The sequence below is a fragment of the Chenopodium quinoa genome, unplaced genomic scaffold, assembly GCF_001683475.1.
Source record: "Chenopodium quinoa cultivar QQ74 unplaced genomic scaffold, ASM168347v1, whole genome shotgun sequence".
NCBI classification, from domain to species: domain Eukaryota; kingdom Viridiplantae; phylum Streptophyta; class Magnoliopsida; order Caryophyllales; family Amaranthaceae; genus Chenopodium; species Chenopodium quinoa.
The window spans coordinates 1,252,697-1,324,785 of record NW_018742963.1 but is presented as its reverse complement, the minus strand read 5'-3'; the positions used below and the strand labels follow the sequence as shown (position 1 = coordinate 1,324,785).

The 72,089-nt window shown below is 35.5% G+C and overlaps 1 protein-coding gene and 1 pseudogene across 1 annotated transcript; one reads left to right on the top strand and one right to left on the bottom strand.

Moving 5' to 3' along the window:
* Positions 1-29,781: 29,781 nt before the first annotated feature.
* Positions 29,782-40,020, top strand: LOC110728832 (subtilisin-like protease SBT5.6). The gene is made up of 9 exons (XM_021908501.1): positions 29,782-30,099; positions 30,276-30,468; positions 31,131-31,322; positions 33,848-33,959; positions 37,455-38,016; positions 38,239-38,336; positions 38,429-38,786; positions 38,881-39,094; positions 39,202-40,020. The coding sequence occupies exons 1-9, from the start codon at positions 30,025-30,027 to the stop codon at positions 39,735-39,737; spliced, it is 2,340 nt and encodes a 779-aa protein (XP_021764193.1). The 5' UTR covers positions 29,782-30,024; the 3' UTR covers positions 39,738-40,020.
* Positions 40,021-40,318: 298 nt separating this feature from the next.
* LOC110728833 lies at positions 40,319-51,862 on the bottom strand (annotated as a pseudogene).
* Between the last annotated feature and the right edge of the window lie 20,227 nt (positions 51,863-72,089).

Below are 72,089 nucleotides of genomic sequence, written 5' to 3'. Positions count from 1 at the left end.
TATACTCATCTGGCATACTCATGCGCCTAGCCTCGAACGCCCTCCCTAACCCGATGCCACTCATAGCAGCCCAAAATCATGTCGTGGCCCACCATCGTCGGCAGTTGTGCAGTACCACATAGCCACTAAAACCTTAGATTCTCCCTCCCGTTTCAATTAAAATTCACAATTCAACTTTTGTAATTATCGTAAATTCATCAATTATTTTTGCGAAGATTTATTGGGTGCAATTATAAGTGTAATATAGGTCTTTGATTCTTTTTTTTTTATGTGCTTGCTCTATTGGGCTTTAATGGAGGAAATGGTAGGAAGGTGGGGTGCGGTTTTTGGTGGATAGGGGAGAATTAACAAGGGTGGAATTTTAATAGGAGTGGATTTATTAGGCGAGATGGTGTTGGTGAAGGTGACAGTGAAGTGGTGGTGGCGATGACGTGGTGTTGCGCGGTGTGGCAGTGAGGTGGTATTGGTGAGGGAAAAGGAGAAAAAATAAAGGAGGGTGGTTTTATGAGATCACGTGACCCACACATGCAAATTCACCTCGGAAAAAAGGTCAATTTCCTAAAACCAGCCTAAGGTTGATCTCACAAAAAAAAAAATGGTTTAAGGTTGATCTATATATAACTACCTTGAATAATAAAAACTGCGAAGTAATCTTAGTCGTTTATAGCGTTAGATCTAACGGCTAAAGTTTCAACCGCCTCATTAATGGCATTTTTGTAATTTTGGGCGTTGAATGACCTTCGTTCTAACTCTCTCTTTCTCTTTCTTACTTTCTCTCTCTACGTTCTTACTTTCTCTCTCTACATCCGATCTCTCTGAAGGCACTAAAGGCGATTTTATTGTTCAACTTTGCTCTTCGATTTCACAACTTCTTCGTTGTTTTCTGCGTTTTCCCTTTTTTCGCTGTGATTTGATCATTCTGGAGAGGTAATGTTTAGATTGTTTTTGTTTTGTTTTATCTTCTTTATTGATTGATCATATAATTAGGGTTTTTGCTTTGTTTTTGTTCGATTTCGTTGTCGATTTCTATTATTATTGCTTTTGGTTTGATTCTATTATTTTTTTGTTCGATTTTACATATAATTACGGTTTTTGCATTTGTTTTTGGTTTGTTTTTGTTCTTCTTTACAGATTTTTGCTTTAGTTTTTGAGTAATTTTGATTATTCTTGATTTCGTTTTATTGTTCTTCTTTACTCATTTTTTAATTGTTTTGCTTTTACTTTTTGTGATGTTTTGTCTGCTTTTAATTTGAATTCATCTACTTTTCAGGAAGATGTCTGAAACAGTACAGTTAGGCTCTCTTCTCCTGATGTTCAAGATGGAGATGTTAATGTAAGCATTTTAAAAACTCCTCATGTTGTACTACCTAGGACAGTTTATAATTCTAAAGGTGGTAAAGAGTTTATTCCTGGTTGTTCTATGGAAAATAAGCCTATTTTTGGAATGAAATTTAATTGTCTTCAAGATGGAATTGATTTTTATTATAAGTATGCTAGTGAATGTGGATTCAAAATCTGTAGTAGTGCTAGCAAGGTAGAAAAGAAGTTGACTGGTTGTGTTGGTAAAAGGGTCTTGTACTTATTAAATATTTGGTTTGTAACAAAGAAGGTTTTGTCAATGATTATAAGAAAGATAAAAAAGATGTTAAAGGTGTTTTTAGGAAGAAGATAGTCAGGAGGATTGGGTGTCCTGCTATGATTAGATTAAAGTATTGTGATGGTGGAAAGTATATGGTTTATTTCTTTCATGAAAGTCATTGTCATCCCTTCTCAACTCATACTACTAGACAGGTCACTAAACCATATGATGATGGTTTAACTTGTGTTCATAGGAAGTTTATATTTGATAATTCAAAGTTGAACATTGGAGCTGTTATGTCCTATAGGATGATGAAAGAATATTGTGGAGGTTATAAACATGTGAGAGACACTAAAAATCAATTTAAAAACTTTTCTCGTAATTTAAAAGTTTATATTCTTGAAGCTAATGGGGCTATGTTTATAGAAAATCTTCAACAGAAAGTCAAAAACAGTAATGGTGGTTATTATTTGGACTATTGTGATGATGCAACTTGGCATCTAACAAGGGTTTTTTGGGCTGATCCCATAGAGAGAAAGGACTTTCACTTGTTTGGGGATTCCATTTCTTTTGATACCACATATGATGCAAATAAATACTCCTTAGTGTTCTGCCCTTTTACTGGAGTTGACCATCATAAACAGTGTGTCACATTTTGTGCAGCCTTGTTATCTAAAGAAGATGTGGAATCTTTTGTATGGCTTTTTCAGACTTTTCTAAGGTGTATGGGAAATGAGCCTTCTTGCCTTATTACTGACCAAGACCCTACAATGGGTATTGCAATACAGAAAGTTTTTACCGAAACAAAACATCAATTGTGCATGTGTCACATTATGAGGAAAGTGCCTGAGAAAGTGGGTACAACTTTCTGTAATGACACTGACTTTTAGAAAGAACTTTATGCTGTTGTTTGGGACATGGAAATTGAACCTAATGAATTTGTTGATGGTTGGAATATTGTGATGGAAAAATATGATTTGGTAGCTCATGAATGGTTTGTTTATAAGCATTTCTAGATCCAAGCCTATTTTAGGGATTTATTTATGGGTGGTTTGTTAAGATCTATCTCTAGATCTGATGATGAAAACAACTTTTTTTTGTAATTTCATAAATCCTCATGTGTCATGTGTTGAGTTTCTCCTTCATTATGAAACGTCCTTAGATGTACAAAGGCATGAGCAAGATGAACACAATAGACTAAACAAGCAAATGCCTAAACTGATTACTCCATTAAAGTTAGATAAGCATGGTTCTTTAGTTTACACTCGTTCTATTTTCTATGAATTTCAACAAGAATGCGAGGCTGCTTGTTTTTCTTGTGATGTTGAAAGCTGTAATTCTACTTATGGTGATGAAGTTGAGTTTTCTATTGTTGTAGATAATGAGCGTCAAAGGAATTTTGATGTTACATTTGATTTATCTACACTACAGTGTACTTGTATTTGCAAAATGTTTAAGAGTTAGGGTATTCTGTGCAGACATATATTATTCATTATGAAAGGCAAATCAGTATTTGAAATCCCTAAACATTATGTTTTGAATTGTTAGAGAAAAGATGTTAAGAAAAAATCTACATTAGTGGATGAGGCTTCTAGCTTTGACATAAAGAAGCAACTAATCTCTGATGTGTGGTAAAAAATATTCTCATGTGTTAGTCTAGCAAAGGGTTGTGAGGATGATATATCTGATTTTGTTAAGTACTTGTCTTCATTTGAGGAAGAGCTTATCAAAAAGAATAATGGTGAAGGTATATTACTTTTAACTTTGTTTTATCCGCTTTTATTAGATTTTATTTACTTTACTACAACTTATAAACTTTTTGAATGTCAGGTGTAAGTTTCAAATAAGGCAAAGAAGCTGATATTCAGCTCTTTGTTGGATCTATTGCTGTTGATGTAGATATCTTACCTCCGAATCAATGCCTCAACAAAGGGTCTGCTAGAAGTTCTAAACACTTGAAGAGTGCCAAAGAGGTATTTGTTGAAGAAAAAAGCAAAAAAAGGAAGAATTTGCAGAGCTTGTGGGCAATCAGGTATTTCTCATGACAGTAGAAACTATCCAAATAAGTAGTTTTTCAAGTATGTTACTTTTAACATTGTTTTATTTACTTTTATTTTATTTCGTTTACTTTATTACAACTTATGTACTTTTTGTTATTTTATTTCAGGTTCATATGGGATATGCAGGCTTCATTATTGGATTGTTACAGTTGATGTTAAATATGCCTTGAAGTTCAAAAAATATTTACTTTTTTGTAATACATTTTTTTTATTATTATAATATTGTTCACTACAATTACTTTAAGCAATTTCTTTTGAACTTTGTAATAAATTTCATTTACTTTAATACAGTTCTTTTAGTTTTTTATATTATTTTGTATATAATAGAATTAGATTATAGAATTTCTAATTTGTCCTTAGTTATATACATTCATCTTAAATTTATGTTACGATCACTTTATGTATAATTTATTTTAAATCTCAAAGTTAGCGCAAATAATTTTTGTTTACTTTTAACAATTTTTTCGAGAACCTATTGCTTGCGGACGAAACAAAAGGATTAGAGGTCATTTTGAAATAAGAAAGGTTGCTACAAGACATCCAAATAAATTTGGGACAAAAACTTCAAATCCACAACTTATTTAAAACTTATTTTGTAATAAAATTATAGAAATGTAATGTTTTATTAATTTTTGGTGAGAAAAATAATATACAATAAAGATAATTTTTTAGCTTATTCGTTTGTTGTTGATAGCTTATATAATCATATAGATGGCTGGTATAGAAACCAAATTATATGTTTATGTTGATAGCTTATATATTTTTTTTTTATCTGATAAGAAAGTTTGGTAAGCTTATATTAAATTTTTGTTGGCTGATATGTATTGTTTTATTTTCTAATTTAATAAATACTTTTAAAAGTAATAATAACCTTTGTTGATAATGACTGATGGAGGTTAAAAGGCCAATATAATATTCATCTACCCCTAAAAAATATTGGCGCCCTTTCATTTATTCTCTTCTAATATAGAACGAAACTCAACTATTTTTAGAACTCAAAAGAAGGCAATTACTCGTTTGTTGGTGCGATTTCAACCATTTTTAGAACTCAAAAGAAGGCAAATTCCAGAATTTGGTAAGGTACATTCGTTATTCTTTTATTGTATGTTTAAGAATCATATAAGCCAATAATAAAATTATTTAAGATAACGTAAAGGATGTTTGATGATTCTTAAATGGTTTTTTAAATGTTATATAAGCCACGAACAGAATTATATCAGTAAACATAGGGTTTATGGTTTTGTGATCAAATGAATTTTATTGTGAAATTGGTTGTTTGTTATATGTAAACAGGTTGTTGACAAACTTAATTTCGCTGATCTTGATGAACTTCACCCAGCCCTCTCCATGCCTGATATATTGCAATTTAACGTTTTTCCTCGACTTAGAGACCTAATGGACAGTGATTGTGTGACGAGTGTATGCAGGGGTTGGAGAAGGATAGCCCGATACGGTCTAGAACAAGCACATCCAGTTTTAGAAATGGATGACATTATGTGTAGGAATATATTTCCCCGACTTGAGTCATGGGATTCAAAATGAAGTGAAATTGGTGTGCAAGGAATGGAGAATGATGTGGAGGAAGAGAAGTTGGGTTCCTGAAACACAAGACCTTGACCATTCCAGCAAGAAGTTGGCTCTGAATTCTGTGTTTGTTAAAGAAAAGTTCATTGTTAAAAAAGTAGGATAAAAAGGTAGGGTATTTGTATTATTTTTGTCATAATTATAGGAAAAAACCTATGGATGAATTACGCTAGTTTTTGTGTTTGATTTTGTAACACAATGTCATATCAATGACAAAGCTTTTATAATGAATTATAATTATTATGTATATTAATTATTAGTATTTGAATGTTATTCTTTTTAGATAGGTTTAAGATGAATGTGATTTAAGACAACAATAGATTCATATAAACCAACACAGAAAAACAAAGTATACAAGACGAGATTCATATAAGCAATAACAAAGTAGACAACAACAGATTCATATAAGCCAATGAAAGAATGATATAGCCAATTTAAGTATCATGTGTACTTGTAGACTAGAGTGTACTTGTACTTGCAAGATGTTTGAGAGTCAGGGTGTTCTGTGCAGACATATATTATTCATTGTGAAAGGTAAATCAATATCTGAAATCCCTGAACATTATGTTTTGAATCGTTGGAGAAAAGATGTTAAGAAGAAATTTACATCAGTGGATTAGGCTTCTAACTTTATTTGACAAATAGAAGCAACTAATCTCTGATGTGTGGTAAAAAATGTTCTCCTGTGTTAGTCTAGCAGAGGCTTGTGAGGATGATCTATCTAATTTTGTTAAGTACTTGTCTTCATTATCAAAAAGAACAATGGTGAAGGTATGTTACTTTTAACTTTCTTTTATTTACTTTTATTTAGATTTTTTTTTACTTACTACAACTTATATAGTTTTTGAATGTCAGGTGTAAGTTTCAAAGATGGCAAAGAAGTTGATATTCAGGTCTTTGTTGGATCTAATGTTGTTGATGTAGATATCTTGCCTCTGAATCAATGCCCCAACAAAGGGTCTGCTAGAAGTTCTAAACACTTGAAGAATGCCAAAGAGGTAGCTGTTGAAGAAAAAAGCAAAAAAGGAAGAACTTGCAGAGCTTGTGGGCAATCAGGTGTTTCTCATGACAATAGAAACTGTCCAAATAAGTAGTTTCTCAGGTATGTTACTTTTAACATAGTTTTATTTACTTTTATTTGATCTTTGTTTACTTTATTACAAAAAGATATAGCCAATTTAAGTTTATTTGGCTTATATGAATCTATTAGTGGTTTATGTGAATAACAGATTCATATTTGCTAATAAAAGAATGATATAGCCAGTTTAAGTATCATGTAAGCCAATTTAACAGATTCATATAAGCCAATTAAAGAATCATAACAACCAACAATAGATTCATATAAGCCAAAGAAAGAATGATATTAGGATTTAAGTATCATATAAGTAAAAGGAATGATTTCAACAATTTATTTAAGTATTTAATAAAATATCTTAAATAAAATATTATTATTATTAAAAATATCTTAACCTAAACCAAACGACACATTGTTTGGAAAAAAAAAAAAAAAACCTAAACGACATATAACTTGACGCCCCCCTCTATAAAGGACACTTTTCTTTATCAAATTTCATTTCAAATATATCCTTTTGTACCCACATCAAAAACCCGAGACTTAATTTTTTTCTGCAAAAATGGAAGGCGGAAAATCATCACGAAATGAAAAAAAAGAATGATTCGGTTGATAAGCAAATGCAGGAAATAAAACAATTGGAGATCCAATTGAGCTATCTCAAAGGTCAATTACAGGGAGCCATTGATCGATGCAAAGCTGAGAATAAGCTTTGTATTGATCTAACAATGGAAGTGAACAAGATTGAAAACCTCGTGAAAGAGAAGAAGAAAAAGGTGTGGGAAGATGATATTGCCGCTGCTGTAGTGGAAAGTGAAAGAATTTGGGAGGAAATGGAGAAAAATAAGAGGGAGCCTTGACAATCTTCAAAGTAGTTATCCTTCATATGATTTAAAATTAATCTTTTTTTTAAATGTATTTTCATATCCTGAAAAATGTTAGATATATGTAATAAAATTTAATTCGTTATCTACTATGTATTAAAATCATTTTATCTCGTATTCAATTTTTAGAAGGCTTGATTCCTAATTAAAAATCATATAAGCAAACAATAAAATCATAATAGCTAACAAAAAAGAATCATATAAGCCAATGAAAGAATGATATTATCCAACATAATTATCATATAAGGTAAAATAATAATTTCAACAATTTATTAAATTTTTTTAAGGGAAAAAATTAATATATCAACCAATCTAAGTATTAACTATAATTCATATCATTTAAGCCAATATAAGAATAATATAATCCATAAAGAGTAAAATTTAAGCTAACATAGATAACATAAAATTCAAAACAGGTAACATATATATCAGCAAACAAAATAATAAAATTTGTCAACTCAAAAGAAATAAATTAGCTCATGAATGATATAAGCCAACAAGATAGATAGTTAATTAAACTACACAGATTAAATTATTTTTGTTTGATATTGGTGAAACAATGCTGTTGAAATTACTTTTGCACTATTGTATTTTTATTTAATGATAATAATATATGACATAAGTATTTTATTTAGATTTATATTGAATGTAATATAAGGCAATGATAGAATCATATTAGCCAAAAATAGAATTATATCAGCTATTAAAAGATTGATATTAGTATATTTTAGCCATAACATATAATAATATGAGCAAGCATATAAATCATATAAGCAAACAATAAAATATATTAAGCTAACATAGATAAAATATAGCGGGAAAAAAATTAACGAATCAGTAAAACTAAGTATATATAAACTATCATTTAAGCCAGCGTAAGAGTCATATAAGCTAACTATACAATCATTTAAGCTATTTTAAAAAAAAATTGTATTTAACAAGATAAAGATTTCATCAATTAGATAACAGTAATATGTCATCTAACATTCTAATAATACCAGCCAACATTAATAAATATATAAGCCAAAAAATATAAAATATCAGCCCACATTAATAATATTTAAGCCAACAAAGATAACACATTAGCCAATTAAAAAAGAATTTTATCCAACAAGATAAAGATTTCAGCCAACAAAAGTATATACTTTAACATTTTAAGTTTTTTCCCGTGTAATTTATTTATTGGGTGCAATTTCCCAGTGAGAGAAATTAAATGGGGGACAAAAACATAAGGTTAACCAATACGAAATTAAATTTTTTTTTCCTCTTTTTGCTATTTTCAAAAAACATTGGTTATTCATATTCATATGATACTTCTTATCCAAATGTATTGGAATAACCCTTTAATTCAAAATGCATTGAATTTGACAAAAAATACTCCCTCCTTCATATTCTTCTTTGGGTTAGAATAGCTCAACTTAAATAATGTACAAAGGATATTGAACTATTTATCTGTTTTTGAACTAAAGCCAGTTGTAGAAAGTTTTTTACAAACACATAAATACATTTGCTAAAGGTATAATTCTTACTTCTTTACACTATTTTTGTTTTCATAATTATCATTTAAAATCTTTGTTATCACCATTATTGTTGGATGTTTTGTTATATTAGATGGATCCAGGTAACGACCCACGCCACATAGAGGTTCTAAAGCATGCCCATCATGCTTTATCTGTAGAAGAAATTTTATGCATGCACATTTTTCCTAGGTGCCCTCATCGAGCGCAAGCCATGTGCATTTGTACTTATAAGCATTGGTTAATCTCTGATTTTATAAATGATGGATTCCTAATGTTGTAAGGAAAAACCAAGCTTCTAATAGATGGTGGGTGGCCTATGATATAATGAGGCACAATGGTTATGGCTTCCACAATGGAATGGTGGAAGATTGGGTAGAGTTTCTTGATTGACTGAAATGGTTGTTTGCATAGGAGGAGGCTATGTATGAGTAATCTAATTGAACATAGTAGGTTATTTACGTCGTAATTGACTCTTTGATTAAAAGCATGCACAGTGTTATTAGATTTTGTTGATGAAATGATATAAGATGTTAGTATTTTTTTTTTACAGTTTTTTATTGATTGTTATGAAAAACATAATAAAAAAAATCGTTTGAAATATAATGGGAACAAAAAGAACATGATTCCTTACTTTGATTGTTTTTGCTTGCAAATATTTAATAATAAACACGTTGGTAACCTCAAGGAAAAAAATAAAAAATAATGAAAATAAAATTAAATTAAAGTAAAGTTGATTTGGGGCTAAACCCTCAAACAGTTCTACCTTTAACACCTTGGTTTAAGTCTAGAACCTCGGGTAAAGTACGGACTGCGAAGAGTGCTTGCGGAATTTATTGTGAAAGAATAAGGAACGCTAGTGTTTCGGCCAAAGCATAAGAGAGGGAGAGAGTGATTTGAAGCCCCAAAACTGAGAAATCAGCCTCGTATTTATAGAGGAAATGCGAGGGGTGGGGTACGGAACCCTAGAAATGAGAGCGTCGCGAAGAATAAACCCTAGAAATTTCCGCATCATGGCAGAAATTGCGGTGACACGGTGCAATTTGCCGTGACACAATAAAGAATACCGTGGCGTGGCATTTCTACCGTGACACGGCAAATCTCGTTTCTGGAATTTCGTCTAAATTCATTCTTATCTTTTTGTTTCACATAAAGTACAGAATAATTTAGGCGTCGTTTCAGTGTGCCAGGCTTAGTTAGGTTTAGGGTTTTTAATATTTATTAATCGAGCTTAATTAATAAATAAAATGAAATGGATTAAAAAGGTTTGGGCTGAAATGAGGATTGGACTATGCTTTAACTAAATACTTGGTCTGATCCGTTGACGGATTTGTTGAATGTGTTTGACTGAATATGGATTTTAAGCACTTCCGAGATTAAATACTCGACCTGGCCAATAATGGCAATGAAAGGTTTTTATCATCGGGTTTGGTTTTGGGGAGACATTTTTAGGTGTTTACATAAGCCCCCACTTTGACTGAGTTTGTAGAAACGTAAGTTTCGAAAACGATAGTCAAAGTAGTCGATTGGGACGGAGAATGATTTAAGACGTTCTGCGATCGTAAATCACTCTATATACGCTGATACTTGCAAAAAAGTGTTAGTTCCACAGATAAAAGAGTAAATGGATAGAATGCGTGTATGGCACTAGTGAGCCAGCAACAAATACGTTTGGTAGGTTTATGCGCCTCAAGAAATCTACTGGATGAGAGTCTTCCACACCTCGGGAATTCTATCGTGAACCACTGCGCCTCGAACGATCCACTGAATAAAAGGTTACAAGCTTCCGCGCCTCGGGAAACATGTCGTAGACTCCTACGCCACGAGCAGCCTACTGAATGATGATCTTCTGCACCTCGAGAAGACTGATACAAGATAGTATTCACGCCTCAAGAATCCTATCGTAAGCTCCTACGCCTCGATCAACTCACAAGTGAAATTCCATACTCCAGGAATAATATTACGTGTCCACGCCTTGGGACACAATTGCAAACCTTTACGCCCCGAGAAGTATGCAACAACTGACCATTTTCTGCGCCTCTGGGGATAACGTGCCTATAGATGATAATGGTTTGATTGTCCCCGAACGTGGGCTGTAAATGATAATGGTTCGATTGTCCCCAAACGTGGGCTGTAAATGATAATGGTTCGATTGTCCCCGAACGTGGGTTGTAGATGTTGATGGTTTGATTATTCGATTATACCCGAACAGAGGCTGATAATATGATTGTCTCCGAACAAAGACTGTAGATATTTTTGCTCCATTGTCCCCGAACAGAGGCTGATGAAATTGTTTGTTCGATTTTCCCCGAACATAGGTTGTACCTAAGACATGCAAAATGTAATTTGCCAAAGGACTCGTATAGACGATGATTGACTCAAGACAGAAAAACCGACTCAATTAAGCTTGACTTAACACGACATGACATGTGTATGAATTGTGATTGTGTGTGTATATGTATAGTTTGAGTGTATGCGCAGACACAAGCAACTGAAAATGCAAAATTTCCGCCATTATTTTGTCATGAGTGGAGGGTACCGAATTTCTCCTAAAATTGAAAGACGTGAAAAATGAAGTTTTGGAAGAAGTTTTCGAAATTCCCTCGATGAAATTTTTTTGAAAAAGTCTTTGAACTTCCCCAAAAGAAAAAATTTTAGAAAAGTTTTTTAACTTCCCCAAAAGAGAAAATGATTAAAAATGGGAATAAGTTTTGAACTTCCTCGTTGAGAAAAACGAGGTGAATTGCATGGATTTTCTTTTTGTCAAATTGACTTGCTTGTCTTGAAAATAATGTATGCATGATGAATGTTCTTAGGCTAGGAGGCTAAGGACAATTTTATCATGTGACACGATCAATGAATGCACTCAGGTCGGGAAGCCAAGCATAGTATAATCGTAGTTTATAGTCGGTGTATGTTGCTTAAGTCAAGGAGCTAAGCATCATGTACTACATTGGACGGTGCTTAGGTCTGGAAGCTAAGCACGTATACAGTGGTAATTGTTGAGTATTGCTTAGGTCATGGAGCTAAGCAAGTGTACAATGATATATAAGCATGATGATGTTGGTTGGATGTTGTTGTGAAGCATGCGCAGTACAAGATTTCATAATAAAGGGTTCCTAAGGGGGAATATTGCAATGTATGTGTTAATGATGTGTGTGAAAGTGATACTAAAGGTTGGCTACGAAGGCTATGGTAGTGATGGAAATAGATGTGAGAAGAGTCAAAGATGATGACTCTTTAGGCTAGGTAAGCTAAGTAATGTGGGTTCAAGCCCCTAAGTCTAGCTCTATATGGGTACGGATAAGCATTGGAAATTTTTTTGACTTGATCATGTATGAATATGAATGTGGCTGCACGTCAATGTGAGATTGCCTACGTATCCATTAGGAATCAGACCGAATGTAGCTCTAGTCGAACATTGCACAAATGTATGTATACCTCAAAGAGGTATTTCGAGGGTTGTAACGTGGTTAAGCTAGTGGTTTGAAGAAGAAAGGGTGAAAGGCTCAAGACCCGAGATAATCCCCCTAAGACGTATAATTGTGTATTTGAAATTTGGACTTTGCAAGTTTTATTTTTTCACATCAATTTTTTTCTAGCTTTATTTTTGCTCGTCTTTTATTAATCAATGTGGGCAATCCCATATCATGCGTTCCATCACTCACTTAGAATTCATGTTTCTTAGGCACAGTACAAAGCACTCGATGAGAGACGCAATTCGAGACGTGCTCATATCAAAGACATTGGAACACTTGCCCTTAGACATCATTTTATTTTATTTTCTTTTCTTTTCTTTTCTTTTTCTTTTTCTTCTTTTTTGAACTTGCTTTTGAAAATTACACAAATTACACACCTTCCCATCCCAAGGTTAGGTGAATGTGGGCTAAATAAATGAGGCCAAACGTTAGACGAGGCTCAAAATGGTTAATGAAAGAATGGACTATGTGTTTGAATGATTAAGAGGAATAATGGGTTGCAAATGTACCTCTGATCATTGGTGTACCTTGTGTTTGGTTCGGTAATTGATTTTTTTTAATGCGAAAATGACATGAAACACATTAAAAAAAATGACATGATTGATGTATAAAAGGAAATACGCTCATTTTATTAACAGAAAGGTGAACGAAACATATGAAACACAAACAAATTCAGAATAGAAAACCTGTACTAGACTTGAATGGGAGAAAGGGAAGTGAATGATAAAAATAGAAAAACATCATGAAATCTTGCACGAAGGACTCTCCGTGAGCCTTGTCTTCATTACTTCTTGCCGCCTGGAGGGATAGGAAGTTTGTTTGCATCAACCAAATCTTGAATAGCATCCTTCAGATTCCAGCACTATGCATTAGAGTGACCTCTTCTTTGGTGGAACTTGCAATGAGCATTAGGGTTCCATTTGGCACTCTTTTCTTCAGGTTTTGGCTCTAGAAATGGCCCAATAGGTGTAATCAATCCTTGACCATAAAGGCGATCAAAGGCAACATCATAAGTCATTCCCAAAGGAGTGTAAGTTCTCCTTTTCTTGGGCAATGGAGCATCAAGAGCTAAAACTTCATTGAGATCAACTTGGCTTACATTGTTGGTAGTATTTTCGAGCTTAGAAGACGAAGAAGAAGAAAATTCGTTCTTCTTGTTTTGCTAAGTGTTATCATTATTATTACTACTAGCAGCCTTTATTAGCTCATCCTCAATATTGATGCCAATATCGTATACAGCTTCAAAAGTATTCAATGGCAAGAATTTGAGATGTTGCCTGTACTTGTGGGTCAGATTTTGGATAAAGAGACGAACCATCTCCTTTTCCTTTGGTGGCTCCACCATTTGCTCAACTGTTTCTCTCCACCTACTCAAATAGGCAGTGAACCCTTCATTTTCTTTCTGCTTAAGGATAGAAAGCTCGCGTTCGGAAGTCTTGACTTGAATGTTACACTTGTAACGATTCATGAAACTTTCAATGGCATCTTTCCAAGTTGCAGTATACTTGGAATCTAGAGAATAGAACCATTGTTGGCAAGCATGCTCTAAAGAGAGAGGGAACAACGTAGGGAAGAGTGCCATATCTAGCCCTGCGAGCCATGGTTGCAGAGAAATCCTTCAAATGGAACATTGGATTGTCAGTAGGCTTGAACTTTGGAATGTCAGCAGTGGAGAACTTATCGGGGAGCTTGTCCTTCACAACCAAAGCAGTGGAAGGTTGTTCCACATAGGTGAAATCTTCAGAAATTTTGCTTACTTTTTCTTTCAGCTTGTCAACTGTAGCAATAGTGACATTGGTTTGTTCCATGGTAGTAACCTTAGAGGTAAAGGTTTGCATCATGCCAGAAAGTGCTTTGATGGACTTGTGGATGTTCTCAACATCTTCTTTAGTGGCCATTGGAATGAATTGAAAGTAATTTAAAGGTGATAAGTGATGTGGAGATGACGGAGCTTTCTTTGGACGCCTCTTAGGTTTAAGAGGTGGTTGCAGTTGTGACCCAAGTCGTACTAATCGACCCTTGCTCCTTGACAAAGTACTGTGAAATAAAACAAACTCACTTAATGTTTTGACTCACTGCTCAAAATAGGAAACGAAAAGGGAAAAACAAGATTTTGAAAACAGGTGAGAACAACATCACTCATCTTTATTATGAGGGGAAAAGGGAGACACATGCATGAACCTAATATGCGAGCATAAACGACATGGTGCAACACTCGAGTCGGAAAAATAAAGCGTGTGGACTATACTTGACACGTGAGTGATTAAGTGATGTTATAAGACTCGTGGTATGATTGCATGGCTAGACATGTAAACAGTGTCAAAACAACTGACGCGTGGACCAAAATAGCATGGAAGACCAAAATATGGACTAATTGGACTCAAAACTGGGTACCGTGGCACGGTACTACTGTCGTGACACGGAAAATTGTACCGTGGTGTTGTACTAGCTGCCGTGATAAGGCACTGATTGCCGCGGTGCGGTAGTACTGCCATGGCACGGTAATCAGTTCCAGATTATTTTGTGCGTTTTTTCAAATTCTTTGTCAATTTTAAAGTTTGTGCTAATTACTAAGTGAGTGCGGTCCATTGGCATTCATTAGTCGTAACTCAAACGAGTAAACCAACATCATAGACAAAGAACGGTCGTTAAGGTTAGGATTAAAACAATCAAATATGCACACATAGGGCATGTAGTCACAATGATGCAATGAAGCTCGCAACCGAAGTTCAAGTTCTACGTTCCACTATGGTCAAGTTTACTTCGGTGTCAAAAGGATACCATGGTTAAGAGTTTGGACCCGTTAGCAAGGCAGCCTCCCTTGATGAAATCGAGGGTGTATGCCAATAGGTGGCTCTGCAAGTTCATAATGAAATCAAACTTGACTCCATGGTTTGGGTGGATTTAATAACTCGGATGAACCCTTATTGTCATGAACGTTTTTGGGTCGATAGAGCTTAAATCCCCCGGGGCTAAAACGTATGTAGAATACATACGGTTTTTCAGAAAAATCGAAGGAAGCTAATTACAAGAAAAAGAAAAACCACTGAGGCGTTTTTAGGACTGCCGTGCCAAGGTAGGAATTGTCGTGCCACGGTACAAAGCGCCGGGTCGTAGTACTCTGTGCCGTGTCACGACAATTTTGTCGTTGCATGGCAGAAATAAAGATGCAGTAGTGCTTTATTTTTTGGATCGCGATTAGGTTATTCGATTTTTCTTACGAGGCGAACCTAAATATGACGTTAAAACGTCAATGCATATGCAATAATGACAAATCAATCACATGAATACGATTTAAGAATATTTCAAGTCTCATCCACTCATCTCAATTAAATACCGATCACTCAAATCGATAAATAACCAAGAATCCTCCCCAGTGGAGGCGCCAAATTGTAGGCGTCATTCGAAGCGCGCCTACTTAAGCATGTTCTGAATATGCTTGGCACTCATAGGAAGTGGAATTGACATCACTACTACAGTTTTTACCTATTGCAACCCCCAAATCCATTACATTAGGCATCAAAATCTGTGGCATTAGGCCTAATGCAACTGCCATGTATCGTGGCATCTGCTGGCGTTGCATTAGGTCTAATGCAACGGCATATGACACCTAATGCCACGGCATCAATGAACCGTTGCGTTAGATCAATATCTGATGCAACGACAACATTATTGTCATGGCATTAGCTATAATACCTAATGTCACGGTTTCCTATACCTAATGCCACGGTGCATATACCCTAATGCCACGATTCCCTATACCTAATGCCACATAGTGAATATACCTAATGCCAATAATAATAATAATACAATTAAAATCAAAATTTTCAAAAAAATAAATAAATTAGAATTTTATTAATATAAATTAAAAGTTTGTACATTGTTATCTATAAGGAAAATTACAAAATTAAATTATCACTAGTTAAACTAAGAAAAATACAATTAAAAGTTAAAACGAAATAATTTTGTCCCCCAAATAATATTTTCAGCAATTCTTTGGACAACATTATCATTTCTTTCTCTGCTTCTCCAATTTCTCAAGTAAAGCAATTCGGGAACAATTTGGGAAGCATCTTCTTTAGCTTTAGTATCCACCTCTAGAGGACTATTTACATATCCAATGGATCTAAATCCCCTGATAAACAAAACACAAACAAATCAAAATGGGATAATAGAAGAATCGAGCACTCAAATTAAAAAAATAAAAATAATTAAAAAAAGAAGAAGAAAGAAAGGAACTTGATGCTTGTCCCCCCCCCCCCACCCCTGAAATTGAAACAGGAGGCTTGGCCTTACTTTTACTGCCATGTTTGATAATAAGTATAAACCTGGGATTATGCACACACAAGAGAAGCATAATGTACACCATATTAGTTTCTGAGTCTTATTTCAATCAGTAAAACAGTTAGCAGCACAAACTAGATAAAAAAAATAATAATACAGACAGAAGATGTGCCTCTAATCTTTTTGCAATCACAATCCACAATAAATTAAGCTCTGTTTCGTGCTTTATAATGTATGTGATATTAGTTCTTAAACAATTTAAAAGGCTTTGTTTCCCCCAATGAGAATGTGAGGAACTCTAACTCTATTAGATCCATTAGCCATTCATTTGCTTAGTAAATAGCGTTCTGAGGGAGCATTTTCAATTTGTAAGAATTTCAGCATCGATGTTAGCTACATATCTACAAGCACATAGGATTATTGAACTACAGAAAATGTCTCAATACGATTACGTCCACTGAAGTTCTGTACTAAGGCTAATAAGGTAGATTTTAAATGGATATTATTTTAAAGAAACCAAATTTAAGAAACTTTCCATACTTCACAATCAACAAGATGAAATAACAATGAGACAACAAACGGGCATAGTCTATCAATCAATATTTTCTGTGACAATTGATAAACCTGAGTTTCAAACTAGAAACAGCCTAATCCTGCTAGTGAATGACAAATTTGACTAAGCAATGAAAAATTAAAATAAGGCATTACCCACTAAAGTCAAGCAACTCTAACTTTGAAAAGTTGTAAGCAACAGCAGAAACAAAAGTATTCTTAGTTCCTTGAATGAAAGGAAACATCAACCAATAACTCCAATCGATAACATCAACCCACACTCTAATTAACTACAAATAAAACAATAAAAAGCACATCTAAATTTCAAACTTACTAAATTACTCAAACAAAACATGATGGTGAGATAGTCCCTTAAGTCTACCTAAGAAACAACCTTCACAAAAAACACTTCAAAAATAGTAATGGTGAAATCTTAAAAGATTATTAAATAAAAAAATAAAAAAAAAATCATGCATCATGGCTAGCCAATTACAACAGTTGTATTATATTTGTGCACATATATTATTATATCCAGATAATGTCACATCAACAACACAAAAACAAACCGTGTATGAAGTTAAATGTTAGATCCAATATTAGCAAATAAACCGAAGCCCACTACTAGATTATATGAAGCATAATTACCAAATTTAAGAACAAACTAACATATACCAGATTCAAAACTGACAAAGTTTCGGGTAAATTTTTATGGATACTCTTCATTTTATCAAGTTTAAGGTTTCATCTGAGCATCCCAGCTTAAGGATTGAATTTATAAATAGAATCACTCGACCTGTCGACTACGAATTAGAATAACTAAGAACTCATACTGTCATACTCCGTTAATCGACCAAAAAATACAGTAGAGTTTGGTTAGAAGGGAAAAATCTGTCTGGGTTTATGAAAGCAGAAAATTCAGTGGAATAAGGGAAAATAAAATTAAAAGCCACATTTACAATAAAATAACCACATTTAAATAACCAGATTATTCTAAGCCATGTTTCCTTATTATCGGATATATAGAACTAGCTAAACTAGTATCCATGATAATTACAATTTTCAAAACTAAACAAAAATTGTATTGCATCTAAAAATTAGATAAGTAAAATACATTAATCCGATTTCTTAATTAATCAGTGGAACCATTACCCAACAAAACCCCACAATCCGGGTTCAGTTTTTTCAACCAACAAATTCCATATTACATATAGAATTAATTAAAAAAGCCCAGAAAAATTAAATCTTGAAATTAAAATTGTAAAGATACCCGAGCACAATGAGACGAGCATAGAAAGTTCCAGCATGAGAGAATTGTGTGTTTTCCGAATTGTGAGCTCCAACATGTTCATTAGTGAATTGGAGCTTATTATCCCGACCTCCGCCTTCACGCCTTGTAGTGGCGGGTGTAGCGGCAGTGTTGGGAATCTACAAAATTAAAACCCTAATACACGCAATTCTTACAAATTAAGAAGAAATTAAGAACAAACTGACCGAGCAAATTCGAGATCTAAGAATATGTAAAAAAACGTTAATTTCTAAAGTAAAACAAAAAAAAGGAGAAGTGGTACTAGAGAATCACCATTAGCTTTGTCGAGTGAAGGTATGTAACCAAGGCCATGGCAGAAGAATCTTAGTGAAGAAGAGTTGTGCACTTGCGGCGGATTGAGTTGAAGGAAAGATAAAAGGAGTGAAGGGTTTTCAATTTTAGGGAAAGTAAGAGGGACCAAAGTCTAATGAATATAATGTGTCTATGTTATATTTTAATAATATCCTAATGGCCGTGGCGTTAGACCGCTCTATTGCAACGGCAAACTCACAACTGTTGTGTTAGGCTCTACTATTAACCAGCTGATTTAGTAGACCATGCTAATGCAACGGTAATCAATGCAGCAAAAATGTCGTAGTGCATACGATAAGGGACACAATTAGGGACAAAGCAAAGTAGGGAGCCGCCAACAAGTTTTTAAGGAGCTTGTAAACTGTTCATAGATCGTTAAAAGGCAACCACGAATAAGGGACAAGGATAGGCAACAACGATTGACCCGTGAAGGTTACACCCCATTCATCATCCATGAGATTACTAAATCCATATGATTCGGAACCACGAATGGAGGATTGGGGATGATGGTACGAAGTGAGTCATGGAGTCACATTTGCCCGTGTTGGCCTCTACTCGATTCTATAATGAAAAGTGTTTCCTGCGATTTCAAAGGCATACAAACAAAGACTTAATTTGCCCCAAAATATTATTAAGCTAAATTGGTTGAATGTTAATGCAACATATAATTCTAATTATTAGTGAATGATTAAACAACAAGATTAAAAAGGAACCTAAACCTGTCATCCAAATTATCTTATTAGTCGTCGTATTTAATTACATATTCCCTTTAACATGCAATATGGTGATCAATAAATATAATTAAATCAACATCAACATTGGAAGCAATTTAACCATAAAACAACAATTAGTATATGAAAAACGTAATAAAAAATTGTTAGAAATATAATAAAAACAAAAGGAACATGATTTCTTACTTTGATTGTTTTTGCTTGAAAATATAAAACAATAAACACGTTAGTAACTTCAAGGAAAATAATAAACAAGAATGGAAATTAAATTAAATTAAAGTAAAGTTGATTTGGGGCCAAACCCTCAAACAATTCTACCTTTCACGCCTTGGTTTAAGTTTAGAACCTTGGGTAAAGTACGGACTCCGAGGAGTGCTTAGGGAATGTATTGTGAAATAATAAGGAAGGCTAGTGTTTAGGCTAAAGCATAAGAGAGAGAGAGAGAGAGAGAGAGAGAGAGAGAGAGAGAGAAAGAGAAAGAGAGAGAGATAGAGAGAGAGAGAGAGAGAGTGAGTGAGTGAGTGAGTGATTTGGTGCCCCGAAACTGAGAAATCAGCCTCGTATTTACAGAGAAAATGCGAGGGCTGAGGTACAGAACCCTAGAAATGAGAGAGCCGCGAAAAATAAACCCTAGAAATTTCCGCGTCACGGCAGAATTTTCCGTGACTCGGTGTAGTTTGCCGTAACACGGCAAAGAATACCGTGGTGCGAAATTTTTGCCGTGACACGGCAAATCTCTTTTCTGGAATTCCGTCTAAATTCATTCTTATCTTTTTGTTTCACATTAAGTATGGAATAATTTAGGTGACGTTTCAGTGTTCCGGGCTTAATTAGGTTTAGGGTTTTTAATATTTATTAATCGAACTTAATTAATAAATAAAATGAAATGGATTAAAAGGGTTTGGGTTGAAATGAGGGTTGGACTATGTTTTGACTAAATACTTGGACTGATCCGTTGACTGATTTGTTGAATGTGTTTGACTGAATATGGATTTTAAGCACTCCCGAGATTAAATAATCGACCCGACCAATAATGGCGGTGAAGGGTTGTTCATCATCGGGTTTTGTTTTGGGGAGACATTTTTAGGTGTCTACACTCTACAGTGCCTATCAAAGTGCCACGGTTGTTCCTCCATGACATGCCATTTACCCCTCTAATGGTGGAATTGAAACAAGAACAGGTTCTTTTCAATGCAACCCGTTTCCATTCCGTGTTTAGGGTTTGAAATACGCTTCATTGTTGAGATTAAGGCATTCATATTGACATGTCGATCAGTCCAAATTCTCCCCACCACTCCCAACGACACCTTGGCTTTCTCCTCTTCCTCGCCCTCCACAACCCAATCTACACCATCCTCATTATCACTGGATAATCGATCCTCCAAACTAGTATGCTCTGGTTCATTATTATTCGCCATTGAAAACAGCCTCGAAAAATCAATATCAAACTTTCAAAGAAGGAAGAAACTAGGAACCCTAGAAAAGCCCTCCCAAGAGTCGCACTCTAAAGGGAAATAAAATATGTCCATAGTCTCACTTATTAGACTTGTATTTTGGATGATTTATTAAAGCAAACAAATAATGGAAAAAAAAATTCAAATTAAACTAGTAAAATCCTCTAAATATATTTGATTTAGAAGGAAAAAAGGCCCAAACAAAAAAAAATTGTAAAATAGATAAAAGACCCCTAATTAACATTTAGTCTTTCGATTGAGAGTGATTTTCATATATGTAGCAAAATAGCACCATGTTCTTCAAGCAGCCGAATTAATCTAATTAAAATTTCGGGAGATAATTCGATATTTTCTAATAAAAAAAGAGTTTTGAAATGAATCTCCCTATTTATTCAAATTGGATAATATTTAAAATTCTAATTAAAATTTCGAACCCTAATTTTTGCCCAAAAATAATTACTTGGATAGAAAATAATAATTTAGATGAAATCAAAAGCTTAAACTTGAAATTTACCTCAAATCGAACTAAATACCTTAAAAACATCAAGGTTTGTTTTTGAAAATCATCAAAATTACAGGTTTTGTTGGCAATTAAGTGACGAAACACTACCTTAACAATTACGAGCAACCAACGATTATGGATAAAGAAATATCGCGGTGGCAAAGCGACAATGGTAACAAAGGCAGAGTTATGGTGGTAGGTTCGATCCGGCAATGGTTCATAAGAGAGGAGGAGAAATGAAGAAGAGAGTACATAAGAGAGGAGAATTTATTGGGTTGAGGAGAGAGAAGCAGAAGACAATATGAGAGAGTTAATTGGTTTGGATGAATTTGGATGGAAATGGTTCTTAAAACTTATAGTTTTTTTTTGTGATTTCAAGCCCTATACACCTAAAACTACCTATTATTGACATGTTATGAGAAAGAAAGAGTTCATTTGGTAAGAAATAAAGAAAATGGGCAAAGTAGAAGTCACTTAGACCATATTTGGATGAATTTTGGATGAAAATGGTTCTTAAAACTTAGTTAATTGGTTTTTTTTTTTTTGTGATTTCAAGCCCTATACACCTAAAGCTACCTATTATTGACATGTTATGAGAAAGAAAGACTTCATTTGATAAGAATTGATGAAAATGGGCAAAGTAGAAGTCATTTAGGCCTTACTTGGTTCTATTTTGTTGAAAATGCTTCCTTAAACTTAGTAAGTTGCTCCTTTTCATATGTATATCTTGTAGGAGGCCTACCAGAAGAAGGTTGAAGAAGCAAGCACTCAAGGGATTTAGAAGAGTCAGAATGAGTTGTGTTGGGAGACTGTGGGTGGTCACAACAAGAAGGGTCGTGTGAAGGGACTTGGCCAAAGTGCAAAGCTGTACTATGGCAATCGGATGGGTCGAGTTTCCACGTCTTCACAGCAGTACATGCCTTCCGTTGTTTCTCAGATGCAGGATCAGATGGAGCATAGGGTGCAGGCTCTTCGCAGTGAAATCCAGAGTGAATTGGAAGTCGAGATGGAAGCCCGATTTCAAGCCCAAATGGCCGCAATAGAGAGGAGAAACCAGGAGAAGTAGAATGAGTTTATGCGTTGTTTCCAAGCGACACTTGTTCCACCGTTCAACCTCAGAGTCAAGACCCCAGGGACGACCCGGATAGTGGCAAAGCAAGCAGGGTACCCTGGCTATAGCTTAGCTTTTGTTTATGTAGTATGTACATGTACTTAATTTGGATTATGTTTTATGCCTGCATACAACATATATATATATATATATATATATATATATATATATATATATATATATATATATATATATATAAAATTTTATCTAGAATTAGGTGTAGGAGGTATAGGTTTCGATGGTGGTAATTCCAAAAAAAATCGATTTATTTGTTACATTAGAAGGTGAAATTCCGACGAAATTTCTGATAATATTATTCGTCGGAAGTTCCTTTTGTTGCAACGGAAAAATAATTTGTCGGAATATGACGACAGATTTTCAGATGGACAATTCCGTCGGAAATCATATATTTTCCGAGGGAAAATAAATCCATCGGAACTTTGCGACGGAAAAATGCATCATAAGATTCCGACGGAAATTTAATCCCTCGAAAAATACTGACCTTACGACGGAATATTTCCGTTGGAGACGTATTTGATTACGATGGATTATTCCGTTGGGAGAGGTACATACCGACGGAATTAATTTCGTCGGAATCTTGCGACGGATTCTCAATTTAAGTCAATCCATGCACCGACAGATCTAATTTCGTCGGAAATTCCGTCGGAATATGTTTTTCTAATGGAGAATCCCTCAGAAAAATTTGAATTTCCTACAAAATGTTTCGCGACAGACCAATTCTGTCGGAAAGATGATTTCCGACGGAATCTCAAATGATTTCGATGGATAAATCCGTCGAAAAACGGCTGTTTTCTAGTAGTGTGAAATGACAAGATTTTGGGTTTGATTTAAAATTCTTAAAGATCGACTAATTTTTTAAAAGGTATTGAATTGGACCAATTCTAAAACCAAATTCTTGGACTAGCTAAACATTACATTTGGCCTAATTCCAGCATTTCAAATGAAATGGACTTATCCAAACAAGCCATAAAGGAATTTAATATACTACTCATACCAACAAAATGCATCTTCTTTTTAGGGAGCTCATATGTTAAGATACTTCTCAATTAAGCGTGCTTGGATGGGAGTTTGTCTTAGGATAGGTGACCTCCTAGGAAGTTTTCTCAGGGTGCGTATGAGTGAAGAACAAAACGTGTCATAAGTTTTTTTGATAAATAAATCAAAATATGTACATGATGTTTTATATTAATAATAACAATAAATTAAATTTTATTTTTTGAAGGAACAATAAGTTTATCTGAAAAATAAAAAATCAATAAGTAAATAATTTATAAATTTCTAATCAATGGAAAGGAAAGTGTATAAATTAATATCAATTTAAAAAATTATATATAAAAGTTTCTTATAAATGTGATATTAGTATTTTAAATTCAAAAATTTGAGACATACTTGTGTGTCAATTCATTTCATTAAATTTTTAGTTACGCATGATAGTTTTTGATTTACTTTGTAAGTAAAAAAAAATAATCTTAGTATTGTCCATGCATGCCCAATCTAAACTAATTACTAATAGCGGGTGTTATTATTTTACTATTCACTACCCTTAAATACTCGTACTCTCTTATTTTCATATAATAGATTATTTCGGGTGCTTGTTGTCCATAAGTAGCTTTTTTGCCAATTTTTCCCATGTTAAATTTTGTGTATTGCTTTTACTATTTATGTTGTCTTTAAATATCTTTCTGTTACAACTTCTCAATTCCAAACATCTTTATTTTGCTTCCGTTATTCACTCACCCCTAACATTGACACGCTAGATTTTCGCCCTGTTCGTCGAGTTATAATAAAGTTTACTTGCTAATTAATAAATCATATGTACTCCATATTACTAAACAAAGTATGATAGCAATAAATAAATATAATCGAGAAAATTTAAAAAATTGGACCAAAAATAATATGTCGCGTGCTTCGCAAGGGGTTCAAATCTTATCGGACAATCATGTATATCAGGGGTGTTAGTTCGGGTAAATGGTTCAGTTTTTAGGTTGGGTTTATCAGTTTCAAGTTATAACAGATCGATTTGTAACGGGTTGAAATGATTACCGGGTCGGTTTAGGTGGGTTTGAAAATTATCGGATCAGTTCAGTTTGAATTTTTTTATTGCGGTTTCTATTTGGGTCGGGTCTTAATCAGGTCAGGTTGTAATCGGTTCGGGTCATAATGTTTTTGGGTTAAACCATGTCGGTTTAAGAAACAAGTTTAGCCAGTTTAAAGCAGGTTTTGGTTGAAAATAGTTCGGATCCTAATCGGGTCGGGTTGTAATCGGTTCGGGTCATAATTAGTTTGGGTTAAACGGGGTCAATTTGAAAACGGGTTTCTATTCAAAACAGATTGGGTGAAATCAGGTCGGGTCATTATTAGTTCCAGTCAAAATTGGTTTGGATTGAATTGGGTCAATTTGGGAAGTTTTACCCAATTTGAAGCATGTTTCAGTTCAAATCATATCGGGTTAAAGTCAAGTAAGATCGTTATCGAGTCGAGTTTATCAGATAAAGGGTAGGAACGAGTCAAGTTATAATCGAGTTATTAAGTCTTAAATAAGTTGGGTTTATCGAGTAGTGGGCTGAAACAGATCAGAACATAAATATATTGAGTTACGAATTGTAAATGGCTTAGTCATAATGGGTTATGGGATGTAAACGGTTCAGTCTTAACGGGTTACGGGTTGTAAACGGTTCAGTCTCAACGCGTGACGGATTGAAAACGATTTGGTCCTAAGGTTATAAACGGTTCGGTCACACTGGGCTACATGTTAGAACAGTTTAGGTTTATCGGATTTTTGCCAGGTTTAAACGGTTTTCGGTTTAAAATGGGTTGGCTTACTATCGGGTTCGGAGGTAATCGGTTTGGGTTGCTTTTGGTTTTGGGTTGTAACGATTCGACTTGATAAGGGGTCGGGTTATCAACGTTTTACACAATTCGGTTCAGTTCAGTTTTGGGTTGGAAAAAATTGGGTTGGGTCTATCGATTTTCCACTTCTAGAAAATAGGCTATTTTCGAATTTCCGTCGGAAACACCCTGTTTCCCATCGGAAAACGAGTTTCCGACGGAATTCCGTCGGAAACAGTTGTCGCAAAAGAATTTGTAGGAAAAATGACATTTTCTAACGGAATTTTCGTCAAAACCCGTTTTCTGATGGAATTCAGGTGTCTGAAGAGATTTTCCGACCCGAAAAAGTCCATCGAAAATTTCCGACGGATATTGTTCCACCGGAAAATTCCGACAGAATTTCCGTCGGAAAAGTCAATAAAAAAACAAATAAAAAACAACCCCACCCCTAAACCGTACCCCCTTCGCTCCTAAGCCACCATCAAAATTTACCCCACCAACATCGCAATTCACCCACCACCACCGCTTAAATACACCCCATCACTATCAAAACCACCCACCACCACCCAAATCCACCACCAAAACCTGTAACCTATAACCGAAACCACCCCAACCAAAACCAAAACCGCAGCAAACAAAAATAAACGAAAATTATCATAAAAAACAACGAAAATTACCCAAAACACTTCAAAAATATACAATTATTTAACAAAATTTATACATTAACATTACAATGACATCAATAATTAGCTAAAATCAGAATTTAAAAGGGAAAAAAAAAAGCTAGATCTACAATTTAACCTAAATTAAAAAAGATGTACAATACGGCAGTGTTGTTGCGATGGTGGCTTTTGTTGCGCAGTTGTTCTGCGATGTTGGTGTTGTTCTTAACGCTAGTGGTTGTTGTTGTTGTCGGTGTTGGCGCTGACGTTGGTGGTTCTTATTGTTGTTGTTGCGGTGTCGTCAGTCATGGTTTGAGATAGGAGGAAGAGAAAGAGGGGAAAGAACAGGTGAGAAGGAAGAGGCGAGAAGAAGCAGGCAATGTTGGTAGTTGTTGTTTCGGTGGTTAGAAAGAGGAGAGAAGGAAGAGGAGAGAAGGAGAAGATGCAGAAGAGAAGAAGGGAAAGAGAAGGAAATACGGAGAGAGAAAGAAAAAGGGGAAAGACATAAATAAAGAGGAGGAAAGTCAAAGGGGGGATGGGAGCTGCTACATTAGGGTTTGTGGTTTTAAAGAGTTTTGTTTTTTTTTTAAATAAGATTCCGACGGAAATAATAATTTACGATGGAAAAATTCGTCAGAATGTATATATATTCCGACGAATTTTTATTTCTTCGGTATTTTGCGACGCAACTGTTGAATTCGTCGGAATTTTCGATTTTTCCAACGGAATTCCGTGTCCGTCGAAACCCATCCGTCGAAAATAGGTTATTTTCTTGTAGTGTTCGATTTTCGAAAAACGGATTTTTAACGGTTCGGTTTCTTTTTGGATCGGTTCAAAACAGTCGAGTTTAATGGTTTAGGTTAGAAATTGACAGCTCTATATATATGAATGAAGTTTTTTTTAATCACTGCTCATACTTTATACGAAGTATGTTACTCCCTCTGTCCCATAATATAGTTCTTGTTTGTGTTTTTTCATGGTATTTAAGAAATAGGAGGAAAAAGTGGATGAAGTACATTAATAAAAGTGAAAAGTATAATCATAAACAAGAGTTAGAAAGAAAAAGCGGAAAAAAGTACAAGGCATGTGCAAAATTCAAGGGTAATTTAGGAAGTACAATGAATAAAGTTAAAAAGTGAGGATGTAATGATCTTTACATACTATCCAAAAATAGAAATAGAAACAATATTTTAGATCTCCAAAATAGGAAAACAGGAACTATATTATGAGATGGAGGAAGTACTAAAAAAGTATGTTACTAAATTAATATTTTTTTTTAATGCATGTTTATAAAGTTGGTCATTTGGATAACAAGATAAAGTTTTATGAAAGATAACAAAGTAGAATTTGATATATAGATGTGTATATATATATCTAATTTTGGTACAACCCATAAAAATCTACTTCCTCCGTTTTTTTATATTTGCAACAGTTTGACTTTTACACTGTTCACGTACTCTACTTTGACTAGTTTTAATGATTTATGGTTAAACAAAAATATAGTCATGTGAGATACTGTTAGATTCATTTCGATTTATACTATTTTAATATCTCATGTTCATAATTTTTACATATTTACAATTAAAGATATTAACAATTGAAATATTGTATTGAGCGTGAAAAGAGAAGTGTTGCAAGTATAAAAAAAAACAGAGAAAGTACAAACTAATTTAAATTGACTGAAATATTAAGTTATTACGTAGCTTATTCTTCCTATGCGTTGATGATTAACCATCTCTACTCATGACTCTTAGAGCAATGAAAATGGAACAAGAAAAAGTCAAAATATGAACAAGACAAAAAATAAAAAATAAAAAAAAAAAAAAAAAAATAAATAAATTGAAGTAGAAGAATTTTGTAAGAAAATACTCCTACGGTAAATTTCAAATTATGAAAAACTTTTTGAAACAAATGGATTTAAAAAACAAATTACAATAATCTTAATCTGCACTATTGTTTTTAAACTATCAATAGTCTATAGCTTGACTTGAAATAATATATTGCTTGTCTGTTGCCTTGTTGGTGGCTATGTTGATAGGTCAGGAGCTGATTTGAGTATGTTGCGGGACTAATTTGACCTAAAAAAAACGAGTTAAAACTCATATGAGACTAACTTGAGAAGGTAAATCATAATGATATGTTTATTTTTAACTAGTTAGATAATTAAAATTGATGATACTTTTGGAAGAGAAGTAAAAATGTTTGGAATATATCTGTAAAATTTCTTATACTATTATGACCGATCTTATTCATATTTTATACAGAATGCTTCACTTGACGCAACTTGATATTTTGACCGATCTTTCTATGTATCTAGGTGGAAAATGAATGTTCCAAAGTTAAAAACGAGTACATATTGCTTTATAGATAAGCAATGAATGGTGGTGGTAGCTAATTTAGGCGTATAATTCCTTTTGCAAGTGAAGTGAACCGAGCAAATCTAGACCTAAGAAGATGGTCCATGTGACCATGCAAAAGTAGGTACGGTGAATGGTATGCACCTTTGCTTTTAAAAGTGTAAAGAAATGTTTGATTACAACATCCACAAAAACCCAAACTACATTGAATTGAAATGGATGTTGCAAGATAAAATGGTATCCAATATACTGTATGATTGCTTAAGATTAGTTGTATCACCTTATTTTAAGGTATGGAAGAAGGCGCTCTACTAAATCGAAACCTCGCACAGATTAATTTAATTCATATAAGGGTTTAAGCTAGTTTCTGTATGAGTGAGGAGGATAAGAAAATTTAATTTCTACCTCTAAATGTCTTTAATAAGAATAAAATCTATATGTTTAAAGTAAGTTATGAAATACAACTCTTAACACTAGACCAAGTATTACTCTTATCAAGTCACGATTTGAGACAAGAGAATAGATGTATATGGACCGACCTATGCAAAAGTGCAAAATTTTTAACTACTTGCATTTGTTCTTCAAAGGTGATCACGAGCGTGGATAACAACATCCAATAGAATGAATAGACCAATTAGAGTGAATAAACCAATATTCACACGAGACAAAAATAGAAGGAAATTATAAAAGGTATTGGAGAAAAAAAAAATTATGTATATAGCGAGACTCAACTACAACTACAACTACAATTATGAGCATAAATCTTTTAAGCCATTTAGCTGATATGAAAGTTAGGACTACTTTATTACATTTGTGTAAAAAATGTCAGCTGAAAAGAGGACAAAACAATTAGAGACAATGTATGAATCTATAGCTAGGTATGGATTTACCTACGTTGCTTTTGCATATGTAATTGCGCGAGTATTCAACTTTCAATGTATCGAATGGGTTTGTAGCTCAGTATGATATCTACAAAGTAAGTAGCCACCAACAAGATTTTATAAATTTGTAAACTATTACTACCTCCGTTTCATGTTATTTGCAACTTAGGTGTATTATTTATGAGACATAAAATATTCTAAAGTTGCAAATAATATATAATGGAGGCAGTATTTGGATCCAATTCATGAGACAATCGAATGTAATGTACAACGAATGGACATTCATCTAGCAAGGCTACCCTCCTCTTAGATCTTAAAAAACTATGACTACATGTGGTATTTACACAGTATTGCGAGAAGACGTTCCTAATCTCTAACTTGTATCTTACATTTTTTTTACAAAAATATATGTACTACATATATACAAATTAGCAAATACAATAATAGCCAAAAATGTCATTTTTTTTTTCACGGGGTGTAGACGCCTACATAATTTACAACTTTAATAAAGGAAATTTTTTATTGTTTCTAAGAAACATATAGCCAAACAGCCAATGGCCCAATAAGTTTCGAAACACCATAACAAACCCCAAATGACACGTTATATAATTTGGATTTATTCAATCACATAATTGAGATTGAAACAAGCATTCGCTTGCATTGGTTGCAACCTGTAAAATATGAGGTAATACAATTTCAATTGTCTTTAATTAAAAAAATCCAGAATCTTGAAAAGATAACCTCCAATATTCTATGAGATTCTCATAGTATAAATACCACTCACACAACTCTACTCATTTTTCACAACTCAACCCAAAAACAATAGAGAAAAAAAAAACATTCATCAATGAAGATATTCTCAACTTTCTTTTCTCTCTTCTTTTTCCTCTTACCAATTCTAGCTTCCTCCTCTGATAAACAGGTTCGTCGCGATAACGATTAAATCGATAGCTTTCGACCCGTGCCATAGTATGGGTCTAGGGTATTGATACCTAGCATATATGTATCTAATATGATATGGACTTGTGCTAACGTTTTGTTCAAATTTTAAAATTTGGTACATATTTTTTTTATAATATGGTATGATATAATTGACAGGTTTATATAGTATACTTTGGAGAGCATAAAGGAGATAAAGAATCGCATGAAATTGAAGAAATTCATCACTCTTACTTGTCCTCTGTCAAGGAAACAGAGGAAGAGGCCAGGGCATCTATGCTTTATAGTTATAAGCATAGTATTAATGGCTTTGCTGCAACTCTTACCCCTGCTCAAGCCTCCTATTTATCGAGTAAGCGATTTATTCCTTTCGTTGTCTTTTATTTGCTCGTTTTCGACTCTAGAGTCAAATTCAACTTTTGTTTAATTTGATTTTATGAAATATTTCCTTAAATTTAATGAAATAGTCACGTAATTAGTGTGATTGTGGAATATAATTAATGTTTATGGTTATCATAATGGATAATAATGATTTGTGGAATATAATTTGAAATGAAATATCTGGTCACTATTAAGGGGAGAAAATCTAGCCAATACTAGTTGATTACTGATTTTACTCAACTAAAATTTTACAATACTGATGTTGGTGTTGATGTTACTTGTGACAAAATTTCTTAAAATATTTATTGGTTAAAAAGCTACGTAGCATTAAAATATAAAAATCGACGCTTTTTTTTCATATGACAGTTTGATATACATTATACTACATAATATGTGTTGATAATTATCAATAAATAAAAATTATAAGTATTTGATATCTTGAATTTAATTATAACAAGATCACTAATTTTTCATTAATTTTTTATTCTCTTGGAATAAAGAATTTGAATTATACTAAAGTTAAAAATAAAAATAGTTTTAATCCTATTAGTATTTTTTTTTTTTTTTGGTTTATACACGATATGAAGATTAATATTTTGAGGATAAAATGAATTTGTATTGCCATTTTTATAGAATTGGACGAGGTGGTGTCAGTGTTTGAAAGTCATCCAATGAAGCACAAAATGCACACAACAAGGTCATGGCAATTCGTAGGTTTGGAGGAAGGAATTAATACACAGTTGCACTCTCAGTCGGAAAACAGTGAAGGTTTGCTATCAAGAGCCAAGTATGGACACAATGTCATCGTTGGCGTCTTAGATAGTGGTATGTTCTTATCTCTTCGTCTAAAATTAATAGAGATAATTAAATTCTTATCTCTTTGTCTAAAACTTATAATCATGTTAATAGTATTAATTGATTTGATACAACTGACAATGTGACATTTAAATTTGATTTGAGATCGTATTTTAATTTACGGTATGTTATAATATTTTTTCCTCATGCACTTTGAAATTGGAATCAAATATTGCATGGATATAATGATTGCAACATGCAATCAGAAAAGAATCACAAGTCATCCTTGGACTTTCCGTTGGACTTTATATGGTCTTCAATTTTCTTCCAATGAAGAGAATAAGAATAAATCTATCAAAAAGTTTTAGGCCTATCTTTTAAAAGTTGTTCATCTTTTTCGGAAGAGATTATGCTATATCCAAAACTACTAATAAAGAAAATTCATTTCCTATTCTTTTTCTCCAAGCCAAGAAATATAATGGACCATGACTTATTTTTAGCATCTTTTTCGGAAAAGAAAAAAAAAATCTAAGATATATTTCTTCTAATTTTAATAAATTAAAAATATTGATAAACAAATTGATTGTCACACATCAACACTCATCATAGTGTCCTTTACTCCAATGGGTGCTATTCCATTGTCTTTGGCCTCCCAAACGTAGTCTTTACACGAAACTGCAAAGTAGATCCTAAATTAATGCAAACACTAAAAAGCATGGCAAATAAACCTCCTAAAATTATTTCTATTAATTTTAATAAATAAAAATACATTACTTGTGATCTATTAATCTATATTCGATAAATCTTATAAAACTTGTACATATCAATTAACGTAAGATTTTAGTTTAAGATGATTTTATAAATTTAAATCTTATAATCCTATTTTTATATTGTATATGCTCACTTTGAATACTTTGACAAAGAAGGTCATTAATATACAAATAATAAAAATAAAATAAAATAAAAAGAAAAGAAAACAAACAAAATCATTTAAAATGTTATTAAGTTCATTTAAGTTTATATTTATAATTTCAAATTTTTATAATTTGTTTATAAGACAATATATTATGGGATGAAGATATAATAATAATAATAATAATAATAATAATAATAATAATAATAATAATAATAATAATAATAATAATAATAATAATAGTCATTTTTGTAAAAATTTTAACCACTCTAAGCAAACTCTTATAAAAATTAAAAATAAATTAAATTGGATAATTTAAAAAATAAAAAATAAACTTCTTATACAATAAATCTATCAAACATCCACATTTACGACGAAGTGAAATAAATAATTTACTCTTTAATCTCATATTTGTACATTAATTAATACGTATAGTATACATTCTATTAAGTTAAGTGTAAAATTATTCTGCTTACGAGATCTCACAGAAAAAGAGGCAAGCAACATACAGAGATTGAGAGAATTATTCACGCACTTCATGAAAAAGGTGGATAGAATATTCTGTACGCAAATTCACCTAAATCTAGTCTTATGTGTGCCAATTATATGTTTAATCTTAATATCCTTAGTATTTTTTTGCTGATTCCCAATTATCTCCGTCATCCATTCATGAAAAAGATTAATATAATCCGTAGTATTAAATAATTTATTTAAATTAAATCAACACGGCATTTATCTCTCCAAAAAGATAAGGTAATTCATACCGTATAGTATTATATACATTAACAAATTTTATCATATTATAAGGATGCTTATTTTAAGTTTGATAAACGAACTAGCTAGCATAATTGTACAAAAATCTTTACTCTTGCTAAAGTGTAATGTTAGCAATACGATTTATTGTACACTCAATCTCATTATAATATTATTGTCTCAATCTTAATAGTCTCGAATCACATAATTTGATTAGTTTTGGTTTTTTTTTTTTTTTCAAAAAAAAAAAAAAAAAAAAAAAAAAAAAAAATCATATACGTTGTATGTTATATATATTTTTAGTTTAAATAAGAAATATACACTTATTTCTCAATATAGATATACTAAACATAAGAAATAAGGTAATCCTATCGTTTAATATAGTTCACCTTGAAAAAAGGGGTTAGATGAGAATCGATCATGTGACCTTTGTGCATGTTACGTTAATCTCTGATACCTGTTAGAGAATATATCTATCAACATATTCTTTTGGTTATTATCATTGTTAAGAAGATGACGTTAGTCTCATAATGTAGCCGAGAAGTCGACCTCCCTCTTGTCAAGTATGTCAACTACGTACGCATATATAAGATGACATAATACTATTGTATTTTATTATCTATGATGCAATTTTTCTCCCATCAATTTTTAGTTCTAAAATTGTATAATAAGTGCTTATTTTATAGTAAGTATTATGAATAAATTGGTGGATTGTTTTCTAATATGACTATCCATAACCTTGGTTATATTTACTAATCTCGCTATGAATTATATCCATGAATTATACAATATCAAGTACTTTGTAAACATTTATATAAAACGTTAAGATCAGCACTATTGTTTAAGATTAGAGGGAGTTACAAATAATAATGATTGACATGTAATTCAGGATTTTGGCCAGAATCAAAGAGCTATAGTGACGATGGAATGGGACCAATCCCTAAATCATGGAAAGGTATCTGCCAAACTGGTGATGCTTTCAACTCCTCTCATTGTAATAGGTCAGTTCACCTTTCCTTTCTTTTTTGGTTATTTCTCACAACTTACAATTATCATTTCAATATTCTATATATATGAAATGACCATTCAACTAATTTATATTATTAGCATCATTTTTTCATATTGTTATACGTCGTATTTAAATTATTTCGACTTAGGGACTAATCATTTGGAACGAAGATAATTTTATGAAATAATGTACTAGTATATTAAGATGAAAATTATACTCACATTGTCATATTACAATGAAATTATTGTGAGCCGATGACAAGTAATTTAATTGGTTACAGTCTTATTATAAAGTAAAATCGTAGACTTGAGATTAAATTTTGTCTTACACTATCATCCTTATGAGTTAGGATTTTTTTTTCACGGGATTATGATAAATGGTGAAACTAGAAATTTGTTTAAATCCATTCTTAGTACTAATTACATATGAAGCCTAGGACTTTCTTTAGAAGAAATCCCGTGACCCGAAATTGTAGTGAAGTGCATACAATATGACCCACCACACATACTGATCTTACTCTAGTTGTTTGGACATGCTTTGGGATGCCCCAATTACCAACTTGATACGTTTAATTACTTATTATTATTATGGGTGTATTTTCCCATATATTTATATTTCATGTGAGCCCTGTTACTACATGCATTGATGCAGAACTATTGACCACTACTATACAACTCTTTTGTTACTTTGCTTATAGACAAAGTTTGGTATCAAACAAACCCCTAAAAAGTACTACTTGTTCCAACTTAATCAAAGGATTGAGTTTCATGAGCAACAATATTGAAAAGGAGAGCTTTTTTAATTTTCAATTTGACCTTCGACCCATCTTGAATTCTAATTAGTTAAACTTAGAAAGACCATAGAACATACACATATCCAAAGATAATTTAAATTATTTGTACGAGAACATACAAGGCTACACAATACATCATATGTGGCATGATCGCAATCACATATATAAATATTATTTTTTGGTTAATGATCACCTTATCAAATTATTAGATAATTATTCAATAATTATATTTATTCACGATTACCTAATCAAATCTTTTCCGGAATTAGATCTCAATTTGCAAAGTATGCTCTCAACATTTTTTACTATATTATATCAAATTTAATCTAACTAATTTAAGATGTTGGAGTGAGGCAGACACTTATGACTCTATAAGCTATGAACATGTAATGTCCTTATCCATACGTGTACCACTGCATATTCCTCTTTAATATCATAAAGATAGATTGCCTTTCCTAAGTGCATATATTAATGCGTGACAACAACATTTTTAGCAAACAGACTAATTAATTAATTCATGAAATGGAAGAGCTAAAGCCTATGATATGTACTTCATTTGTTCCTATTTAGTTAATTAACATACATCGACCTTTAACAAAATTTTAACTTTTAATATTTTAAATTATTAATTAATTAGCAAAAAAAATAAATAATTGATAATTTAAAAATATATAATAAGATAATTTACTTATGAACAATCGTTTTTATAATTAGCTAAAAAAATAATTAAGTTATGTTAAAAGTCGAAGTGTGTAAAGTAGACAAGTACAAAAAGAAGTCTTTTGTAGATACGCTAATTGTATTGACCTTTCTTGTTGATAATGTTAGGTATGGTACATCTATCTAAGTATCATTCCTAGTCTATTGATGGCCGCAATTCCTTTTTCTTTCCATGAAAAAGGTTCCTTTTTCTTGAACTAAAGAATGATCACATGAAATGTTTGGTGAATCATGCTCACATGTATGATTTAAAGAAACTTGTTTTCTTGGCTTGTGAACTAGTATTAGCATCCTTCCCAACAATCCCCGAAAAAAAAGCACAAAAATATTAAACATAAATTTAAAAAAAAAAATATTTCTTTTATATTTTAATCTTAATATTCTTTCATGATTTTCAATAATTGATTATTAAAATAATAGTGATCCAATTATAGAAAAACTTGAAAATTGTAATCATTCCTTTCAATTTTTTTTTTTCTTTTTTGGTTAAGTACTGTCACTTTAATTTTTTGCAATATTCACATACTTTATTAGGACTAGTATTGATGATTTATATATAAGAAAAAAAAACAAAAAAAATTATCCCGATGTATATGTTTTGAGTATCAACCTTAGTAATTATTAAAGATATCATATATAAAAGTTACACTTTATCATATGTGCCCAATCAAAGTGGATCACTTAGAAAATAAATGAAATACAATTAAAATTCAACAAATAGGATGTTCTAGAAAAAGTTAACAAAGAATGTTTCATACACTGAAAATAAAATAAATTAAAAAGGATCTTCGATCATTGAAGCTCATGGGAGCTTTTCCCAATTAATTTGCTTGACCTATTAGGTATAAATTATTAATACGTTGGATTCGGATATAAAAATTGCCACATTAATAAGTATTGATACTTTCCACTAGAATTGTCATACTTGTAAGTTGTACTACTTATAGATGTCAATGCGTCGGGCCGAGTAGTAGCCAAGTATTAATTTGTTCGAGCTGAGCTTATATGAAACACATAAGCTCCTACTCGAGCCAAGCTTAACCAAGCTGTATAGAGATGTCAATATGAGCCGAGCCATGCCGATCAAAGTATTAATTTGTTCGAGTTGAACTTGATATGAAACACATGAGCTCCAACTCGAGCCAAGCTTAGTTGTATTTTTTCTTGTCCGTGATTGAATCATTTAAGCTGTTTGTTATTCAAGCTTAATTAGGTCATAAATAGCTCGTTTTTATTATTCGAGCTCGAGCTTGAGACGAGCTAAAATAATACTTCCTCCATTCTAGTAATATTGTAACAACTGGACTTTTGCACTATTCATCATACTTGTTTGACCACAAATTATGATTTATACGTAAAGTAAAATATAGTCATGTGGGGTCTTGTTAGATTCGTCTCGTAAAATACTTTCACAATATCAACTTTTTATAATTTTTACTCTTATATAATTATAGATATTTAACATATAAAATGTCTTTGAAAAGCGTAATTTGCAATATTTGTGGAACAGAGGAAGTATAGATTAACTTTATATAAATGAGCCTTGAAAAACAAGCAAGATCTAATCTAAAATGGGTATATTAATTGCTTATGTGATGAATTTATAAGTGATTATAATTAACAAATACATTAATACTCGTAAGAAATAAGAATATAATTTAGGGTCTTGGTAGAATTAAGGGAAAACAAGCATAATAGGTTTGATTAACTAAAACAACCACCATTGTACCAATATTCACACTAAAAATCATAAGAAATACTTACAAGCCTAGTAGTTAGTTTTAAGTAATAATAAATACTAAAAGTTTTCACTAACTTGCCAAGTTATAAGTAACTTTTGCCGTTTGATTTATACAAAAAATGTTTTACCTTACTAATGTTTTATACATTTGATTAAGGACTTTTGTCATTTGATGTATACAAAAATTGTTATGTAAATAATCTAATTCCCTTGTTGAATTTGATCCATGGCAGGAAAGTGATAGGGGCTCGATACTACATAAAGGCCTACGAGAGCGTCTATGGTCCATTAGACCGAAAGCTAGACTACCTCTCACCCCGCGACAAAGATGGGCATGGAACACACACTAGCTCCACCGTAGGAGGCCGAACAGTCCCTGATGCCGCCTTCATGGGCGCATTAGCGGAGGGCACAGCCTCCGGGGGTGCACCACTAGTCCAACTAGCAATATACAAGGTATGCTGGGCAATACCAGCGCATGACAAGGTTGATGGAAACACATGCTTTGATGCAGACATGTTGGCTGCTATGGATGATGCTATCAATGACGGCGTACATGTCATGAGCATTTCGATTGGGACACCGAAGCCAGTGGGGTATTCGCAGGATGGCATTGCTATTGGAGCTTTGCACGCGGTTAAGAAGGGTATTGTAGTGTCTTGTAGTGCTGGGAATTCAGGACCTCAGGCAGGGACATTGTCCAACACTGCGCCGTGGGTTATTACTGTTGGGGCTAGCAGTTTGGATAGGGAGTTTAGTGCTCCTGTTGTACTTGGTAATGGAATGGTCATTCAGGTAATTTATGATCATGTTGCTTCTTGAACGCCATAGTAGTCCCTCCTTTCTATATACGAGTTATCTTCACTAACAAACTTTTCTCGTTTCATATTATCTGTCACTTCATATATCAATGTGGTTTACTCAGCGCGCAATCACTTGCCAATTATTTTTTTCAAAGGCATGTCATATTTTTGTAGTTTTGTTTTGATTATGATGAATCTTATGTTATTTTTGCAGGGTCAGACAACTACCACTTTTCGATTGGACAATGTTACATATCCACTAGTTTATGCAGGAGATATTAGTTTACCCAATGTCACCCAAGAATTAGCTGGGTAAGTAGCTGTTTTTATGTTATTTTTGCCTGTTTGTTTGTTGATATAATTTTACAATAATGTAACGCTTCAATTTGTGCATTTTTCGACAGGCAATGCCTTCCTAATAGTCTATCATCTGAAAAAGCAGACGGTAATATAGTGTTTTGCTTAAGAGGAAATGGAACAAGGGTTGGTAAAGGGATGGAGGTTATGAGGGCAGGCGGCATTGGCTACATCTTAGGCAATGCTAAAGGCCAAGGAGAAGAGGTTGTGGCCGATCCCCATGTTCTTCCTGCAACTGCTGTGGGTGAGTATGAAGCCATGGAAATCCTCAACTACATCAAATCTACAAGATATCCGGCTGCCAAGATCCTGCCAGCAACGACAGTGGTAGGCACATCACCAGCACCTTTCATGGCCTCTTTCACTAGTAGGGGACCTAATGTCGTCGATCCAACTATTCTCAAGGTACATCCATGACCTTTTGTCCTTTTCAGACTTGAAAAACTCCCAAGCTTTCATACTTTGCTTGATACGAAGTATATATGGTAATTACTTGCAGCCTGATATTACCGCCCCTGGATTAAACATATTGGCAGCATGGAGTGAAGAAGATTCACCAACTAAGTTGGCTGCAGATGACAGGAGAGTACAGTGGAATATTTACTCAGGAACATCAATGTCCTGCCCTCATGTATCTGCTGCTGCTGCGCTCCTCAAAGCTGTCCATCCTACTTGGAGCTCTGCTGCCATTCGATCTGCACTCATGACCACAGGTAGCAACATACTTTACACTATCACCTCTGCAGTAGCACTATCAAAAGTTTGATACACATTTCAAAAATTCACATTGTTTACCTAAACTTTTTTCTTCTTCATACAGCTGGTCTGAAGAACAACAATGAATCTCTCATAACTGATTCTATGGGCAACCCAGCAAACGCCTTTCAATACGGAGCAGGTCACTTCCGACCCACAAAAGCAGCTGACCCCGGTCTAGTGTATGATGCATCTTACACTGACTACTTGACTTACCTCTGCAGCTTAAGGATGCCAGGTTTCGACCCATCATTCAAATGCCCACAAAACCTACCTAAGACTAATGACTTAAACCAGCCTTCCCTTGCAATCTCCAAGCTCAGTGGAAGAGTGACAGTCACTAGGACAGTTACAAATGTTGGTAAAGGCAGAAGTTATTACTTTGCTTCAGTGAAGCCACCAATGGGATACAACGTCAATATCTCACCAAGTATATTGATATTCAGACATAAGGGGCAGAAGAAAAGCTTCAGTATCACAGTTGAGAAAGATGCATATTCCAATAGCCAAGCGAGTGGACAGGAGTATGAATTCGGGTGGCTGACTTGGTTTGATGGAATTCATACAGTGAGGAGTCCCATAGCTGTGTCTTCTGTATAAGGAAGAATTTTGGACTTCAGGGGCTTATACCTTCCTTGGTTTTTAAACTGAAAAGAAAGTTTAGAAGTTTCAAGGCACAATGGAATAGAATTAGGGTACAATAGAATGTTTACTTATAGTTTTTCTTTTTTAACAGCCTAATTAAACCTGTGAGTTTTATAGGTTCTCCATCAATAGTAACATATCAAGCCTTCTTTAAATGCCCCTTACAAGATTGTTCTGTAGCTGCGTTGACAGTGTCATCTATTTCTCACACACACAAGGTAGACATGTTTTCTTAAAATTTAAAGGAGTACGATGTATTGTAGAGTAATTACCTGTAAGACTTTACCATACATGACGGCTAATAATGGACAAAACGTCGAAGTTGAAGCACAAAGGCAGGATATTGATTTGTCTTGCAAGAATCTAATATTCCAGCACGTAAGCACAGAGGTTGTAGAACACCGTGTGTTGAAGGCGATATTAAACACTCAATAGGCTGACGAAATGCAAGAAAATTGAGGATATGCTCGGCATGAACTAGGGTCAGCATTGAGATCAACTAAATAAAGAAATTTATGTAACTCTGGTTTGTGATGAACAGTCGCAAAAATCATGTGCATCAACCTATGTATTAACCTGAATAAAAAAGTAAAAATACATATACAAAAAGCTAATGGCAGTAGTTTATCCAAAAAGCTAATGGGTAAAGATATAGACAAAGTTGGGTTAAATTGAATCCTCAACAAATTCCTGATTTCCAACTCAAGAATTCTACATTCAGATACCTCAGTCTCCAGCAGCTCAAACATAATCATTGAATGCAAGTTATTTTGAAGATGCTTCACCTAACTTGTCCAAGACTCTTGAATAATACTGGCCTCTCGAAAATGAACATTCAACCGACAGCAGAGATGTAGAAACTAGGAGTTTCACAAGCAGAGCATGCATACTACAGTCAACAGAATACAGCCTCTCATTGACTTATGTAAATTGTTTTCAATTTGGCTCGGAGAACATTCTTTTTTGCACAAGCAGCAGACAAACGCTAATTCAACTAGGAATCAACCAACAGATCTCTCCTTACTTTGACTCTTTCTCCTTTAAAATGGATATATTTCCATTTACAACCATACCTTTTAATGACCAAATTCTTCTTATCTTCTTGTCCCAGTCTCTCAAAGGTTCGTGCTACCCTCCTGACTGTATCCTCGTCCGGTTTGACACCCAATTCTTCCATGTCTGCCAAGACCTGGGTTTTGCAAAGACACGGAAAATCAGATGCAATTGATAAAAGTAACCATATGAGTGTTAACACCAGTAAAATATGGATGTGTCTAAATGCTAGTTATTACAAACTCCATTTCTAAGTTTGTACTTTGGATTAAACCAGAACAGAAATTTATACCGTTGAGCACAAAAACACAAGGATGTGTTAGGCCAGGAAATCAAAGAAATCCAAAACCAGCACAAAGTGAGGCAACACATACAAATATGAACACAGAACAAAGAAACACGAGGGATGACAATCTAAGGCTTTACGGTGCCTCTATTGTTTAGGTATTATGGAAACCAATATGTTGAAGAGGTTATGCAGAAACGTTTTTTTAAGGGATGGAAGAGCTATGTGGGAGTGAAAAAAAAGTAACAAAATACAAAGTGACAAAAGGACAAAAGCTGAAGCAACAATGCGATATTTGTCTAGCAAATGCAGTGACGAAATCGAGTTTTCTAGAGCAATGTAACTAACATGGTGTTGACGATAGGACTTCAGGGTGTCTTCATAGACCTCCTAAAAAAACTTTTAGTGGGGAATTTATCTTTTCTTCGGTAAATGATACCCCTGACAGTATCCTAGGTGATTCTCTGGACCTTAAGCAACACTAAGAGCTTGGCCTCTTAAATCTAATGCTAATATGCTTCAGCGCTTCACCACTTAGTAAGAAAAAACAAAAAAAAAAACACCTCGCAATATTTAAAGGTATTTAAACATTGGATTGTACCAGGGTACCACAAGAACAAAAAAGGTGGAAAACGTATAAATGAGTCTTTCAGACGAATATCAGAACACTATAAAAACCAATATATCATAGGCAACAAATAACAAAAATGAGATTTTTAGTTACCTCTATCACTTTCTCTGGTATATCGTGATGATCGTATAAGGAAATCATCCGAGAAAACAACCGCTTCGAAATAGATCGTGTGTGGGTATGTAAAATCATATTCCACAAAGATCCAGCTTCATCTATTCTCTCCTCCATGTCAAAAGCCAACAAGACTGTATCATATGTTGCCATGGTTGTACCTTGGCCCTTACACAACATCCACTTGACAACCTATACGGCACCAAGAACCAGTAAACAGTTCATTTCTGCACCATTTATCGCATAATCCACCTCAACTTCTAGTTAGATGACACCGACAAAAGAGATGAAAATGCAACTTTAGGCTTGAGATCTTAGCACATTATACTTAAGTAAATTATTATTTTGCTATGCAAAAAATATATGTTTGGGTCATCTCACATTTATTAATGGACAAATATTCACACTTCCATCTAAATAACTGGATCAACATGACATCATCATTATTTAAAAGTTTAAATTAATGATATGTACAAATTTTATGCATCCTGAACAAGTTTCAGCACTGTTCCTATACTATCAATTTCTAAAAGGAGCCCATAGGAAGAGATTAGCCAATTAGCAGTGATCCAACACGACACCATCTTTGTATTAATTTCTCACAAATGCTTGACACTAATACCCCTGTAAATTTCCACTTTATAGATTATACGCATGCAAATTTAACTTCCATTGAGAATTTCAGCAAAGCATAACCCAGTTGATCCTTAACATCTGTATTAAACAAACAAATGGGGTGTTTAATTAGCTATCAAGTACGGATAGGAGAAATGAAAGGGTGAGAAAAATATAGAAGATTAAACCTCTTGAACAGCACATTGTGTTTGGCAGATTAAGATGACAGTGGGGTTGAGATTTGACTCCATTTGAGGTGGTTGTTAGGGCTGCCAAGGCCGAGCAGTGGTGGGATCAGGTTGTTGGGGGTTGGTCGGGTAATCACCTAACTCCCCTGTGAACAGCAAGCCAACAAAGGCTACAAAAATACATCAAACTGGCATATTTTGCCCTAATTTAACAATACAAGGTACCAAATTGCATAGTCGATTAGTCGTATCCAATCTCATACTAGTGAATTGGGTAACACTTGGCCAGTGATTGTTACAAGTAATGGACTGGAGTGAGGATAGTGCATAGACTGGTGGTCAATGCTGGTAAAACGTATGGTGAAGACTTAAGAGGAGCTTGGGGTTTTTCAAGTACCTAGGAGATAAGAACCAAATTGGAAGAATTTAAGGGAGCTCATATTGAGTGAAAGGGAAGGAATTTTAAAAAAGAAAAAACACCATTCAGATATTTTCTAAGGAGATAAAGGGTCTACACTGCAATTGCCTTTCTTGATTACCAGATATGGGGATCTAGTGAAGGGCCGGGGGGGGGGGGGGGGGGGGTTGGTTGATCTCTTCATTGAACATTTGAAAGGGTTTTACCAGAATTTACTAAGAATCTCCTCCATTTGACTTCCATGACCAGCAATTATTTAACTTTGGTGCTTTAGTGGAAGGAGAAATGGGAAGAAAGAGGGACAAAAAAATATATTATTCTTTAATCAAAATGAGGGTTTGACTTTCAAACTTTGCATTATACGTAATCAAACCTGGTTTAAGGTATGGGGTTCTAGATAAGTTTTATCCCCATTCCAAATATCATACCTCATACCATAAGGTGAGTATATCTAAATAAACCATTTTCAATCTAATTTACTTCAAAAACAAAGATAACACAGTTTTTCAACTGAATTGGCAAAGCTGTGCTTTTTGACATTCATCAATATGTCAAATCAATAATGGGTTCTATCTGGTAACTAAATAGACACTTGAATTGGACCGAATAGAATTGATTGCCAGGCTATTGTTCTCTATGTTTTGTTTCCTCAAAGCCTAGAGTAAGACATCAATTTTTCAAAAAGATTCATTCTTTTGATTGCATGATGGACTTCCCTGAAAAACATTGGCAGCCCTTGTGTTTATGCTCCATATTTTAGTATGTAGATAATTTCTTGTCAAGAGAAATATTCTACGATATACCATCATAGCTCTTCGATCCGTTTGATTTCTATTGCTTATAATCAATCTATGGAATGGTTATATTTAGTCCTCTTTGTAATGATAAAAGGCCTACTTAACTCAGCGGTTAGAGTGTTGCTTTCATACGGTGGGAGTTAGTAGGTAAAACTTATTAGATACCAAAGTTAGAGTCGAGGGTATTTAATAAGTTTTTCTACTTACCCTTTGGATTATTAAGACTATTAAATAGATTCTCTTTTTCTTTTTATTTTGTTGATTCAATCAACAAAATAAAAAGAAAAAGAGATCTTCTATATATTTAGATTCCATATATAGAAAGAGTGTACAAACAGAACTTCTTCTAATTGCTAGCCTCTACTCGTGTCCTAGCTCGTCTCAAAGCTAAATTTGCTTCAATTACTTGTCTCTTTCCTTCCGCTTTCCTCAAGTTAGCTTCTGCTATTTCAAGAGTTTGCTGAGCTTCTTGCGAATCAATGTCACTACCCCTCTCAGCATCATTTACTAAAATCGTAATCTCATTATTGCCTATTCTAGCAAAACCGCCCATCAAAGCCATTGTTAACCATTGGTCGTTAAGACGTATTCTTAAAATTCCTATATCTACCGTTGTGGCAATAGGAGCATGGTTTGGTAATACACCAATTTGGCCACTATTAGTAGATAAAATGATTTCTTTTACTTCTGAATTACAAACACTTCAATTAGGAGTCCGTACACAAAGATTTAAAATCATTTCTTTAATTTGCTCTCCGTTTCTAAGTTCATAGCTTTCGCGGTAGCTTCGTCGATGTTACCTAGTTTTCTTATAAGGCTTGGGTTAGGTGTTAGATGGAAGCTTAAATGTTCCATCACCTACTGATTCTTCTTATAAGGCTTGGGTTAGGTGTAATGATCTGGTCATCGGATGGATATTGAGTGTTTTGGGATCAGTAACAAAGAAGAGTGTATTCTTCTATAAAACTGCTAGAGAGATTTGGAAGGATCTGGAGGAAAGATATGGTCAGGTTTCTTCAACTGAATTATATGGAATTCAAGAAGAAATCAGTGTTGTACATCAACGGAATGAGGAGATAGCTGAATTTTTTGCTAAGATCAAGGTCTTGTGGGATCAGCTGAATCATGTTAATCCTATACCAGTGTGTACTTGTAGTGGTTGTGTTTGTAATGTCACTAGGAAATTTCAAGATACAACAAGATTACAGAGTGTTGCAATTCTTGATGAAGCTGAAAGATGAGTATAAGCAAGTTAGGAGTAATATTTTGATGATGCAGCCTCTCCCAACTTTACCTATGGCCTACAAAATGTTGTCGATAGAAGAAGATTTTATGATAATAGAGGTCATAACACTGGGAATAGAAATGGTAATCAGTACTACGATAATAGAGGAGGTTATTAAGGAAATTCTTAGGGCAGGAACATGTCAACTAATTTCAGAGGAAACAGCTAATCTAGTCTGTGAGTTTTGTAAGATGACAGGTCACTTGGTTGATAGATGCTACTTCATGGTTTTCCCGGTGAATCAAAGGTGAACAATGGACAGAAAAAATTTGCTAATATGGCACAAGCAGACAGTGTAGGAAACTTTGTTGATAATGGTGATGATAGTGTTACTGCAACTTTGACGAGGGACCAGTACACTCAGTGTACATGAATTTCTTGGAAAGTCCTAAGGATGCAACAATTGCTGCAGTAGCTCAGGAGCATAAATCAAAAGAGAATAATTCCAGAGCAGCTTATTTTGCAGGTAAGCTGTGTCTTTTCTCTGCTTTTAGTATGGATGGATTGTTGATAGTGGGGCTACAGACCATATTTACAGTGACTTAACCTTGTTTGACAATTATAGAGTCATGAGTTCTGATGAGGATACTATCACTACATAAAAGAAAAGTGTCCATATCCATATAGGAACTGTTACAGTTAGACGGGACATAGTATTGAAAGATGTGCTATTTGTTCCTGATTTTCAGTTAACCTAATATCTGTCCATAAACTTTGTAAGAATCTTCCCTGTAGTGTTAAGTTCACACCTGATTCTTGTATTATACTTGGGTTCACTTATTGAGTTTTAAAACAGATTCTGTTAAGATTTTGGTTGATTTTGTTGTTTTTGCTGAAAATCAACATGGTTATAAAGTCAAATGCATTAGATCAGATAATGCTAAGGAGTTGTGTGAAGGGAAAATTGGTTGATTTGTTGTTTTTGCTGAAAATCAACATGGTTATAAAGTCAAATGCATTAGATCAGATAATACTAAGGAGTTGTGTGAAGGGAAAATTGTTGAGTTTTATCATGCTAAAGGGGATTTTACATCAGACAAGTTATAGTGATACACCTCAGCAAAATGGGTTTGTGGAAAGGAAGCAAAAACACCTTTTAGAAACACCTAGAGCTCTGATTTCCAGTCTAAAGTTCCACAAAAAAAACTGGGGTGAGTGTGTTCTTGCTGCTACTTATATCATTATCAGGATGCCTTTGTTAGTCTTACATAATCTTTCCCCTTATCGGACTTTTTGGTAAGCCACCTGACATTTCACATCTAAGATCTTTTGGTTGTCTATGTTATGTTTCAACCTCTAAAGTAGGCAGGACAAAATTTTATCCAAGAGCAAATCCATGTGTCTTTATTGGCTACTCACCCACACAAAAAGGCTACATAGTACATTACTTGGGTGATAAACACATTTCAGTTACTAGAGATGTTTATTTCTATGAACAACATTTTCCTTTTCATGTTCTTAACTCTGACAAACCTCCCTTTCAATTCTTTCTGCCTAATGAGAACAATCATATATTCATTGATCCTTTTGTAGACTACAAAGGAATATCCTGTTCCTATTTCCACAACTCACACTAATTCCAAACAGCCCACACCTAATTCTTCTCCTTTCAACATTTTTACTTCTTCTCATTCTTCCTCCTCTAGTTCAGTGTCTTTAACTCTTTCACCACCACCAATTCTTCTTCTTTACCATATCCCATCATTTAAACCTCAGAAGTTGTTGATAGTCCTCTAGACCAAGAGAACCACCTAAGTGGATGAAGGATTATGTTTGCAAACTCCCTATCAAATCATCTTCTTCTCACTGGTGTAATCTGGGTTTTCTACTTTGACATTCCTGCTTCTCACAAAGCTTTAATAGCTCTGAGCCAACTCCATACAAAGCTGCTTCCAAGCATCCTTAATGGGTTTCTACTATGAAAAAGGAGATAGATGCTCTGGATAAAAATAAATATAAAACCTGGGAAATTGTTGATCTTCCTCCCGGTAAGAAGGCCATTGGTTGCAAGTGGAAGGCAGATGGGTCAATAGAAAGATATAAGGCCAAATTAGTTGCAAAGGGCTACACACAAAAGTTTGGTATTGACTATGAGGAGACATTCTCTCCTATAGTCAAAATTACTACAATAAGATGTGTCATAGCTTTAGCGCCTGCAAGAAATGGGATATGCACCAATTAGATGTCAATAATGCATTTCTGCATGGAGATCTCAATGAAGAAATATATGTCACTTCCTAAAGGAATGAATGGTCTTCTTGGTAAGGTTTGCAAGCTAAAAAAATCTTTATATGGCCTGAAACAAGCCTAATGGTTTGCTAGGTTGTTTGCTGAATTGACAAAGCTTGGGTTCACTCAGTGTCATAGTGATGCATCATTGTTTATAAAGAAAGTTGTTGGTAAGATCACCATTGCAGCCATATATGTGGATGACATCATCTTGACTGGAGATGATGTTGATACAATTTCTGGACTAAAGTTTCACTTGGACAAAATCTTCAGCATCAAAGATCTGGGTAAACTAAGTTTTTTCCTGGGTTGCTTTAATTCAGAAGAAATTCACTCATGAACTTTTGGCTCCTTTGAGTAAGAGTGTTGTTACTCCTCTACCTCAACATCAAAAACTAGTAGCTGATGATGGGAGTGTTACTTTCTAATGCTACTCTTTATAGAAGTCTTGTTGGAAAGTTAAATTTCCTAACAAACACTAGGCCTGATCTTTCTTACAATGTTCAAACTTTGAGCCAGTTTATGCAGAATCCAAGAACAACTCATATGGAAGCTCTTCAGTACACTCTCAAATATGTGGCTCACACTACAGGACAGGGCATTTTGTTGAAAAGGTATGATGTTCTTACTCTACTGGGGATCCTGTCCTGATTCCAGAAAGAGTATTTCTGGTTATGTGTTGCAACTTGGTTCCTCTCCCATGAGCTGGAAGTCCAAAAAGCAACCGACAGTGTCTAAGTCATCTTCAGAATCAGAATATAGGGCAATGGCCTCTGCTGCTGCTGAAGTTACATGGGTTAACTTGGTGTTTCTAATCTGCAACCTGTCACACTTCATTGTGACAACCAGTGTGCCATTCACATAGCCAAGAACCCTGTCTTCCATGAGCGCACCAAGCACATAGACATTGATTGTCACTTCACGAGGGAAAAAGTTCTTGAAGGGCTTATTCAGATGACTTACTTGCCAACAAAATCACAACTTGCTGATATCTTTACAAAAACAAAAAGCTTGGCCTGAACAATCCACAGCTTGCGGGGGGGTGTTGAGAATAGTGATAAGCCCAGCCCACGGCATCGAAGTGCAACTTGTCTTCAGCCCAAATAGCATAACAAAATTCTGATATAACAGAATTACTTTTCTAGCTGTATTTTTCTTTTACTTTTCTTATTTTCATTGTTGACTATTTAAGTCATGCAAAGCTGTAATAATTGCATTGTAATAACTCTCAACAACTTTTATCTGAGTTTTCTCTCTCTTAATTCGAATCATCAGCTCAAGTTTCTCTGAGTTCAAAGCTTGTTCTAATTTAACAAAACCATTTTACATAAAATAGAAGAAGACAGACATGACAAAGAGCTCATTGACCAGTAATCAAACAAAATTTTCCAAACAGATTCATGAGATTTAAGGCATTCAAAGACGAATCTTACGTGAATAACTTGCGGCCACTACCTCTGGTTTTTCAAAATTCTTAGGGCCTTAGCTACTGCAAGCATTGGAAATTCCAGCTCCCATGCAATCCATTCGTCTAATGTACGATAAACTGCCTCTTTCTCATTAGAAAGTCCAGAAACCTACCAATACAAATTACTACATTGTAAACAAGAGTAAAAGGATACCCCTTACAGCGTTAAGAAAACATAAGCCAACAATGGGACTATGGGAGAGCTACATTTATCAAACTCGTTGCATATACTATTGCCTCCTCCACAAGTAAAAATCACTTAAAGTGTATTTGGAATGCCACTAAAAACAGTGATGGAGGGAAGATGGAACACAACTAATACAGGGATATTTTCATAAAATCATGTACAAATGTCAATTGTAACGTGTTGGAAGCAAGCCTAAGCAATACAGGCCACAATCCCATTAGCTTCAGCTAGCTCATAAAGATAATTACAATAATTCTAGGATAGATAATGACACAAACTTACAATTCGAACTAGATTCATTGCTTTCTGACCAGAACCAGCAGATTCTTTACGTTTCCATAGGTGATGTTCTCTCTTTCCTGACTTCTTGACACTTTTTCCTAATCTTCACAAACAGTATCAAAAAGGAAGTGCTAATAATTATTGTCAAGTAGGCAATTTGAATATCCTATTACAATTTTATTGGCGACTTACTTCCTAACAATAAACCAACAAGAAGTTATAGCGATTATAGTTTGTAAATAACATTGTCACAGAATTACAATTTACAACAATGTAACACCTTCAGTTTCCACTAATCATTATCTAAGTACTAAGAAATCATAAAACAGTAAAAAGTTATAACGGAATAGCTTACTTCTTAGTGACATTAGAAGAGGAAGACAGCTGAAGCATTGGCTTGGAAGAGCATTGAACATAGAATGAGAACTTTACAAGCCCGAAGCCGAAGCGGGGCAGGAGGGGCAACCGCCCCGGGGCGAGGGAGAAAAGGTCCATTTTCATAGTTCCGTCCTACAATTAAGGGTTAAACAACAGCCTGCAACAAATTAGCAACCAAATTTCCACTCAATTACCTAATTAGGCTCTAAAATTCACATTAAATTCTTCTACTTAAGAATGATGATAGCAAAATTCTAGCAACACAATCGAAAGTTGTAATCTTTCAGTTATTATAAACAAAAGTTCAAATATTCAGCTTAGAAGAACCCTAAATTGAGTATAATGACAATTAAATTAATGATAAACCCTGATTCTGAAATTGATAATGATTTAAGAAAGAAAAAACGTATCTTACCTCTGCTTCTTTGGATGATAGAAAGCTCTGAAGCTGCTTAAATGGAGAATTCAGAGCTCAGCTTCAGTGGAGGAGAGATAGATAGTAAGTGGGTGGGGACTGCTGGACTGGGGGTTACTGAAAGATCATAAACGCTGGGATTAGTTATTTGACTCAAGTTAAACTTAACGTCCTAATTATGTTTTTTAGATAATAAGTCAATAAGGTCACGGAAGTAAAATTTTAAATATTTATTTTGTGGGTTACAACTAGACCTGTTCAATGGGTTAGGGGCCCATTTAAAGCCCCGACCCATTACGGAAAAAAAAAAAAAAAAAAAAAAAACATAATTTTAGGGATATTTGATTCAATATAATCAAATTACTCTTACAATTTCCTTTTCTGGTAAAATAATCGCTGGTTATGATGTTTCATAATCTTAGAATATAGAAACAATAGTTCAGATTTTCGAACCCTAAACTTAATGCACTGACAATTAAATTAGATTAGATCAAAGATAAACCCTAGATTATGAAACTGATATGATGGTAACAAAACAAACAACTTACATCAAAAGCTGCTTCAATGGGGAAGGCAAGTATCAGAAAGTGAACTACGATTCAACAGAGAACTTGAACTGCAATTCAATGCAGTGGCGTCTCCAGGATTTGCGAAGTGTGGGTTCGAAACTTCAGAAGTTCGGAATCATAATTAACAAAGGGATGAAAATATAATAATTAAAAATTAAGTACATAAGTTCATATTATGGATTACAAATAGATTACACATAGAAAAATGAAAAAAAAAAAACTACAGAAGCATTTTTCGAGTATATCTCAAATTCATTATATATCACTATATCTCAAATTCATTATATATCACTATATCTCAAATTCATTATATATCACTATACTACAATGGCACAATCTACAATTTTACATTATATATCATTATATCTCAAATTCCCAATCAAATTAGCAATTATCATTTACCAATAACTCAATACGACAATAAAGGCAGCAAAGCACTAGTCACTTAGTCAGGCACTCAAGGTCACAGGCAGCAAAGCACTTGGCAGCAATTCAACAAGACAACAAATGCAATTAGACTAAAACTAAAAGACAACATTCAGTCAGTCACAATTAGTCAATTAGACAATTTCTGAATTTCGACAACAATCACAACATTCACAAATTACAATTAGACAATTTCAATAACATTCACAAATCACAATTAGACAATTTCGAGTTTTCGACAATTGACAACAATGAAATTATGAAAGACAGAAAGACAGCATTATCGCATACTCGCATTGAGAATTCACAATCACAGATTCACAGCAAGGCAGCAATAAGCATTAAAAGAAACCGGAAAGGCAAGCTCGCCAGACACCAGGTCGACTGGTAGAGGCCGTGCCGCCGTGAGCCGATTGATCGAAGTGCCGTATGCGATTGCGGTATGTTGAAGGACTGAAGCGTCACGAACTGATTGATTGAACGAAGGTGGCCGGTGAAGGACGACTAAAGGCGGAATGCGTCACGGAGTCACGGACTAAGGTGGCCGGCGGGCGGCAGGCGGCGGGCGGAGGGCGGCCATTGGCGAGATTTAGGGGAGTAGGAGTTTAGGGGAGTTAGGGTTTTAGAATTTGGGGGAAAAGTGGAAAACTGTTCGTGATAAACATTAACACCATTATCAGCAGTGAGGAGAAAAAAAACCTCTCAATCTCTCTCTACCCACTTTCTCACTCTTTCCATCCAATTCCTCTCATGAGTGGTTTTTTTTAGTACATCAATGCTCAAAAAAAAAAACTCCTCGTCATTTTATCCTCCACTATTTACTATACCCCATCATAATACACATCGCCTTTTTTATTTTCTCTTTATTTTTTAATAATGTTTATACTACATATTTAACTTTCCAATACAATTAACATGTAATTAAATTCATAAGTTTTTACTTTAAGTTTAGTTAATTACGTGTTAAATTTAATTGAGTGATTAATGAATATAGGATATTTTTTTTTTGTTTTTGAAAATATGTCAAAATATATGAAAATGGATGTCTATTTATAGAGAAAAAAAAATTTATGATCATGGGTAAACTTTTTTTTAAAAAAAAAATTTAAATATGATTTATAGCCGTTATAAAATTACTTTTAGCATATTTTAGTGGGGCCCGCTGCTGCACTATTCATTTCCAGATGTCCTCGAGACTTGAGAAGTTCTTGTTCTCCTCATGAGGAGAATTAAAAATCCTCACTAGTGTGAAGCATTTTTTTTCTTTTTCAACCCTTATTTCTCCTCGTGAGGAGTTTTTCCCTCACTGCTGGGAATGCTCTAATGTAGAAACCAAAAAGGAAAAAAAAATTAAAGTGTGACTATGAGTAATGGGATTCGAACTCATAATTTCATATACAATGTGAGGTAAAAAAACCACTGAGCTGCACCTTTACTTCTTGACATTCACTACACAGATATTCCTTTTAACCGTTTTCGAGTTTTTGTATTTTTATAAAAAAAATTCAAAAAATCAGTGGGTTCAATGAACCCACTTGAACCCATATTGGCTCCGCCCCTGATTCAATGGAGAACTTGAACTGCACTTCAAGCTTTCAATGGAGAACTGTGAGAGAGGTAGTGTTGGAGCCCTATTAAAATAACATCAACTGCCATACGATGGGTTATAAATGGGTAAGACCCTTTTTTTTTTTTTAGTGAACGCATTTAGACCCATTTAATGATAAATGGGTTAGATCCATTAAAAAAAAAACGAATAATAACGGGTGCCCAGGTAACCAAAACTTCGACCCATAATTCGACCCGTCACATGAGGTTTTTAACGGGCCTGGTACCCGACCCGAAAAATCGACAAAAATTTTCCAATTACCCATCGGGTGCTTTGCGGGTCATCGGATAGTCGGGCCGGGTTAAACGGGTCGGGTTTTTTAACACCCCTAGATTTCTAATAATAAATGGAGCTGGTCTTGATACAATCGTCTAATTATGGGGCAAGGCAGGTCTTATAAGAATTTAAACTAAACCTGTTTTAAAAAGTACTAGTATTAGTTTTCCTTTATCTTTCCATTTTGTAATTACTATTTGCACACACCAAAGTTTGTTTCAATTGTTTGTAAATTGAAACAAACTTTGGTGTGTGCAAATAGTAATGAACTGCCATATGATCGTCTATTAAATGGGTTATAATTCACCCCAACGGCCCAACAGAACTTAAAGCCCAAGCCAATATGACATACTTCAAAGTTCGAACCCAACAATAATGTCCATTAATAACTATTCCGTAAAAATATGCCACTACAATTACATGTTTGAAGGCTAAAGAAATTGTCGAGGATTCCTTGCAAATTACTGTGGGAGCTAAAGACTAAAATTGACTAAAATCCAATAATCCATGATATCTGGCCAATTTGGGGGATTCGAATAATATCTTTTGCTTTTGGTGTAAATTATATAATTTGTACTAATCTCACTCAAAAAGGTGGAGTACTTTTAAAGCCTTATACTATATTATATATGGAGTAATGATTCTTCTATGACATTAGCATTGGCCATAATATTTTGTTTTAATAATTCACAGTGGCTAATTTTATAGTGATGCATTATATGTTACGTAAATTGCAGACACAAGCTATTTGGGTTGTCATCAAGGGAGTAATTTGGAATTAACGCCATTTATTAATTTATTTTTCCTTTCCTATTCTTTCAACGAGTAGCTAGAGTACATTCATAGTGATAAGAGAAAGGACATTTTTCATAGATTTTTGAATTTCATAAGTCAGTCTCTAAAATTTTATGTATAAAGTGGGTAGATGGACTTACGGTAGAATGGACATACTCTACACTTTGTGAAAAAAATTATGTAATTAGAAAACTCATGCAATAACTAGATAGCACTAAGAATCAATAAGATTAGTCTTAATACATACAAAGAAATGAAAAATTACGATGGCATAACACTAGAGAATCAACAATAAATAAAAGTATATTTTTAGCTAGTACTAATAATCTTAGTTCAAATAAAATTAGGTGAACTGAACATGACCTAATAAGAGCGCTTTCTATTATTCTAACCATTTTTCATTGATGAATCTATATTTTCTAATTTTTTTAACTATTGACAAACTTTACTTGATACTACTAAGCAACAGCTAACGTAAGTTCGTATTTATAAGGTATATACATCAATATATGTATGGGTAATTACTAATAATTGGTAACATTGACATAGGCCAGGACAGAGGAATATAAACATGTGTCAATGAATGTTACACATGCAAAAGCCCAAATTAGGCCAAAACCATGCATAGGACAATCTCCGAAAGATATCAATACGATCAAGTTATATTATTACTTGTCCTACATAAACACTCATAATTTGCTTGTTTAATGACTTGTACATGCATGTGCCTATGACAATCATCCCCCCCTTTCCCACGCAAATATTAATTGCCATTCATTGTCCAAAAACAGCAAGTACACTTATTTAATATTTAAATTTCAAGAATAGATCAAATAATTCAATCCTTAAAAAATAATACAATTAAATTTAACTTTTCTTAATCATTTAGTTTTATCCTACTTGTAAATTTGAGGGATCATTTGTACACTTCCAACTTGATCTATTATCATTGCTTCAACTCGATAGAAAATGCATTACTACTTTTACGTGTATAATTTTTGGCAATGTGCCATCATGAAATTAAAGTTCCAACCGTGTAAAGGAGCTAATTGATTACAAGTTTTGCTGGTATTTCAATATATATGTACAAGTGTACAACGCATTGAGAGTGAGATCAGTGAAAAAAACGTGTTTAAACGTCAACACAACAATATTTCCTTGTTCTATTCATTTTAGTCTGTCATATTTATAATCTTTCATTTGGCGAGATCGATTGAGAAAAACTTTGACGAGTATTCAACAATAGATATAATTAAAGTATAGTTGTATTAGATCTTGTTAAATCCATCTTGATGTTTAGTTCAAAATATAAAATTTTTATATTATTTTTATAAATATGTATTAAAAGTTATTTGTGCTCAAAATGTGCAAAAAGTGGAATAGGACAAACCGAAAGAAATGGAGGAAAACATTTCTTATCTCTGAAATATAAATACTTCATACCATATTATCATTGTTAGATAGATAGGTACACATTACAACTCGAACTTTTTTGTAAAAATATGCATGGATACACTGATTTACAACTTTATTAAAAGAAAATTGTTAAGAGATCGACGTTTACTGCATAATACAATAATAGTAACAAATATTGTTCTATTTCATTGTACCTTATTTCCACTTATTTTATATTTAGAGTAACAATAATTAGTTATGACAAGAACTAATAAGCTAAGGATTACCCAAGTCATTTTCAATATACAACTAAATTAAGCTCAAATAGAAACTATAAATATCATTCAAATTAAGTGAATAATTCTTCCCTAATTTGATCTTGTAACGCATAAATTAAAACTTGAACAATTTCCACTTAAAAATTCGATATCTAATAATGTCTCGTACTATACATTATAATAACAATAAACATAGTATGAAAATTATCCGACACGACCCAATCCAACCCAATGTGACCACAATCTGATCCATCCGTCCAAACGATACCAATGATTGGCAAAGGCATCAAATATGTTTGATAGATATAGATTTAATTGGTTTCCAAAATTCTAAGTAATTAATAAATAAAATAGACGTGAACCATAAGAAACGGAGCCGTTTTGAGCATCTTATCTGACTTGCCTTAACTTGCAACAGAGAAAGAAAGTACCTTACTCTTGCTTACTCCTACTTGTTCTTAACCCACCCCCCACCAATTACGGGGCTCCGTTCCTAATTAATAACTTTATACGAGTATTATTTAATTATTCGATTTCGATATCATCCATATCTATACGTCATGTGCGTTACTACCTAGATAATCATTACAGTCTTATTACGGAGTATAATTTATGTTTATTTGTACATGAGATTCAAAGGAAAAATTCATGGGATACTACTAGTTTTGGCAACGATTTACATCAATGCGCATTTGTAACTTCTTCGTGAGAGAAGTGAACCTTGAAAGGATAACTTCAGGGGTTGTTAAACGTTGCTCTTATTTTAGTATGTACCGCTCGCATTTTTTATATAAACTCTCGTATTTATCTCTCGTAAATAAATACTCACGACATTCACTCACAGCACTCATTTATGAAATCACAACTCACTTCACTCTCATATCATCTCTCTAAAAAAAAAAACAAAAAATCAAATTATGTAAAATCTGGAGAAAAAAAAAGGTGGAGTTCCGCCTGAAAATTCCGGAAGTACCAAGGAGGATCCAAAATTTTCAGGCGGATCTACCCATCCGCCTTAAATTTCCGGATGTTCGGTGGTGGATCCACTTTAAAATTCCGGATCCTCTTTGGTACTTCCGGAATTTTCAAGCGGAACTCTACTTTTTTTTTTTAATTTTTTTTTTCAGATTTTACTTAATTTGATTTATTTATTTATTTTTTTTTAGAGAGATTAAATGAGCAAATAATATCAACAAATAATAACAACATAAGCAAATAATTACAACATTGATCACAACAACAATAATAATACTAATACTAATTACTCAATTTATCACAAAATTAATAATAATCACAATAAATTTTTTTAATAATAATACAAAGATTACATTAATAAATTTGATTAATTAATTAATTCAAAAAAAAATATAAACATTCGCCTAAATATTAGGATCTACCTTGGTGGATCCGGAAATTTTAAGCGGATCCACCAAGCTAGGTGGATCCTAATATTTTAGGCGGATGTTTTTATTTCAAAAAATAAAAAAAAATACGAGGACTTACAGAATACTCCGACGATGTCTCCGGTGTACGATCGTTGTCGTCGTCCATCGTCCTAAACCCATCGCTAAAGCTTAATAAATTTTTTTTAAAAAAAAATCAGATTTTTGGTGTTGGATCGAATGTGGTGGGGTCGTATGTGATGGGGTCGGGAGTTTTTTTACCATGTGGTAGTAAGTGGAGGGGTCGGGAATGATATTATACCATTATATATTACAACTTACACAAAGAGCAATATCGTTCATCCATGTAAAAAAGGGAGCGATGTCCTGTAAATTGGGAGCGTTGTTTAGCAGTTCACATAACTTCAAGATCTTTTATAATAATAATAAAGGAAATTGACATGAATAGTTATTAACCTTTAACCGGTCTGCTCATTTTAAGTTAGCTTTTTAATTAATTAAGAATAAGCTAACTTTGTAACAACTTAAACTTTTATTAAGCTTTTTTTTACTGTTTACCGGTTGATTGTAGGTAATTGTTTGACCTTTTGACATGCACCAAACATTAAACTCCCTCCCTCAAAACTTATTCTTAAGGATCTAATTTGTATATCAGTATATGATCGTGTTCAGCAACATCTTATGAATTGGAGTAACTTTCAGATCGTTGTGACTTCAAAAAAACAGTGTTTGACAAAGTATTAGTGGATGATAGTTACTTTTAGAGTAGTGTTTTACCAAATACCTTTAACAATTTTACACTTACAACATGAACATACCTAATTTTTTTCAAAAAGCCCTACTTAAACAATATAAACTAGGGGTGAAACTAATTTGGTTTAAAATCGAATTGAATCGAACCGCAAATCGAATCGAATTAGAAATACGGTGCGGTTTTTTTTTCTTAAAGTGGTTCAGTGTGGTTTTAAGAAAAAAAAAATTCGGTTTTCGGTTTGAGAAATTGAAAAACTGAAAAAACCGAAACCAAACCGAATTTTCGGCCGAAACCCCAAATACACCCTAGCCCAACTCTAGTTTTAGCCTAAGTATGTAAAGTAAAAAAAATAAAAACCCTAATCTAACTTCCTCCTCTCAGCCTCTCACTCTCTGACTCTCACTCTCTCTCTCTCTCTCATACTCCACTCACTTTCTCACTCCACAGACGACCATCCACCGTCCACCGTCCACCGACCAATGCTGCTCAGCTGTTCTGCAATTCTGCTGCTATTCTGCACTTCTGCGGCTGCTGCTAACTACTTGCTATGCTGTTGCTAACTGCGTGGAGTGCGTGCTCGGTCTATGCTACTGCTGGTTTGCTGTGTTTTTCAATAATGCTAAAAAAAATTATTTTATTTTATTTAATTTTTCTTTTTTTTTTTGGGTGAAGTGTTGAATTTTCTGGCCAATTTAAAGCCAAGGACTTGTAACTTTTAAGATAAATCTTGTTTTATTATGTTTGTATGGATTGGTTTGGTTGAGTTTATGTTTGGTGTGGTTTGGTTCGGTTTATGTGCAATATTTTATGTTTATGATGCTTGATGGGAAAATTTGGTGTGGTTTGGTTTTTTTTTTAAGAAAATCGAAATTTAGGTGATTTGGTTTGATTCGTTTTAAAACTAATATGGTGTGGTGTGGTTTGCAAAATCCAAAAACTAAAATATTGTGGCTCGATTTCGATTTGGACAATAAATCAAACCGAAAACCGAACTTTCACCCCTAAGATAAACCTCATCTCGCATTCAAGTAACATTGCATCATCATTATCCTATCAAACCCACCTAAATCCAACCCGTACATTTAATTTGACACCACTAGATTCAAACATAAATATTCTTTAAAAAAAAAAAAAAATTTCTTTGATCACGAAAGGAGTGAATAATTGTAAGAAATTAATGGAAGGGAGAGTAGCGGGCGCCACACTCAACGCGCCAAAGAGATGACGCCACTATAGGACATTAAACCACCTTTTTTTATTCAACCATGGACCCCACACCACCCTATATATTCCCATCTCTTCTCCTCCTTCATTTTCCTCACTTTTCTTACATCTCTATTTTTTTCAATTCATTCAAACACAACCCTCTCAAATCAATATTATTTGCCTAAACAATGGAAGAAGAATTCCTCGAATCCGATGTCGTATTTTCCGATATATACAAACCAACTTCCCATTCCATAGGTTACTATAGTAGTAACAATCATCTGGGGAACACGAAGAAGCCGAAACAAAGACGACAAACCCGAGGTGATGGCTACGGCCTAGGAGGACAATCTCCACCGTTGGACATACCGGCTACCGCACGGTATAGTAATGAGATGGAGTATGAATATTATTATGACGACGATGATGACAACGACAACGACAACGAAGACTTAAGGGTGCCGCCACACGTGATCGTAGCGCGTAGAATAAATAATTACTATAACGTGAGCAGGAAAATGGCGTGTTCGTTTTGTATAGAAGATGAGAGAGGAAGAATTCTTAAGGGCAGAAATTTGTGTGAAGTTAGGAACTCTATTCTTCGACTTACCGGTTTCTATGAAACGTGACCGTTTTGATTAGCTTCACTTCATTTCTTTACGTAATTGGTATACTATTCTTTTTTTTTTTTATTAATTATTTATTTCCATTATTATTGGTTTCTTTGGACACGCAAGTTAATTAATTAAGTTTAGGGGATCAAATTGATCAAATTCATTTAGGGGTTCATGAGTTTACGCGATCTTATCCTCTCTTTTTGTGCTGCATAGGATCGATATGTACAACAATTGTATATTATACTATTACGTATATTTTTGTTGTACAAGCTAAGATAAGCGTGATAAGGTGAAAAATTAGTACTACGATCCATAAATATTTTGTACTTGTACTTATTTTACTTATGATTTGTACATGTAGAGTGTAATATTTTATATAAGCAATAGCACCAATATTAAGTTTTGGTTGCAAAATTGGTCCAAATTAAGCGTTTTCATCGACCATCTTTCATTTATAAGTCTATTATATATTTATATATATCTATATTATCCATTCTTTTCTTATTTATTATTATAAAGATGATGTTATCCAATTATGAATTATCTATTGTAGTTCAATTGACAAAGACGTTGATCTTGCATTGTAGTTTTGCACCAAATTGGAATTAGCTACATGTATGAACCTTTTGCTGTCCATTTTAATACATTTTAGCATTTTACAATTAAATAAGAAATATTTGAAGTAAATCATGATCTCTATGAACTCAATAATGTGTGTAAGTTCTATCTTGACCTATTTATAGGGAGCCTTCATACGCAATCACATGAATGCCCTTATTAGCCTCATCAGTATCCATGATTAAAGATCCCTAGCTACTTCCCAATTAGTACAAATTTCAATTTTGAAATTAAAGCTCTTTACATTTGTTATTTACACAAAATACAATTCTGTCTTTGACAATATATATAGCCACATTCAATTTTATATGATTAAAAAAAATTAAAAAGTTAATATTTTAAAAATAAACATTGAAAGAATCTTATAAGATCTCACATAATCGATAGTGTATGTTTTACTCGTAGTAAATTAAATGTGCTAGTGAGGATTTTACATTACTCGTAGTAAATTAAATGTGCTAGTGAGGATTTTACATTACTCGTATTCATCATTTTCAAACTTTGGCCACCTATTTCAAAGTATTAAGATTTTTAACTAAACAATTGTAGTTATTTCATGCATCTAAATATCTAATTGCTTCTCCGCAGATAATTTAATACTTCACATTCCCTTTGGTTTTTATGTTCCCACTTTTTATCAGGGGTGTGTTTTCAAAATTAATGTACCTATTTTTGTCACCCCTTATTTGCACAATAATTTATTATTTACATCTTTTAATCGACTCTCTCTTTTACTTTATCCATTTATTTAGTAAAGTTAAGTTACTTACCAATTATCTTACTCAACCTATCATACTTTATCTAATTTTTACTTACAATCGCTTACCTATCATAAAAACAAAAACAAAAGCCTACAAATCCTACGAGTACAATATTATTTATGGTAACAAGGGAAAAATAAATACGAGGAAGTACAAAACATTTGTTAACACATTGTTTGCTAACTTCAACAACAAGCAAAACAAACTGGCGATTGATCACAGATTAAATGCATTTAGATTAGTATCTGGAAAAATATAATGACATGCTGCAAGTAACGTAAACGAGAAATTAATGCAACGAAATAATTGAATGAACACTCCATCCGTAAGTGACGTATATAAGAAATAATAGCAAAATGTATTACTCCGGGTATTATTTGCAAATATGGTAACATTTTCTTATTTCCACGTATTCTGCACCATCATGTTTATCCAAAAAACACTTTTTTTTTTTTTTTGACAAAAGATTCTATTAACGAAAAACAGTATTACAACCTAAGAAACAAATTACATCCTAACAAGGCGAACCAAACAAAACATAAAATTAAAGACATTGATGGACCACAAACGGGCAACACACCGAAATTAACCCAAACCTGAAGAACGGAAGCACCCGATAACCATTGTAACCTTGACTTTGGACCCGTACTTGCCTTGTTAACTGGAAACTTCGAGAGGGACAGTGACTGAACCTAGATATTTGTGATGGGAGCTGAAACCTGCAAAGAGACTGAAGCGAAATCTTGATGGAAGCTGTTGAGAGTTGAACCAACCAGAAGATGAATGAACCCTGTAGCTTCAAAACGAACCTTTGACCCAAAAAATACACTATTTAGTTCGCTTGTTATGATAAAGTTTTCAACGCAATAGCGTAAGAAGTTCCAACATATGAAAAAGAAATATATTGAAACTATGTATTGATCAGTACTTCCCATATTATGAAATTTTTCATCATTTTTTTAAAATTCAAAATTTTAAAATTTTGACCATATATTTTGATGACTACATAAAAGAAATAATGGTCAGATCAACTGAGATTTTGGTAGGAGCATGTATTTTTAAAAAACATCAATTTTTTATACTCTATAATTTTAGCTATGTAGTACAATTATTTATGGTGAAAGTAGTGTATTTGAGGCTATGAAAATACATATGGTGGAATTATTCAGTAAAGTAATAAGTATCTAAATAAATTGAAATTAATTCGTATAAAAAAAAATTCTTTAGAGAAATTAATTTACTAGCCTAACAAAGAGGCGGAGCATTATTAATTTGGGTAGGATGAAATTATTAACATAAAATGTATTTTGAAAACAAATACTTTAATATTAAAAAATAATAATAATAATTATATAATAGTAATGAATATGAAAGAAATATTCCTTAAAATGTTTTCTTTGGTGGCTGGTGTACCATTTTGTACATATAGTACAAAAGGTTGTACTGTTGATAACAAATAGTTGAGGTTGTATTACTTTGCACACACCGTTAATAGTTGATATTATTTCAAGCCAATTTTCCTAAAACTAATGATTTAAAGAACATATGTGCATGTGATGTTAGAGAGAGATAGAGAGAAAGAAAAAGTAGTTAAGAATAATTAAAGAGATAGAGAGAGAAAGTGTTGGAAATTGATATTAAAAGTAGGGGTGAGCACTACAGGGTACCCGGTGTAAAATTAAAGACCCGGTCCCGGAACCAGTTAGTACCGAGTCTAAGGTTTTGGAATCGGATCCGGAACCGGTTAGTACCAGGTCCATAATTTTCAGATCCGGAACCGGAACTGGTAGGAACCAGTTCCAGAACCGGGTACCCGGTTGGCTTATACAAAAATGATTAAAAAAAAAAAAAAAAAGAAACTGCCTAGCCCCCACCGCAACCCTCAACCCCACCCACCGCCGTTTTCCTCCCCCACCAGGAAATCCACGCCCCCACCCCGAAACTCGACCCCCGACCTTGCCCCACCACGGATAACACCAGAATCCCCTCCACCGTCCTAGTTTGGTTCAACTAGTTTGCTTTTTTGTTGCTTGAAATATATGTTGAATAATTGTTAGTAATTGAATATTTGGTTGCTCCTTTGAGTTGGTATTGATTTCATGATTGTTTCGCATGGTTTGAATGTTTGTGATATGTTAAAGCAATTGAAATTGGTTGATTTTGGGGATGGTGGTGGGGGGAGGTCGGGCATTAGGTTTTAGGGAGGGGGAATGGGTTTTCTGGTGAGTGCAAGGGAGGACGGTGGGTGGGGTTAGGGAAGAGGATAAAGGGAATAGAGAGGAGAGAGAGGGGGGGGTGGGCAGTGCGAATGTATGATATTTATGAAATAGGGTTGGAAACTTGGAATAAGTTGGGCTATTTTTACTTGGGCTAATTTTCATATGGATATTTAAACAAAAAAAAAATTCATAGCAGGAACCGGGTACCCGGTGGGTATCGGGTCCAAATTTTCAGGACCCGAAATTGGAACCGGTTCCAACCGGGTCCGAAATTTTGGAACCGGTCCCGGAACCGGTGAGATCGGATCCGAGTCTGGACCCGGCGGATCCAAACTGATTTCAGGTCCGGTACCGGGTACCCTGGGTCTTTGCTCACCCCTAGTTAATACAAAAAAGTAAAGGAAAAAAGATGACAACTCATTAAAAAGAGGGTAATAATGTCAAAAAATACAACCTTTAAATAGAAAGAGGCATTGTATTTTAGTTTAACCAAAAAGAAAATGAGGATTTGTATTAGGGGACAGAGGGAGTAATAAAGAGAGAAACTAAGTACTTGTTGTTTCGGGGTTTTCTGATGTCCTGCGGGAGAGTTACAATTCCGAGACTGGAACCGGACGCCTGTACCTGCAAACAAACGGATGCTCCGGATGATTGGAGATCCGCCTCCGACGGTCAAGTTAGTACTTGATTAAGGAGTAATTAATGCGGAAATAAAAGTGATTGGGTCTCTCTAGGTGAGAGTGTTTAATGTGCGTAATCTCCCTTAATGAGATTTAAGGGAGGTATTTATAACCTTGGGAAACGTGCCAATCCTAGGTTTAGGTTAACCTTGGGCTGATTGGGCTTCCCTCGGAAGTTGGGCCTTGGTGGCCGGTTTCTCCATTAGGCATGGAGTATGCCACGTGTCATGACATAATAGGTCCAAGGTGGACGAATAAGCGTGTGCCACGTGGCAAGCCCTGACAGTTCCAACTGGGGGACACTTGGCAGGACCTGATTGGCCCACGTGGCGCATTCCGATTGGTGGGAGCAAAATCCCCTAATCATTTGCCCCTCACAGGTGGCACGTGACTGGTCACGTGTTACCTGTGACAGGTGTCGCACTGTAACAGGCGACGGCCTGCTACAGGTGTCACTCGGCGAAAGGCCGAGAGATTCTCCCGCCCAAATTTTGAATTCTGGAAGTGACCCTTCGCCTTCTCACTTCGCCTATATAAGGGAGTGTTGACTTCAGTCATTTTTACACTTGAGAACTTTTTGAGAGAACATTCGGACCCCTGAACTTGCTCTGACATTTTGGACCCTTTCTGCCTACCGCCTGCTCTGACAAGCCGACTGCACAGGATATTCAGAACTCCATCAACATCACTCGTTCAGGTAACCGTTGGTTCTCTTACTCTTAATTTTCTCTTTATTTTATTCTTTTTTGAAATGGCACCACGGAAGCACACGACACGACCTGGGTTAGTGATTAGCCGGTCACCGGGGACGGCTGAATCTAGGACTAGGAGTGCCGCCTGCCCTTTTCCGGACCCATCTTTGCCCTTTATACAAAGTCCGACTGTCTCTATGTCTATGCAGAACATGATGGCCAGAACTAAAAGAACTGCTAGGATTTCGAACTCAGACGGCTCCTCCCACAGGGTGCCGATTAGTGAAACATCTGACCAGGCGCCAGATGTGGAAGTGAACCAAAGCGGCTTGAAAGCCGACAGTTCTGAGGGAGGAGTCAAAGTGACCCCTTCCAATTTTACAGTTGACAAGTCTACATTCTCTCCTGCTCCTTTTAAAGGAGAGGAGGCGGGCCCCTCTGGGAGAGGGGAGGAGTCGTCCTCTTCGGACTCGTCAGAGGACGAATCCGAATCTAGCTCTTCTGGTCATACTTCTCTGGACACAGAAGAGAAAAACAGTCGCCTACAAGAGGCGAGGCTTTCTCACGCAGTTGAGAAGGGGGACAATTGGGCGGAACCATCCGCCTCTTACCGTGAGCAAAATACCCCCTACTACTGCACTGTCCCACGGGGCCGGATCACGGCCATGCAAGAGAAAGTGGGGAGCTTTATTGCAAACCACACAATGGGCCCCGGCTTTTTAGTGTTCGTGCCGGATCCAGAAGACAGAGTCGTCTGGCCGGCTGGTACTAGCTATGATGGCGCCTGCTTTGGCTGTTACGAGGCGGCCATCAAGGCTGGGCTGCGCTTCTCTCTACATCCGGTTGTTCAGCGGATCTTGGATGGGTATGAGTTGGGGTTATGGCAGTTAGCCCCGAACTCCTGGGTCAATGTACTCGGCTATGTGGCCGGGTGCGAACTGCACGGGGTGAAGCCAAACTTCGAGGCTTTCGCCCACATGAATTACCTCAGCCGGACCCCTAAGGCAGGCGGTACCGGCTGGTATCAGTTGACAAGCCACAGAGGCTACCTCATGACAAGAGGTAAAGCAAACAAGTGGAAGGATTGGCGAAGCACCTTCCTTATCATTGAGAGTTCAGACACAGAGCTGAACAAGCGCTTCAACAGGTGGAACAGGAATCCGCCTCTTCTTGCAGGCGGCCGCAGCATGCCGCCTGTTCCCCCCAAAGCTAAGAAAGAGATCCTGGATAAAGGACTCTTTAAAGTAGAGTCGAGGGTTGACTCTACTTCAGGGGTACGAGAGCAAGTACCCCTGCACTGCGTCCCGAGCTTCAAATGGCTCTACGACGAGTACTTTTTGGCCGCCTGTGGCCTCAGCAGTCGGTGCTCAAGAGGTAGCCGGCCTGTCGAACACTCTGTTTTTCCATGCATTACTGTTATGACTTTTTATTAACTTTGCTATTTGTTTTTACAGCGGACGCCATGAGCAAAATTACCGCCTCCAAGACTGCGGCGGCCATGTTGCTGGCCTCCATCATGCAACAGTATTCAACCGAATCCCCCAACAAGGGGGCGCCCTTGGTGAGCTTCGAACCTTTCACTCTCTTTTTGGAGTTGGGTTTATGCATATACTGACCGAGTGTTTTTTTTTTTTTTTTTTAGTGGGGTGCTCCAAGAGCTTCTTCTTCCCAACAGCCGGACTCCAAGACCCGGAGGACGACTGTTGCGAGCTCTCCTGGTTCCGCCAGGAAACATGCGGCGGCTGAGAAACAGCCGGCCACTCCTTCTAAAACTCCAATTGGGCCGCCTAGAAGTATGAAGCTGTCTTTGTGAATTTAGACTTGCTCCCTTCTTTACTAGGTCTAACTCGTTTGTTTATGCTTGATGCAGCCGGCCCTCAGGAGCCAGACTTGGTCGAGGTGGCCAAGTCTATGATCAAAGCCGTCCCTCCGACTGAGAGAGAGGCAGTCAGGGGTGTCGGCACCCTTGACCTAGACGGGATTGCAGGGGTCCTTGCTGAGGTATACTTAGCATATTTTTGGTTATTTAAATTCCAAGACACCTGTTTTTTGTTTGAAAACTGACGCCTGTTCCCTTTTACTTAGGCCCTGCTCCGAGTGAACGGCCTTCGTAAGCCGCTTGACAGGAAGAACAAAGAGGTAAAGGCTGCAAAAGCTATGGCCGCCTCTGACTGTGATAAGGCAATGTTTCAAATTGCCGAAAATGAGGTTCTGACAATTGACATTCTTTATTATCAGGCGCAAGCTGCTTCTGCTATCCGGGCTCAGTTAGAGGCGGCCCAGAAGAAAAATAGCGAGCTGCAGGCGACCATCAACAATCTCAAGGCCGAGCTGAGACCTCTTTGCCAAAAAATGTCCTCATACGACACCTTGGAGAAATCCTTGGCGCACGTTAAGGAACGCCTGGTGACCCAGGAGAAGAGTCTTACTCAGGAGCTCTCGGAAAAGGCCGAGCAAGAAAAGAAGGAGCTGGTCCAGGAGATGATGGAAGACTCTGCTCAAATCCAGCGCATAACCTGGGGCCGCCTCTTCCCCAATGCCGACTTTTCCTCCTGGGAAAAAACGTACCGCCAGTGTTCTGATAGATATAATCAAGAGATCCTGGCGGCTGCTGAGGACGAGGCGTTAGAGGAGGAGGAGCCGGTAGTGGCGCTTATGCCGCTTGGGGGTAATGCATCGAAGAACGATGCAGCTGAAGCCGAGTCCAGCAAAAAGAGTGCTGACCAGGCGGCAGCTGCTATTATTGAAGATCTGCCCCCTTCTTAAGTTTTTATGTCTTCTTTTCACGGCCTGCGTGCCGTTTGTTTCTATTTACCCGGCCAGGGGGCCGGGGTTCTGAATATTTGGCCGGTCTTTAATGACCGGCTTTTTTTATGCCAAAATATTTCGTTTTTGTTTTGTTTCAAATTTGTTTAAGTATTGAATACTCTGATATCCAATTGCACACTATACCGACTGTTTTGCATGGCCGATAGTTGCGGATAGGTACGAGATAGTTAGTCACGCCACCTATGCCCCTGGACGACTGGTTGTCTGTTTCCAGGCTAAGCGATCAGTCGGCCACTGTAAAGAATGGATTTCCTTCAACCAAGTAGGAAGGTGGTTTCCTACCTGCCTTGTTTGTTTCTTTGTTTTTTAAGCTAGAGACTCTAGTCGGTCTAGGCCGACTGTTCCCCGCCACTTTTAATCTAGTGTGAACAGGCGTTGTATGAACACCTTTTTAGCTTCATACTAAATTTTTTAAGGAGTGGCCATGGAAACATAATTGTTACTAGTCGCCAAGTGACTGAGTAGTAGAGGTATCAAGCGGTGGGTACCGGTTGGTCCCCTTTATTCGCCAATGTTTGTTGGCTATTAACTCATAAGATACCAACTGTTCTTATCCCAAGTAGTTCAGTCGGTTGGTTGACACGGATGGTTACTGCGAACACTTGTTTGACCTGATTAGTCAGTTTAAGTGAGAGGTATCCTTGTCCGGGAAACGGCTACGTGGTTGTCTTGGTTAGACAGTCGTATAGGTGCCGTGTAATGATTTAATATAACAATGTTCCACCCAAAAGGGAGCTGCTCTCTGCGACGAATTTCATCCGGATGGATGCCGTCGGACGCCTGCTATAATGTTGGGACAGGTCGAATTGAATTTATATTTGGATTAGTTGGCTTGGCACCTGGTCTGATCATTTTAGCCATGAGCCTTTGATAGTTCTTGGTGAATTGTGTTATGGGAGAGTAACCGGTTGTGTGGAACAAGCGGCGTGCCCCTCTTAAGTAAAAATTAAACATGGAGAGTAGCCGACTGTTTGTCAGTAGGCATGCCCCTCTTAGGTAAAAATGAAAATTAAACATGGAGAGTAGCCGACTGTTTGTCGGTTGGTATGCCCCTCTTAGTACAGAATTGAATGAAACATCAAACTTTTATTAAGTAGCCCTCGACTATTTACATCATTCAAAAGAAATATTTCTTAAGATTATCTACATTCCAGGTTCGAGGCAACGGTTGGCCGTCTGGTGTTTCCAGACGGTAGGTACCGTCCCTGACCTCTTCATAGATTCGGTAGGGTCCTTCCCAGTTGGGAGTTAGTTTGCCAGACTCATTAGCCCTACCAACTGCTTCCATTTTTCTAAGTACAAAGTCCCCCACTTTGAGTGGACGCCTGTGTACTTTTTTGTTGTATGATCTAGTCATTCTCAGGCGGTAAATTTCATGGCGCAAGACAGCATTGCCCCTCCTTTCTGGGAGTGAGTCTAATGCCAGGCGCATGGCTTCCCAGTTTGCCTCTTCGTCATATAACATTACTCGAAGAGTCGGCTCGTAGTGTTCTATTGGAAGAACAGCTTCCGCACCATAAGTAAGGAGGAATGGAGTTTCTCCAGTCGCCCCTTTTTCAGTCGTCCTAACGGCCCAGAGGACATGTGGCAATTCATCCGCCCATAGGCCGCTTGCCCGTTCAATCTTTTTCTTGAGACCGTCTGAGATGATTTTATTAAAAGCTTCTACCTGGCCGTTTTCTTGTGGACGGCCGACTGATGCAAAGTGGTGTGCAATTCCTTGGTCACCCAACCAGCTTTTGAGAACAGGCGTCTCAAATTGGGGACCATTATCAAAGACCATAGACATTGGAACCCCGAACCGAGTGATGACATTTTTCCAGATGAATGAAATTACATCCTTCGTCTTGATTCCCTTTACAGCCTCCGCCTCCACCCATTTAGTGAAGTAGTCGACTGCAACAAGTATGTACCTCCTTCCGCCTGTAGCAGGCGTATAGGGACCCAGAATATCCATGCCCCACTTAGCAAACGGTAGTGGGCTATGAATGGTAGTGAGGTCAGTATCCGGACGGTGAATTAGTTTGCCAAACCTTTGGCACTTGTCACATTTTTTCACCATCTCCATTGCATCTGCTTCTAAAGTAGGCCAAAAGTAGCCCTGCCGCCTTGTCCGTTGAGCAAGCGTCCTACCGCCTATATGGGAAGCGCAGTAACCAGAGTGAAGATCGTCTAGTATCTCTCGCCCCTTTTCTGGAGTAACACATTTTAAGTAGGGTTGAAGGTACCCTCTTTTGTGAAGTTCTCCCTTTATCATTTCAAAACTGGCTACTCGTTTTTTCAGCGCTGCCGCCTGGAATGATCATCCGGCAGGATACCGTCTGTCAGATATGCCCTGATTGGATCCATCCAGGTTGAGCTTCTGTCTAGGATTCCAATAGGGTCTTCCTCGATGCTTCTCTTCTCCATTACTTCCCAAAAAACAGTTCGAGGAGTATCACAAGAGGCGGACGATGCTAATTTTGAAAGTGCATCCGCCTGGTTGTTTTCTGATCTCGACACTTGAGTCAGATGAAAATCTTCAAGGGAACCGACTGCCTGTCGTACCGCCTGTAAATACTTGATCATGGCCGGATGGGTTGCTTCGTATTCGCCATTATACTGACTCACTATCAATTATGAATCGGAAAAGGCGTTTATCTTTCGTGCCCCTGCCGCCTTGCACATGCGGATTCCGGCTAGTAAAGCTTCATATTCTGCCTCATTGTTTGAAGCCTAAAAACTGAAGCGTAGAGCATATTTGTACCTGTCGCCTTCTGGCGATTGACATATGACGCCTGCTCCACAACCATTTGAAGTAGAACTTCCATCCACATATACCTTCCAGACTTTGTCTGGATCTCGAGAATCAGGGGGACGAGTCATCTCAACAATAAAGTCAGCAAAGGCTTGCCCCTTCACTGCTTTTCTAGACTCGAAAGTAACTTCGAGGCTCTGTATTTCTATGGCCCATTTGATCATCCGGCCTGACGACTCCATGGTGGTCAGTGGCCGCTTGATAGGTTGATCTGTATACACGACGACTGCATGTGCCAAAAAGTAGGGCTTCAGTTTTTTAACAGCCATGAAGAGTGCAAGACCAAATTTCTCCACTAAGGGATACCTCAACTCGGCATTTTTCAATACATGACTGACAAAGTAGACCGGGAGCTGACAGCCGTCTCTTTCAGCAAGAAGAACAGCGCTTAACGCATGATTAGAGACGGCCAGGTACATGTAGAGTACTTCTTTGGGCGAAGGGCTGACCAGCCTTGGCAAGGAATGCAAGTGAACTTTCAATTTCTAGAAGGCCGCCTCAGCATCCGACCCCCATTCAAACCTTGCCTTCTTCTTAATGGCCTGGAAGAAGTATAAGCATTTGTCGCCTGATCGGCTTAGAAATCTTCCCAAGGCCGCCAGACAACCTGTTAACTTCTGAACCTCTCAGACGGTACGAGGCGACTGCATATCGATGACCGCCTGCACCTTCTCAGGGTTCGCCTCTATTCCTCTCTGATTGATAAGGAATCCGAGAAATTTCCCAGACTCAACTCCAAATACACATTTCTTGGGATTGAGCATGACATGGTGCCGCCTGAGTGTGGCGAAAGTTTCTCGGAGGTCCGACAGATGATCTGTCTGAAGCTTAGACTTGACAATCATATCATCAATGTATGCCTCAACGTTTCTCCCGATTTGATCAAAGAAAATAGTGTTTATCATTCGCTGGAAGGTGGCCGGGGCATTCTTAAGACCGAACGGCATAACCGTGTAACATTATAACCCTTGATCAGTGGCAAAGGCCGTCTTCTCCTGATCTTTCTTCCATAAAGGAATTTGATGGAAACCAGAATAGGCGTCCATAAAGCTCATTAAAGCATGGCCGGCTGTTGAGTCGACCAGGTTATCAATTTTAGGCAGAGAGTAACTGTCTTTAGGGCACGCCTTGTTTAAATCTGTGTAGTCTACACACATTCGCCAGGTGCCATTCGGCTTTTTAACAAGCACCACATTTGCAACCCAGTCTGGGAAGTGACATTGCCGAATGAACCCTGCATCAAGTAGTTTTTTAACTTCGGCGGCTGCCGCCTGACTTCTTTCTTCGCCATGGTTCCGCTTTTTCTGCCTTACTGGCTTCTTTTTCGGATCGACAGCCAGTTTATGTACCGCCAGGTCAGGATTAATGCCTGGCATTTCGTGGACTTCGAATGCAAAGATGTCCTTGTATTCTTTCAATAGTTTGTGCAAATCGTCACCCAGGACTTTCAGAGCAGTCGTCCCAACTTTGGCTGTTCGGTCAGGACGTGAGTCGTCTAAGATCAGGTCCGTATGCTCACCAGCCGGCTGAGGGCGGAATTCGTCCGACCGCTCCTCTGCCAATGATTGCTATTTTCTGTCTTTTCTTGCGGCCCCCGTCTGGGCTGCCTTTCTCTTCTTGCCGCCTGCTTCTTGAACAGGCACACTCTCCTTGACATTGTCAAGGTCTGTTTTTCCACCACTTGACCCAGCGGTCATAACAGTGGGCTTGATATCCGAGAGATAGCACTCTCAGGCCATCCTCTGATCTCCCCTTAGGGACCCGACTGTTCCATTATCCCTCTCAAACTTGAGCAACATAAGAGATGGGATTATAACAGCCTTGGAATTATTCAGGGTTGGTCGTCCCAGAATCATGTTGTAGGCCGAGAGTTCTTCTACTACCAGGAACCGGACTACCATGTGTCGTCCTTCCCCTTTCTCACCCAGGCGGATGGGTAAATCCACTCGTCCCACTGGGTGGACGACTCCTCCTCCAAACCCTACTAAAGGGTGGGATGCCGGATGTATGCAATCAGTCTGATTATTTAATTTTGAC

Excerpts from the sequence above, each read along its gene's own strand:
- LOC110728832 (XM_021908501.1), top strand. The coding sequence starts at position 30,025 with ATGAAGATATTCTCAACTTTCTTTTCTCTCTTCTTTTTCCTCTTACCA. Across the intron at positions 38,017-38,238 it reads GTAATGGAATGGTCATTCAG|GGTCAGACAACTACCACTTT; the intron begins GTAATTTATGAT and ends TTATTTTTGCAG. Across the intron at positions 39,095-39,201 it reads ATCTGCACTCATGACCACAG|CTGGTCTGAAGAACAACAAT; the intron begins GTAGCAACATAC and ends TTCTTCATACAG.